Below are 72,089 nucleotides of genomic sequence, written 5' to 3' on the forward strand. Positions count from 1 at the left end.
ACAAATACATGTCACGTTTCAAAGGACTGTGAATTAGCGCTTTAGCTCTAACTTGAAGTTAAACGAGTTAACTTGGCTCATATTCAAGCTTGAGCATCACTTGTAAAAAGATCGAGTCAGTCTGTGGCTCGAAGAGCCAAATCATTTTAAAAAATGATAGTATTTAATATTTAAAGAAGTATTATTATGTGATCTCTAGTGGGCTAACCGGCTAATGGACCATATCTGTTTTGAAAAACAAGTTATATAACCAGCTAGTAAGACGTTAGAAAAAAAATGTGGTTAACTTAAACGAGTCAACATGCGAGTTTTTTTTGGCTCGAGCTTGGCTTATTTACAAGTAGAGTCAGATTGGCTTTGTTCGTTTTTTAAATGAGCCAATTTCAAGCAAATTTTGAGATGCAAGCCTTTTGAACAACCCTACAATGGATACATTACACCCAACCACATAATTAAAGCTTTTTGAGAAATGCTTGTTAAAGCTTTTGTTAGGCAGCTAGTCTAATCGGCACAAAACCTTAGTTTACGTCAATTGACGCAAATCTTGCCAAGTTATTGTGTCCGATGTTTGTACGTGTGTCTACATCTAATAATATTGTACAAAATTTTATCACCCGCAAGGGTGGAAGCCCCTAGTGAAGTGAATAGGAGGAAGGGAAATGGAAATCGATTTATAAAACTCAGAGTGGATTGAGCTAAAACTCATAAGAGGTAAGGGTAGGAATTGAGTAGAATGGATTGAAACAAGTGGGACAATATTATTATTGGTTGGTTGATGAAATTGATGCGGGTTGTAGTGGGTTGAAGGAGGGCTCCTCACCTTGAATAAAAAAAAGAGAAGATTGTAAATGAACTTGAGGTAAATAAAGATTTACATGGTGGAAAATTTGTACAAGTGACATAATTTTTTAACTTTACACATATGATTATAACTAGCAAAACAAAAATAAAATAATAATAATAATAATAATAATATCAATGATAATAATTAATAACTTATAGTATGTTTATACTTGTTTGGTTATGTCATACAAATATTTACTATATTGTTTGAGCACGTGAAATTTATACCTTTTTTCCTATATAACTTATGTACAAACTTGTATAATTTTTTACTTTTTTCTTGCTTTAACGTAAAATCTTACGGTATTCTTATCCACGTGTCTACTTTATTTTCTTACTAGGTTAGATACCCGTGTAATACACGGGTTGAAAAAAATTTAAATGAAAATAAAATTATTTTTGATAAATCTATTAAAGTATTACATAGTTTTTATAGGTTATAATAGGAAGTATAGTTTTTGTAGGAAGGATAAGAAGTAATCTTATCCATTGATTTTGAATATAGAGGGTTGAGATTAGTTTAGGAGAAATCAAGTGTGAACACAAGGTAAAAGACATAAAAGGAATAACACATTTGTTGACTTTCTCTCTCCACATGCAAGGCACATGCCAAATTCCCCCATCATTTTAAAACGCCCATAACTTTTTTTACGACGTTTTTTTTGAAAAACAAATTCACCATAATAACGGGTGTCTTTTTATCTTTAATATGAGTACCATATTGTAATATAAAAAAAATTAATGGGTTTTTTACAAATTGTGTTTTACAAAATTGTGTTATACAATAGTATTTTTCATTATGTTTTTTTTTATTGTGTTTTTTACATTGTGTTATACAATTGTGTTTTTATCATTGTGTGTTTTTTTCATAGTGTTTTTTACATTGTGTTTTTCATAGTGTTTTCCATTGTGTTTTTTCGGACTTTTCCGGCGAGGTAGTGGCGGTGGGTGACGGGTGTGGTGGCGGTGGAGTAGTGGTGGATGTAGGAGATGAGTGAAGATGTAAGTGAGTTTTTGAAATTAATGTAAGTGGTTTTGGGATTAAAGTAAGTGGGTTTTGATATAAAAGTGTTAAGATAAAAATACCCTCCTTCCTAGCCTTCTTAGGAAAATCAAACTTCTTATTTGAACCTAACCCGTATTACATAATAATAAGCTAAATTTACAATTGGTGAGAGCTTTAACAACATTTTTGTTTCACTTGTTTTACATAGGTGATGGGATAGGAAATCTTAACGTTAAAATGCACACAATTTTTAACTTCTTCGTATATTTTTAGTAGTAAGAACCTAAAAGAGAACATAAAAAGAATGAATTTTCACTCATGTTACATAATTAATCTTATGTAAATAGGCTTTTCCAAGTGATCAAGTTAAAAATCGTTTGTTTTTTAATATGTTTTATTTTTAATTGTTTTGATCAAGTGCTGAATTTAAACTCTTATTATTGATGTTATTCCAATACATTTTCTGATTTTGGGCTGCTTCAAAGTTTTCAATCGGAAATTAACGTAAGCTTTTATAATTAAAATGTAATTGTTAAATTTGAAGTATCCGGTTATGTTTGAGTCAACTCATCAATATATATCACCTTCTAACAATTAATTAAAAAGAATCAAACTATTGAATAAATATAACAATTTTCATTCTCAAATAACACAAATTAATTATTAAAAATATCATGCTACATTTGAAAAAGACCATGAAACCATTATTGATTAATTAGCATACTCTTTTGGTGGCCTGTACTGTTTATGGCATCAAATACATAAGATGTTCATACCTATATGCAAACATAATATTTTTCAAAAACACTGGGTTGCCAATTAATGCCATCTTTTGACCCATTAGAAAAAGTCAAAGACTTACTTGGCCACCTTCTTGCATCCAAACATGTCAACATTGCGAGAGCAGCTATCTATTAGCTTCTTTTTAGTAACATAGAATAAAAGACCAACGCTAAGGGCATAATCATCACTTCCAGAAATTAATTATTTAAAACAACATAAAACTATGACCTGTTCTGAGATGCACAACAAAAAACGATCACATCATATCCTAATCGCATAGTCCTTGTTTTGAACCCCTTGCCATAGGTAAAAGAAAAATTATACAGAACAAAGAATGAAACCTTAATTAGTAATGTAAAATAATTAATAACTATAAACTCATCAAGTGAAAATATTTAAAATCATAATCTTACCTCAAGTCTCCGAGCAAGTTCCTTGGTATGCAAAATGTTGGCTAGATTCAAGATTGCATATGTATGCATTGCATTGTACTGAGTACTGACTACACACAACACACAAATATGTAGAAGACGTAATATGAACCATTATTAATTAATTATATTATTTAATCTTAGTTTTCTTTTTAGCTTTTTTATTACCAATTTACAGCATTACACATACATTTAACTCAAAAACATGGCAATTTTAACTACTTTGAATCGTTATTTGTAATTGAAGTCGTCAATATAAAAAATTCTCAAATGCCAAACAAATAAAAAACAATATCAACATTAAAGGGTCGCCAAGGTCCTCTTGGGGTGTTAGGTCAGGTGGAGCAGAAATGCAAATAATAGTTGGGTATTAGTTACAACTTTGTGTGTAAACCTCCAACAAATAAAAAAACTAACGCATTACTCTTTTATTCAATTTAGAAGAACCATAATTAACACAAAGATGACATTAAAGCTCTTTGTTATGCATTTTATAAACTAAATCCAACTCTTGAATGATAAGGAATCAACATTATCAAATAGCAGAGCATTGCAGTAATTGTGTGTATTCCCAGCCCTATATAGCCCGTAAAACCTAACCCAAATCAACATAGGCTAAAGCAAACAGGTTGGGATTACCTTCTTTCCACTAATAACAGCTCTAGGCTAGCCATGGACCACCATACAAACATCATGAAATATTAGAACGTGATTAGATGATTATTAGTAATTCAATCATTTAGATTGTGACTTAGCTCACCTAACGGTACAAATGGCAACTCAACTCAACCTTTAATACGAAACTAAAAAAATCATTATGGATCATAATGAACTGTTTTTTTGTTACTTAAACTATTAAAAAAAATATAAATGTAAATTTATTGTTTCTCACTTTAGTTTCAGGAAATTCAAAAAAATAAAAAAACATGAGTGAACTAAGTTTTTTTTTTCTTTACTTCAATGTAAAAGACTAAAAAAATTTTGTTACCACTTGCCATGACAGCTACAGAAGCCACCTCATCAGCAAAAAAATAGTAGAAAGAAACATTACTAAAAATTTCATTGTGCAATAATCATACAAAGTTTAATGAATTGACTAAAATCAGATTGTAGCCCTAATTGTTTATGTGAAACACGGGATGGTGAAGTGAAGTCAAGCAAAATCTAATTTATTCTAAAACATTGAGAGGTATAAATGACAGAGGAACATGTTAACAAAGGCTATATGTAAAGATCTACAATAGTACTAACTTACAAAAGTAAGCAGCGAAACATATTTACTGGTTACATCGTAGGTCCTTCTGAAGTAAGAAACATATTAATGGCAAACAAATAGTTTCACTGAAAAATATATAATAGAATCGACGTAGGGTTTAAATATAGATGAACACGAAGCGTGATAGTGATTCTACTCGAGATGAAATCGAAGTCAGATTTAGGGTTCATACTATCGATAAACACAAATCAATTTAGTGTTTATACTTAAAAATAGCTAGATGGAGATTCGAGTTGTCTATTGTAAATGTCTCTGATGATTTCCCTGACTAATCGATCCGATTATATAAAGAAAGAAATGCTTGGTTGATGATGAGATTGGTATAAGAATCAGATATGAATCATGAATAAGTCCATTTGGATCTTAATGAATAGAAACCCTAAAAAACTGAATTGTGAAAAACCCGTAGGCTGGCTGGCTGAAGAATAGGAACGATAGGAGGTGACAGCTGTCCGATTCCTTTATTAGAGAGTTTAGATTTAGATTAGACGTGGGGTAGTATTCCACATTTCAAAATATTTCATATTATACACGAATTTGTCCACGTGTTTAAAGGCCACGGAATTGCTATGAGCTCACTCTATGGTGGATGAGGCGCGGTGGAGATCTAGGAATGTGAGCGGTACAAACCCGAAGCGCCCATAATGTTTGGAGGGCCGTGGCATAGATGATAGATATCAAACAAAGTTGACCCTTAGGAAATATTATGGTCCCTGGGGAAGCATAAGCAGGAATGAAATTGTAAGGTGAGGGTAGAGGCAAAAAAATTTTTGTCTGCATACACATAAAGTTAAAACATGATTGTTCCTCTAGATTTTTACTTAACAAAAGACACAAAAATGAAATTTACCTTTAAACTTGTGAAGATAGAAAAAAATAGAAATAATTTCTAACTTTGAAAAAAAAAAGTTAAGAAAATCGGGTGTAAAGTAAATAAGTTGTGGTAAATGTACCCCATCCCCTTCATTTTCATTTGTACTATTTCAAATTGATAAAACACTAATATTTCTTCTTTTCATGCTAAAAGAAAAAAACCCCTCAATATAATCATGTTTTCAACAGGTACGTAAAATATAAGACCATGTGTAGTGGTTTAACTAAAAAGTGAAAATGTTACTGTCACGTCACTCCCATGTAGGTTTAAAATTATAATTTTTTAAAGGTGAAAGCCGACTTACTGGTTTCCAATAAATAATTAAATATTGAAAATTTATTACATCATGTGATTTTTTTAACCAATCAAACATTATTAGTTCTTATGTTTAAAAATTCATTTGGACATAAATAAAAAAGAAGTCTTGCAGGTTTGAACTGGAATAACATAATAATTAAGGGCCAATTCACTTCAAACAGTTTTCAAAATTAAACTGTATCATTTAAAATTTCATAAATTAGCCAAGTGTTCGCTTAAAATTTTTGTAAGCTAATTTAAATAGCTAAGGCAAATAACTATGAAAGCTGACTCATGACATAAAGAAACCTAGAACTAACAAATATGCTAAAGCCAAATTTCTTTATCACTCTTCTGACCAGCTTTTCTTTTGTGCACAGAATCTTTTTAAAAGATTCACAAAACTCACACTAAAATATAAGTTTTTGATCATTAGCACCACATTTAAAGCAAGAGTTTGAGGTGGACTACTGCAATACAAACACATAAAGGTAATTGAGAAGGCTTTGAAAGTGTAAGTATTAGTGGGCTCACTTTTTCTTTCTTAACCTTTGGATCCATGGCACAGATTTTGAATAAGTTACATGTGATCTTATATTGGATTCATTATCTGCCTTGTGTAAAAGATGCCCTTTATAATTTCCTGCTTTTGTAGGTACATATTCAGAAAAAAGGCAGAAATCTAATAATGTGAATTTGATGTTCAATTTGTGCTAGGAAGTCTATTTTTCCTTTTTGCAACTTTTTTTTTGGGTAGGTACGGGCGATTAGAGAAAAGAGTTCGTGTTTGAGTTGTGATATTCAAATCGGAACATATTTGAGGGAGACATGTTAACCGATGAAAAATGTCATTTGAGGAAATCTTGAACTCGTATTAATATTTGGTAGAGTGGTAGCATAAAAGATAAAAGAGCGATTAAGGGAAATTTTGATATACCACTGAATACCTTAAAACTATTATAACGTGTTGGAAAATCTAATTTTGACGGGTTTCGCCAAATATTGAGAATTCTATATAAGAAACCTATGATTAAAACTTAAGTGGGTAAATTTGAAGATGAAGATACACACGTCTTTATAATAAAATACAATAACTTTTTGAATTCAGGGAAAACCGTCAACCCCAAATGTTGGAATTTGGTCCAAGCATCCGGCCAATTTAGATGTTTTCACTTATTTTACCGGCCCATAATTTCATATGGATATAAAGTTATGTCGTTTATAAGTTGAGTCATTTTCTAACTCAATTTTATTTGTCTGTTTGCTCCGATTCTTAGTACGATAGTCATATCGCTAAATAAAGTGGTTAACTTTTTTAAACAATTGTAACAAAAATGTGACATGACAAAAGTTTTAATTTGTTTTAAGTGTAGACAACATAGTGCTCATTAAAGATTTGAAACAAAATTACAATTAGTATTTTACAAAATAATGTTTTAGTTGATTTCTTATGAAAATATTCAAAAAGCAAATGCTGGTGATAATATCTTCATAAAACAAAAACAAAAAAAGAAAATTTAAAAAAGAAAAAAAAGGCCTCTTGAATAATAAACATTGATTGATTATTACAAGGTACATTTTGGAAACATCACATTATTTCTTGAATCAAAAACTTGTTGGGATTTTTTACAATGATCAATAGCTGCTTCAATACAACCTTCAAGCTCTGAATTAGCACTACTATTCCTCTTGAACATTTGTAACTCATAACTCCCATTATTAGAATAACTAAAAGAAGATGATGAAGAAGATGATGTTGATGATGAAGTAGAAGAAGGTGAACACTTTCTCTTAATTGCCCCTGAAAAAGACTTCCTATGAGTGCAATTACTATCAAACACATCCTCATTCCCTTGCTCTTCAATACCCTTTAAGACATTTGCCAATGTTGGATACTTACATGTTTGAATGTGGTCAAAACCATTTTTTTTACTCACCCTTAGACATTTTTTCAAGAAACTATTATCACAACCTTGTTCAACTTGTTTGGCACATGGGTTTCCATCTGATCCACAAGCAGATTTGTTAAACAAAGATTTGAGGAAAGATCTTGAAGCTTTAAGCTTTTGAGTTAGTGAAGACTGTTTGATTAACTTAAGCTTCTTTGACCATGGACCATAGTACTTTTTCGGGTGATCGTTGATGAATCCGGTTAATTCGGTTGACCATTCGAAGAAATATTCATCTGGGGTCAATTCAGTACTCACCCTGCATGATTCAGTGGGAGATATATTGCATGATTGAACCATTGGTGTGGAAAATGTTATGAACTCTTCATCTTCTTTGAACTTGTTGGTTTGGACTTGAAGAAGTGATTTAACCATTTGTGCTCTTGGTGGAAGGTGAAGTGGAAGGAGTTTGCCTTTGTAAAAGAGCTCATCAGCTGGTGAGTTTGAATGTGTTATGGAATCATTAACCATTTGGAACTCAAATTCTATGCTCTTTGATGGTGAATTTGAATGTGATGATGAGCTTACTTCCATGTCTATGAAGTCTTCATCTTCATAATTGCATGATAAAAGATTTGCATCCATTGTGTGTGTGTGTGTGTGTTTTTTTTTTTTTGTTTTAAGTTTTTAGTGAATTTGAGCTTATGTTGGATGGGGGGGGGGGGGGGGGGGGGGTTCAACAGTTCAATACTCAAAAAGCATCATTTAAAGTAGAGAAAGTGACAGGTTAGAAAGTGGTGAGATGTAAAATAGAAAAATGTCATTTTTTTGTTACTTTCATGTATCTTTTTTAAATACTTCCAAGCAAGAAAGTATGGTAAGAAGCTAGAATGGTCCCTTTTCAAAATTGACCAAGCAATGAGTAGGTTGTGCCTTGTGCTAATCTTGTTGTACAATCACTACTCAAAAGTGGACAAGTGATGAAAAGAGTCTAGTCACTCTTCTTTCATTATGAGAGTGTTTATTGGTGTGATATTAATCTATTATGATGATTCATAACCTTCACACACAAGAATGAAAACATATAATTTATTCACATGGAAGAGGGACATATGTATATACTTGAAAGCATTACTTCTTGTTTGGACATAGTACAAGTTTCTTATACAAAGTAACTTTACAAAAGAAATATGTCGCAGTGACAGTGGTATTCTTCCCAAAAGGGTCATAACTCATAACACTTGTTAACCCTATTACCCGAGTTCGAATCTCTTTTACATTGATGTTGTTCATATTTCAAAGTGCGACATGAGTCGGGAATCGAACAGATGACCCCCAGAAAGAAACCCTATGAAAAATCCGCTGACCACCTTGAAAGTTGAAACTCATAAGTGTATAGCAATCAAGAGTGTTGCAAGCATGTTTTAACATTTTACCTATTTAAGTAGTTACACACAGGACATAATTACACTTGTGCCTTGTATAGTAAAAGTAGTACACTAACTCTAATTGCTTTAAATAACTCTAATATCTTGTACTTGATGCAATACCTATTGTAACTTGCATTTAAAAGAATTTGGGAGAAATTTGAATTTTAAATTGAACTATGCATTTTCCCATAAACCTTGGTTTTTAGCATTCTCATATTTCTATAGACATGGTCTTTAGAGTATATATATAATTAAATATTTCATGGGTCTCCACAAATTGACTTGGTCAACATTTGGGCTTATTATATTTCACCTTTCTTTACTTCACTTATTTCACAAGATTCTAAAGGTATAACTATTTTTAATCAGAAAATGTTTAATTAATATTATATCATTTAGTTCTATATACATGTAAATTTTTTTTATTATACATATAAAATGTTATATAATCTAGTAACTTTTATAAAACAGTTTGTCCAAATTTCAAACGACATAATAATTTTAAGGTTATTTTTACAAAGTTCAGTTTCAAATTAATTTTTGGTCCCCACTTATACACTACAACATTTTTTAAAGTCGAATCTATAATATTATTAAAATAATAATAGAGTTTAGAGCAAGAGTCAATAGACCATAATAGAGTGTAGATCGACACGTATATATTAAAATTGATTGCACGGACTAAAAAACTTCAACGTGGTATTATTGTTTAATAAGTATTGATGTTTATCCATTTGTTGCACATTTAAAACCGTCAACATACTATTGTGATGAATTTAATGCATCATTATATATACATGCATCAAAACTTATTACAATAGTAAATTAAGCTTGAGATTAAGTGGCTGCGTATTAAGAGTCGGATGAGATGAGACGAGACACCATTAAAATCGGTGGTGTATATTAACTGGACATTAATAGCACACAACTGGTTGAAAGTGAGAAATATAATTAATTAAGTTAATAATGGTTGTCCTAACTTATTGATTGAAAAATTATTTTAATATTTTTATACAGGAAAATTGGATTTTAATAATCCCAACTTTCTGTTATTGGCCGATAATAATTTAAACTTAGTTTATTCCCCCCCCCCCCCCCCCAAGTTGTCCCAAATTTGAAAAAGTTGGCTATCAATAGTCCTTCATTAAAACAAATCTAACGGTGTTAAGTTTTTTTTCCAAATTTTAAACTGATTTTATAGGGTTTTTGATCGGAAGCAGTATACAAGTCGATTAACGTAAACTTAGCTCAAAATGATGCTTCAAATGGCTTTGTTAGTGCTTCAAATCGAGTGTTTGAACTTTAAATTAACAAAATTAAGTTGTTTGGAATATCATTTCAAGCTAAGTTTTACATCAATCGACTCGTATCCTTCTTCCGATAAAAAACCCTAAAAAGTCAATTTGAAATTCGAAAAAAACTTAACGTCATTAGTTTTTTTTAACGGGGAACCATTGAGAGCCAATTTTTTTAAATTTGAGGCCGCTTGTAGAAATGAACTAAGTTGAGATTATTAAAATCCAATTTGCCTTTTATGTAATTCACACCCCTCTAATCATACTCCTAAAAGCCCACAATCTTACGGAGATGACATCAATATATACACACCTTGATACCACTGTAGCTCCAAGCTTTTTGTTAATTATTTTAGTTATAATAAAGATATATAGTTATAGCATTTGGGTCAAATCTAGTGTCCATACTCTCTTGTTCACAAAGTGGAAACCTTTGCTGCAAACTCAGAGGTCAGGTTCTTTTGTTAAGCCAAACCACATGCCCACTCATCTCATCTCACAAACTTCAAAGTTCAAAAAATATAATTCAATTAAAAAACATAAATAAAAATAGTATTAACTAGCAACCTATCACTATAACATGATGAAAATGTGTGTTAAATATACCATTCTTAAGTTACTAGCTTTCTCTAGTACTATTTACTTGATCATATCAAGTGATATTATCAACTGCATCACATGTACACAAAATTCACATTTTATAACAAGTAATAAATTATTGTTAGTCTTCTATATACTGGTAAATTTTCAACTTACCAAGAGCTATCATACCATTTATTTCCCATCAAATTCTAAGCCAGTTTTGCTGGTTCCTCATCAATGTCTAAAAAGATGTCGCTCCCACACGCAGAACCCGGCGACTTTTCTTCAGAAGGTTGAGACACATTACCCTCTTGTACTTCTGCTATATCCATTTTCCCACCATGTTCTATTAACTGCTCCTTACTATATTTCTCAATATCAATATTTTTGGTCTCATTTTGTACTTGCATGACATCATTAACCATATTTTTTGGAGAGTTTTCAGAACTCCCACCTAAGGGTATATACGGTTTCGTTACTGGTGCGCGTATCACCAGTTTTTGTGTAAGTATGGATTTTATATCGACCGGCAGCACGCGTTTGGAAGCCGGAGATGCATCTTTTGTCAAGCTATCCTTCGATGACACCTGCACTCCGTGAGTTGACTTTTCGCCTCTTAAAGACGGTCTTGCTAAAGACTCGAACTCAAGTTTGACTTTTTCTATAGAGTCACATAACTCGATAACCGGTTCAACACCTTTCCTGCCATCATATGAACAGTTGTGGAATTGGAATAAGTTATAAAGGATTGAAACTGAAACTTGAGCGCGTTCGTCTTACCTAGAAACAAAATCAATTGCGTGGTAAAATTGGTCTTTAACAGTCTTGGCTGCATCAAAGATTGTAATAACCTGCATAGTTCAACTGGTTATAAATCTAATAAACAAAAGGCGCACGTCAACTTTTGATATTATGTGTGTTAAAAACCTAATAAAAATTTCGAAAACTTGAATAGAATGTTAAATTCAAAGGTCACAAGAGTAAACATGCTTTGTTTTCTGCAGACAGGTATGCTTGCTCGAGAGCTCTTCTTCGTTCAATATCTTGCAAAAATTCTTCATCCGGGTCGATTGCTTTCTCATACCTACCACGGGCCAAAACTATAAGGAAAATTTATTTTTCGACAAATAAATAATGTATTAAACAACAATTGTTAAAACAGACGGAGGACCGATCACAATATACCTTTTTAAGTTCTTCATATGTTTCCTGAAATTGATGATGGCAGGTTCCAGTGCATCCTTACAATAGCAAAATCCAAATAAATAAGCGAGTAAGTTGCAATGACATTATAATTATAATTCTAATGACCACTGTTCCATGAGTACCTTGTAAGTCAATAAAAGACCGCGTGTCATATTTACAAAATATTCTTCATGAGTCTCCAACTCATCACTTTGGTATGCCAAATAAAAAAGGCAATGTAAATTCATCATAAACTAGAATAAAAAAAAAGGACTTTTGAGGGTCTCAGAGATTACATACTTGACTTTCTTCTCCTTTTGCTCCATGAAAGAAGACTGAAAATCCCAAGAAGCTTCTAGAAATTCAACAAATGCACTACAAGTATCTGCTTCTGCTTTATATGAGATGATTGCTTTTGAGAGTTCATCCTCCTACATCATACCATTCAAATTAGAATCCATAGCATAGTCAAGGTTGACCAGAAACACTTGCAGTCCAAATGAGTCAGAATAAGCGAATTTTGGTACGGGTCAAAATTGGTTAAGTTAATCCCAAACACTTCCCGTCCATTTATTTTAAATGTAATATAAAAATAAAGTGATACTTCGCCCGATAGTAATCAAGTTTCACAAGTGTCCCAATGAAGTCAACTCAATTTTTTTTGTTCCTCTAGAGTAACTCGACTTTCGTTAGGTGTTCCAATCTTGTGAAATCTTTTTTTATAAATAGTTAAAAAAGTTTAAAAGGAAAGTTATTTAGATGGAACATATATTCCAACCTTTGATTTAAAATGTACAAGAAGCTGATTATTAGCATCATCAAACTGTTCTCTTTCTTCCCTGGCATCTTGAAGCTGATCATTTAAGACAGCCAATGAGCTTTTGACCTACAAAAGGCAGTTATATCAGAAAAAAATACACATATACAGTGAAATATGACGCTCATTGATATCTTCCTTCTCCATGCATAATTAAACTACAGACCATCAATTAACTTACGAAAATAATAAAATCACAAATCAGCCTAGTATCATTGCAAGGAAGAAGGCACCTTCTTCAGATTATCTTCAAGTTCGTCCCGCTGCTTTTCAAGCACACTAATTTCCGCTGCTAAATCCTGAAAAATATTTACATTTTTACCCTTTCATTTCTTAAACTGCCTCGGGTTAAGATACTTGCAATTATGATCAGGGAACCGAAATACCTTCTCCATTTGGCCGACTTCACTAGTTTTGGCTACACGAAAATGAATGGCGTCTTCTTTTTGTTGCCTGAATACACAATAATATGATATATGTATTTAAACATTTATTAAAAAGTCTGCATAACTATTAAAATGATAAAAGTGACGAACATATACCTATGATCTGATATGCGCCTTTCGGTTTTAGATGCTGAGCTGAGAAGAGATTCTGATAAAACTTTTAATTTATCGACCTGCATATACATATATCCATTGCTCGTATTTCTGGTTTATAAGTCATAATATTATTAAAGAGAAGAAATAATATAAGATGTTTACTTTTTGAGCATGAGCCTCTGGTGTATCCCCATTGTTTAACAATCTTTTTTTAAGTAAAAGTGACTCCAGCTTACAGCAAAGTCGAATGGGGGAAACGGATTCTTTTATAACCTACACGAATAAATGTCAATTTGGCTTCAACAAAATTAAGCAATTTATAAAAGCTACACTAAACCAGCAGAAAACTCACTGATATTATGCTTAGAAAGAGTGTAATTATTGAAGTGTTGATAGATGCACATACGCTTGTAAATGAACCGAATGAACACGAATGGGGCATGTTCATGTTTGTTCGTTTAACTTTAAATGAAAAAAGGATCGAACATGAACAGTTAAACGACCATAACTGAACAAACAGCAATTAAAAGTAAACGTGAATATCAATCTGTAGGGCCTAAATATTTAATAGAACCAGAGTAACCTGTAATGAATAATATTTTAATTTAACAAAACTTTAAATTGTAATATACCTAACAATTTGAATGAATACATAAACGGACAAACTTAAACAAGTGTAAACTAATGAACATTAATGAATGTAAACACACAAACATATTTGAAAGAATGAGACACGTGTTCATGTTCGTTAGTTTAACGGAAGTTTTGTTCATGTTTGTTCATTGTTTGTTCGTTTATTAAATAAACGAACCTCCCGCTGAACAGTTTACTGAACGTTCAGCTACAAGCCTTTTAAATAATAGCATTCTTACCTCCAATGTAGCATTGCTTGTTGCATCCAAAGAATGTTCATCACTCTCAATTGGAAGTTCCGGGTGTTCAATTCTTTTCAAGTTTTGTTGTATTTCAGAGACTTCAGAATCTATTCTGGGGGGCAGATAGTGAAATATAATAATCAAATTATGCAGTTAGCAGAAATAGTTACGACCTTAAAAAGTTGAATATATGAAGTTTTAATCCCAACAAATGGCAACCTTAAAATGTCAGCATTCACTTTCAACCCAGTAATTGCATCTTGAGCTAATTGAAGCAATTCTTTCCTCTTTGCCTGACATAAGAAAGTTTTGGGCATAAACATATTTTTTGGAAATATAATATAGATCTCTAATTTTGAGGTAACTAAATATCAAATTTACCAGCACTTCATCATCATAAACCGAAAAGGCTTTTGACAAATCTAGTATCCTATTTACAATTGCATCATGGACTTCCTCCCCTCCTGTGAGACACAACCTACATCCAGAAGACAGTGCATATATATAAAACTCATATTTGATTGATATTCACTACACATTATGTTTCAGAAGAACTTGTGTATTGGAACTTTTTTTTCAATGAGTAGTTAATCAATAATCATGCATATATTACAAAATAAATGAAACGAGCTAGGTAGGAAATATCACCCAAATAGTTCATGTAGTAGCACAATTTCTTCCTCATTAGGTGCTCCAAGAATCTGATTCAGACAAAAGAGTGAACCTGCGGTTAAACTTCATGAATCAGCAAAGAAATAATAATGGATATGGTACTAAAAGAGGGCGCCATAAACAAGAAACAAATGTGCAGATGAAATTCATACAAAAAAAATGAAAATAATATAAATAGTATATAACCTTAAAACCACCAATAAATTTCCTGATTATACGATGTAACAGGTCTTAAATTTTTAGTAATACAAAATGATAGAAACTTAAACAGAAAATACAGTAACACATCAAGACCCAAAGTTTTTCCTGACGTCCTATATATCAGTGACTTGGAGGCCTTGGTTCATATCACACTCAAGGCCGGCCAGAGGAGAGGCCAGGTGGGTGGCCGCCCAGGGCCGCTCTCCCTGAGGGATACGATTTTTTTTTCCAAATATATTGAGTTTTTGTATATATGTTACCGCAAAAACCAGGTCTTGGGCCCTATTTGTCTACTCACCCCAGGCCAGGAATTTTTGAATTCTCTGGGACGGCCCTGATCACTGTTAATGTGGGTTGAATTATGTACACACACGTTTTGTCCTAATTGATGCACTCATTTAGGCTATCATTAATGATATTTAATCTTTTTCGTTAATTAACTCAAAATTTATAATATCAATAGAGCATACAGGCCTGCTTTGTTTTTACTACATGCAGGTTTGACTCAAATAATGCAGAATTTAAAGACTAAATACTAAAAGTAGAAAATGAATGCAAACAGCAGCTTGTTGCCCGTTTGCCTGCCACTTTATTGTAATCGCTTTGAGTTTAATGAAAAAGGATTAAAATTATATTCTTTAAAAAAAAACAGCAGCTGATATCACTCCTAAGGATTCCTCCTATCATAATAGTGTAACTAAGTTTAAACGACTGTGTTATAACTAAGCATTCTCTTTATTGGTACTGCAAATGATGAACCAATAAGCCTAGCTATTTACAAAGAATAATACGTACTTACCATAGACATTGTTATGCCTTCAAGAGCCCCACTGTGAAGAAAGACATCACGGAAATTCACTGGTGATACATCAAGATCTCGATCATAATATAGGATCTGTCGATTGGAAAAATAAGTGATGGAAAATAAGAAACAGTATTTCATTTTCAAGGCGCGATGCAACAGAAACAGGTGCATGCCAACTATATACAAACAAAATATGTTAATGGGTAGGCCCTGTAAATGAACAGACAAAACACGAACGGAGCATGCTCGTGTTTGTTCTTTTAACCAAACAAACGGTTGAACAGGAACAACTAAATGAACGATGTTTTCTAGTTCACGTTTGTTTATGTTCGTTTGTTCACCGTATAAACAAATGGTTCACAAGCAAACATAACTAGACATAGATGAATGAACATAACTGAGTTGAAACCAATTAAAAGTAAACGTGAACAAAAAATATGTGGGTCTGCAATGTTATTAAAAATAGATCAAATTGTAATGAGCCTGAAATATTCAAATGAATATATTAACAAACTCAAACAAAGAGACAACCAAACATAAATTGACGTTCATGAACATAAATGAACGAAAGGTTTGCGTGTTTTCGTTCGTTTAACTAAGTGAGGAAAAAAATAGGTTCATATTCATTCGTTTATTAAATAAACGAAACGGTTCACGAACAGTTCACTGGACGTTTGGTTCTTTTACAGGCCTATTAATGTACACGTTAGAGAAACACAAATATGACATAACAGCAGAAAACAAAGCCATATTTTCTCACTTACAATATCTGATTTTCCAGGAGGATCACTCTTATGAACAGATGTACAAGTTTCATCCAAATTTTTCTCATTATTCTCAGCTGAACCTGCATTCATACTTTCAATTTCTCTCAGAGAAACTAACCATCTTTTAAGCAACTGAACTCTTTCTTCCCCTTGAGAAGAAACAGAAAGTTCTTCAAGCCTTCTAACTGCATCTTTATAGCTTTTTATGTTCAACGCTGCATGTGTCTTTAAATTGAAAAAACCTTGTGAATACATGAGCTTAAACGTGTAAAGGTTAATAATAATAACCAGAGCATTCATGGTACTTAAGACCTAAGGCTGTCGATTTGCAAAATCATAAAGTTCAGCACTTCAGCATTGTACACAATTAAAAACCTAAAATATATTCTTACATACAAGTATAGCCATTTCAAACCATCAAAAACCGAACACACTACTAATTTTGATGAGAAGCTGATTTAGCAGACTCTTAGGTAGCGTTTGGTATGCATGAATGATAGGGGGAATGGAATGATTCATTGCGTAGGAATAAAAAAAAGTGGTGCTTGGTTGCTCAATGGAATGGAATCATCCATTACACATGGAATCCCATTCCATCAAAACCATTCCTTCCCACCCCCCTTCTTTTTTTTCATTTCATTCCTCATTCACCCTACTTTCTCAACACCACCACCACCACTTAACAACAACAACCACTACTACCATGCCACCACCGACACCTGACCGCCACCGTCGCCACCACCACCACCTTACCACCAATGCAACCACCGCCACCGTCGCCACCACCATCGTCACTGTAACCACCGAAAACATTGTCACCGCCGCCGCTGACCATCACCGCCACCCTACCATCGCCTTCACTACCAATGCTATCACCGCTTGACCCCCGCCACCCCCACCACCATTGTCGCCACCGCCACCATCATTTTCGTCGCCGGAGCTAACACCACCACCGTCGCCATTGCAGTTTTTTTCTTTTTTTTGGTAAAAAAAATTATTTTGAGATATGAGTGTTTTTATTATTTCTATTTCATTCATACAATTTTTTAGAATACCAAACAACATAAAGTAATAATTCATTTCATTCCCATAGGTTAACCAAACAAAACAAAGAAATGGAATGATCCATTTCATTCCCTTGTCCATTCCATTCCTTCTTCCATTCCATTCCTCCTTCATTCCATTACCTCCAACCAAACATGTCCTTATAGTAGCCAGCCTGATAGGATTATGCAGGGAAAAAGGCATAACTTGGGCTACGAGTGGAATTATGAGGCCCGTTACTAGTCAGCTGAATGGTCTAGAGCCGGACCTTGTGGCAAACGACCGTAGGTGGTTTGGCCCAAATTCCATCAAATAGGCCCTCAATTCCGCTAGAGAAGACTTTTTCCCCAAGTTTCGCAACGTTCAAACATTTCCGTATTAGGTTGACACATTTTCTAGCTGTCCTTCGTAATTTAGGCCTTATTTACTATTTTAATTTCAGCTTCCATTGGATGTTTCGTAAATTCCCTATTGTATTCGTTTCATGATTCAGAAATTCAATAAAACTTCTTTTTTATAATCGTTCTCTCTGCTTTATTTTATTGCTTCAGCTCTGCATCAATCACCTCATTTGCAATTCAAAAGGGGTAGTTGCGCAGCTTGTTGCCCCTTTTGCGGTCTGTTTCGATGTAATCATTACTTTTCAGTCTTAATTTTTTTTTCAATTTTCATTTGTTTCACATGATTATTTTTGCAGACATTTGCACTGATTATTTCATAAAATTATTTCCAGTTAGCACGATAATATGTCTGCTAAATTATAGATTAATTAAGAAGTTATAACATATAGGCGTAATTAATATTGCACAAATAATAATAATAATAATAATAATAATAATAATAATAATAATAATAATAATAAAGGTGAGATACGTACAACGCTGTCATGCAGCATTTTGGCGCCTCTGGAGAAGGCATTGCCGGATCGGATGGCTCTGTAACCGGTATGAGAGCGAACGGCGTCTCCGAAAGTGGACCGGCCGCGTACTTCAACGGCTTTCTGCATCGCCGATCGTATCCATGCCATTAGTATCACAATGTAATCGTTTTCTCCGGCGATTGGTGGTTGAATTGTTAGGTGAATGGATTTGTGATTTTGGTAACACTTTTGTTTAGTGCCATTCGTTTCGCTTTCATTGTGTTTAAATGGAAAATCCCCAAAATAGAATTTTGAGTTTTACCCGATAACGCACCACAAACCATTGTTTTAAAAACCGTTTCGTACCAGCCGGTTGAACCGATAATACCGGGTTTTGCATATTAGACCGATATTTTGGTCTCGGAATTTTCGAGCGATTTGTTAAAACATCGAATTGACGGTTTTTTCTAAAATACCGGTTTAAGCCATCAAGCCGGTTCTAACCCAAGCAATTTTTGATATTTTGTGGCCCAAATTTTTTAAAATTTACTTTTAACCTGGCAATTAATATCGAAACAAGTAAACTTTTGGATTGTTTTTTTGAAAATTGAATGCTTTTGTATTATTATTTTTATTATGGATTAACTTTTGGATTATATTTTATTATGAAATCATATAGTTTGGGTTATTTTAAGTTAAAGTTATATTTATATGATATTATTAGAAGGTAAACTATTAACCCGGTTGAATCTTTCGGTATAACCCAGTTCAACCAGTTATACCATTTTTTATCCCAAACCGGTATGAGTTAATTACCGGTTTTTAAAACATTGCCACAAACAACTTGAAACAATTAGTATTTTAACAAGTATTGTACAAAACTAGTGGCTATAACTAATTTAGGCTAAGAAAATTTCCGGAACGAATATTTTATGGCACTAAACTGGTCGAAAGACAATTTTAGATTAAAAAAAAATCAATCGGGACGAGTTTTTTATAAAATGTTTGATACTTTTTAAGGGTTGGGTTTAAATAAGAAGTTTGATTTTCCTATAAATGCTAGAAAAAAGGGCATTTTGGTTCACTACTTTTATCTCAAAACGCACTTAATTACCTCAAAACTCACTTATTACATCTTCTACAACCACCACCACTCCACCGCCCCCTGGCACCATAACCGTCACCCACCGCAACCGTCTCGCCGGAAAATTTCGTCGCAATTTCCATCGAAAGTTGCCAGAAATTGTCACCGGAAAGCCGTTGAAATTTTTCGCCGAAAAAGTCATCAGAACTTTTTTTGGCCGGAAAGTCATCAGGATTTTGTCTGAAAGTCTCCAAAAAATAGTCGTCGCTAGAAAAAACACAATGGAAAAACATTATAAAAAAACACAATGTAAAAAACAAATTGAAAACTATATAGCACAATCTGATAAAAACATAATTTTGTAAAAAACCCACTATTTTTTTTATTTTTATATAGCAATATATACTCATGTAAAAGATAAAAGACACTTGTTATTATGGTGATTTTCTTTAAATGTTGTATAAAAAGTTACAGACGTTTTAAAATGATGAGAGAATTAGCATTTGCCTTGCATGTAACACTTGATTATGCCATTATCCCTATCTAATGCTTGATTTCACTTGTAAATTAATATCAACCGTCCATTTTCAAAATCAATGAATCAAATTATTTCTTATCCATCCTATAAAACCATACTTTATATTAAAACCTAACTCACTTTTTTAATATTATATTATTATAAATTAATTTTACTTATAATTGAGGGATCATGTTCAAGTTAGCCATACTAACATGTGTTTCAATTTTTTTTTATCGCGTTACAACGTTTTCAAAGGAAATTTGGAAATAAATAATCCCACATTTTGTGTATTGATCGATAATAATCCAACCTTTAAAAATCACTAGCAACGGTCCCACCTTTCAACTATTTTTGTCTCAATGGTCCCCCGTTAAAAATACTTAGCGTTGTTATGTTTTTTCCCTAGTTTCAAACCGATGTTATAGGGCTTTTGATCGGTAGAACGATAACGACTTTAAGTATTTTTTAACGGAAGACCATCGAGACAAAAGTAGTTGAAAGGTGGGACCTCTGCTAGTGATTTTTAAATGTGAGATTGTTACCTGCCAATACACAAAAGATAGATTATTTATTTCCAATTTTCCCTGAATAAATAATCAACTAACTTTAATTTTTTAAAATCAGACTTTCAAATCTATATCATTTCATTGGAAAATTATATTATAAAATTTGTGATATTACGTTTTTCATAATTTGTGTGGATTATAATTAACAGATTTTAACTTGTGGATTAATGTATATGCAATCCGGTCATAATAAGTCAACTTAGCCGTTAGCTTTCAACAAAATTCCCGCGTCCCAAACTCCGACCGCCGTCCGCCACCGCCGGAAAATCCCAAAATGCCAAATTCAATCCTCATCCCCCTCCTCCTCATCACATTCTCCCTCTTCACACCGCCCGCCACCTCCGAAATCAGAACCTTACACGTTACTGACGACAACCGACCGATGATCCTCTTCGAAAAATTCGGGTTCACCCACAAAGGATTCGCCTCTGTCGCCATCTCCTCCGTCTCCGTCACCACCGGCCTCATGCAACCAGACCCGTCACGCCTCGGGTTCTTCCTCCTCTCCGAAGGCTCATTAAACCAAGTCCTCATGGAACTTGAATACAATCACATCCCATGCGTTGTTGATTCCAAATTCATCTCACTCCTTTTCACGTTCCAGGTATTATTATTATTGCCCGTTTACCTGCCACTTTATTGTAATCAGCTTGTTTTTAAATAGAATGCAAATCCGATTTAAGCAAAGTATTATTAGAATAGATTATATCAAGGATAATAATCATAACAATCCCAAGAATCACGGTCAGGGATGGATCTTCTAACGGGCCAAGGTGGGCCTCGGCCCATCCAACATTTTTGCTTAGTAGATTAATTTTTTCTCAAAAAGTACAAAAAAGTTAAATATATTGAGTCCGGCCATCCATATTATTTGTGTCCGGCCCATCCATAATATTTGTGTACGGCAAAGAACGGGACACCGTCTTTATTGTTCGACCTGACCTGAAACGGATTACCGACCCGAAACGTAGAAGTAAAAAAAAAATGTTTCTCGTGACTTTCGGTGCATCCATACTAAATGTTCAAGATCCGCCACTGATCACGGCTAGTCAGATACGGAGGCATGGCTAGTCATGATTCTTGGAATTGTTATGATTATTATCCTTCATACATTATACGTAAACCCATAATGGGTTTTCATCATTTAATGATATTGATTCATATTAATCAATATATATATGATCTTCTTTACTAGGATCTTGCTCCTCCACCGCATTCATCCGTTAACAAATCATATCCGATAGGTAACCCGGGCGAGTACTTTCTGTTGTTTGCTAATTGTAACCGTGGATCGCGCGTTACAATGGATATACGGATGGAACTGTATAATAGTGATGATGGTGTGCATAGGGATTACTTATCTGCTGGTGAATCGCAGCTTCCGTCGCTATACTTCATGTTTTCCTTGGTTTACTTTTGTTTTCTAGGGTTTTGGATCAAAGAACGCAGGAAAAACAAGTTGTCAGTTCACCGGATTCACATACTCATGGCGGTGCTGCTTGCCGTGAAGGCGTTTAACCTGATTTGTGCTTCAGAGGAGAAACATTACATCAAAGTTACTGGTATCGTGCGCAGGGGCATTTTGGTCATTTGTTTTATATATTGTTGTTGGTTTGTTAAGAGTTAGTTGTAGGCGTCTCTATGTAGGGCTGTAAACGAAACAAACCGAACAAGGCCCTTGTTCATGTTCATCTTAAGCTTTTATTTCACAAGCGAACGGTTCACGAACATCTAAACAAATGAAATTTCATGTTCGTGTTCGTTAATTAAGGAATTGAACTTGTTCGTGAACGGTTCACGAACGAACACACATGACCACATACATGCTTTATTTGATTTGGCTAACCAAGAATGGTCATTGTCAACAGTTTAGTGCGGCTACCTTCGTGTTGTTTCTTTTTTTAACATTCATATTCACATAATACTCATATATATTTTTGTTCAGTTAATGTTTTTGCTTAAATGTATATCATTAGATTTGAAAAGTCATTAAAAATTATAGCAAAACCTTTAATGAACAAACATAAACGGACGTGAACGAACACCTGATCGAATGTTCATGAACTAAACTGAACAAATACGATCTCTGTTTATGTTCGTTCATTTATTCAATCAAACGAAATTCCTTGTTCATTTCCGTCAATTTATTGTATATCTTGTTATTAGTTTGTAGGCATTTCTATTAATTTGTATCTATCACTCTGTCAGTGGCTTCATTATATATGGAGGCATAGCATTGTATTGTTTTAATTGATTGATTATTGAGATTACTTACAATACAAAATCCTGTTGACAGGTACGCCTCACGGATGGGACGTCTTGTTCTACACGTTTCAATTCTTCCGAGCGGTGCTTCTGTTCACCGTGATCATATTAATTGGGACCGGATGGTCGTTTCTGAAACCGTTTCTGCAAGAAAAAGAGAAGAAACTGTTAATGTTTGTGATTCCACTTCAAGTATTAGCAAATGTAGCATCAACAGTAATTGGGAAAACGGCCCGTTCATCAAGAGTTGGGTCACATGGAACCAAGTGTTCTTGTTAGTAGATTTGATCTGTTGCTGTGCGATTATCTTCCCGATTGTTTGGTCAATTCGGTCACTGCGCGAGACCTCTAAAACAGACGGGAAAGCTGCTAGAAATCTGGCTAAGTTGACACTTTTCAAGCAGTTCTATGTTTTGGTAATCGGGTACTTGTATTTCACGAGAATCATTGTGTTCTCGTTGCAAACAATATCATCTTATAAATTTGAGTGGATGGCTAATGCAGCCGAAGAAACGGCCAGCCTTGTGTTCTACTTGATGATGTTTTATATGTTCAGGCCGACCGATAGAAATGAGTACTTTTTGGTTAATGATGATGAAGAAAAGGAAGCTGAGAGGTATCTGCAGACAAATGAGTTTGAGCTTTGAGTGCATATTGTAAGATAGCTGGTTGTGTTGTAAAGAATTTTAGATCAGCTATAGTGTATGCTTTATATATCATGTATAACATGTTACTCTGTTGCAAGAATATTTTGTGCATAATGTGGTGAATGAAATCATGTTCATAACATTGCATGCAAGATGCCAAGATAAACAAATTTGATCAGTTACTCTGTTGCAAGAATATTTTGCTTTAGACACGGTAAAGTGAAAAATATGTTTTGTGCCTTGGGCAAGTATGTTATTATTATATTGTTATGAATGATAAAGCTAGGGCTCACTCAACGCAACACTGACTTTGACTTTATACGCACATCAAGTTGGTGCATGGACGGGTTATCCAAGCGTGAAGACGAGCATCCAATAGACTTAACTTTAGTTTGTTTTTGTTATTTAAAGACATGCTTATGAATTATGATAGTTAGGTATGAATTCCACCGCGTCACGATTAATTCAAAGTTTAAGAACTATTATGCATGTGTAAACCCAACTTCTGAGGTACCCAGGGTTTTGTTACACTAATTTAACAAACTTAATTGATGTTGTCTGAATTTTCAAACTTAGCCGATATTGTCTGTGTTCGTGTCACTTCGTTACCGCAGCACGTGGGTTTTATTACACTAATTTATTTTTCAGATTTAGTACCGAACCGTAACAAAACTTTGGGGGATGTTTATATATTTTTTTGAATGGCTATTAACTGATTAAGGAATTAAAAAACCATAGCGGATAAAACAAAATAATAATAATACTGGTATTGCAATGTCGCGGGCGATATTAGCGACGGCTCCTTATCCAATCGCCGCCGTGAAACCGATGCCGGAAAAACCACGACAGCAACAACCCCCGAAGAAGGCTTCCGGCGGTTTCGGTGCAAAGAAAAAAGAAGCTGTATGGCAGTGCGTAAAGAATTGCTGCGCCTGCTGTAAGCTGGATAAGGGTGCTTCATTTCCATCACCAGAAGAAATATTTGATGATGCTTCTGATATTCAAGTACAGTACACCCATTTCAGTTTATCACATCGATTTCTTATTCTCGTTTTATTGCTGTTTGTTTGTGAAACGTTGGTGCCCTATTTATGCTTAATTTCATATTGTAATTGACATGAATTTTGTTAACTATAAGGTTCTTGTGGAAATTAGGGCTGAGCACGGTTTGGTTCGGTTAGGTTATTAAGTGAAATCGAAACCGAAGTCATCGATCTTTGAATACACAAACCGTTCGGATTATGGGTTTTTGGTTATTTTCGGTTTCGGTTCGGTTATAGTTGTTGGAATCATACGAATACAAAGTTGCCAAAGTAGTAGAGTTTAAAATTCAACAAAGTTATTAATCAAAAACACACTAAAAGTTTAGTCCCAGTCTTCATTATCATCTTGTTCATCTTCAAAGTTTAGTCCCGGTCTTCATCATCTTCATCACCATCAATAGGGTCGGTTTTTCAAAAAAACAAAAATGCTTTGGTTCGGTATTTTCGGTTAATTCGGTTTTCTGCTCACTCCTAGTGGAAATTCATACGCTTGCAAATTGGTTTAACTTTAACGAAACAAAAACGAATGGGGTTTTCTTGTTTGTGTTCGGTCCGTTAAGAAATTGAACATGGTTGTGTTTGTTTATGTTTCTTCTTCGTTTACAAGCATGGAAATTTATACTTAAGGGCATGGTTAGTACTCATTGGATTAACCTTTCATACAAAGGGCATGTACACAAGCTGACCCAAGCCCGAGCTTGTTTAACTTTAGAGAGCTCGGCAAGGGAGTAGTTTTTCAAACTGGAGCTCGGCTCATTTATTACTCATCATATATTTAGTTTTTTTATTTACATATTTTTATAATTATTTTTGTATATTTATAATTATAAATGTTAAATATAATAATACGATATACATTATTTATTTTTAATCATAATTTTATTTATAAATCAAAACTATATAACTAAAAGTCTCACGGATGGCTTGAGCTCAATATGTGAAGCTCGAGTTTGTTTAAGCTCGGTTCATTTCAAGTTTTTAGCGAGCTGATCTCGAATACCTAGCGCGTGGCTCAGCTCTTTTATGCTCATAGGTCATAGTAGTAAAGTTTAAGGGCTGGCTTGTCATTTATCAATATAAAGTTTTGAGGGCTATCATGTATAAAATTTGGTGATTAGAATCATGTTTAACATATGATTTATCTTTTATGTTCAGCTATATAAATCTTTGGTTGGTTCTGATGGATGGTGCATACATTATGAGAAAAGCACAAGAACATGCTCCATATATGACGGTAAGTGTGTTCTCTAAGGTGTTACATGACCGTTATTTCACCTTGTCACACATGTTATAACATATGCTTACAATTTCAGATCGGCCATACTTTTGTCGAGTCAAGCCACAAGTTTTCGAGACTTTATATGGGATTCCCCAAAAAAAGTTCAACAACGAAGCTTGCAGGTTCGAGTTTACAAGTTTAATAAGTTTGTTAATAGACTATGAAATTGAGTAGCATTTTTTGATATTAGAACATAATATATTATATATATTGTTGAGTTATTATTTCCATATTTATAAATTACACGTGATAATATTAATTATATATTATATTAAAATTGAAGTATATTTATATAAAAATAGGGCTGTTTAGGTTTGCAAGTCTAGTCAAGCTCAATATATACAGGTGTGAGCTTGTTTATTAATCATCATCATCATCATCGTACTCAGTATATCCCACCAATAGCAATGCTATGGTAGGGTCTGAGGAGGGTAAGATGTAGACAGCCTTACCTCTATCCCATAGGGATAGAGAGGCTGCTTCCGGTGAGACCCCCGGCTCGAAGCTTGTTTATTAAACGAGCTCCAATTATGGCTTGAACTTGGGTATAGCTCGTTTACATTCATCTTAAGTCATGCTTCTTTTGTGCAAGTCTCGAGTAGCTCACAAGTGGCTTGACTCGTTTACACCCCTGAATGGATATTAAACAAGCTGTGCTTATTGTCTTCATTGTTCTTCCTTGCAGTAGCTGTATAGATACAATTAAAGCTGTTTATGGCTCTAGATCAGAGGAATTAGACAGATTTAAAAACGCTATACGGACCTAAGTTGCCGTATGTTGATCTTGGATTTATTCTCTTAAAAGTACCAAGGTGATATTATATATATATACCACACACACATACAGTTTTTATCATTTTTGCATTGTAATCGGTGTATGTTAGTTAGTGCTAATGAAAAAGTTCATCGTTTGGACAGGCCTTTGAAGCGCATCGACCCGTATAGGCTGTTCTGTGGATGATTACAACTATGAGATTTTCTGCCATCCTTACTTTAGAGCTGCTATTGACTTTTGTGGTCAAGTGGACTGTTAGTCGAGTGGCATGTAATGTCGGGATTTAGGTATGGACTATGGAATCATGAGAGCATGGGTTCTTGGCACATTTTAACCCATTGATGACGTTAATATGTTTTATTGTTCTTGGTGTTCAGTCAAAAGTGATTTTTCTCGAGCTTCCAGTTGGCTAGACAAACCTTGGCCACTTGTATTGTAGCTTTCGAAACCATGTTTGTTATTTTTGACGTCGGGAATTTCATGTCAACATTAATTGTGACGCCACTACGCCTAGTGAAAGTATGGCTCGACGCTTCAAGATTATGCAATATGTACGCCATATGCATTAACCGCCAAAAATGTCTTTGACAAGGTTGTTACTGTTTCTCTCAGTTGTGAAGCTTGCACTTCAATGCAAAGGAGGCGGACTAAATATGTATAAGAAATTTCATAAGCTGGGGGGGGGGGGGGATGGGTAAATTTCCACCGCGTCTGAAAATGGGTCAGTCGCTGGAAAATCTTTTTTTAATAAGAAAAATCAACATTTTCGTCTCAAACCTCTTTGTAACCTCAGATCGGATCTTTGGAACATTTTTTTAGTAAAATCCCCAATTATCTATATAGAGTAAAAGTGGTTGGTGTCACAAACTTTAGCTTGTTGTTTTGACTTTAGACAAATTATTGGGAACTTAACCAATTTAGCGTACTGGTATGCTGGTTGACGTAAATTTGTTTAAACGATGATGGTTATGTGCGGCAGGCTTGAATCTTGTTTGCAGCAGGGTTTTTTTTACCTGATTTTAGGTAGCAATCAGTGTATTTGATTTGTTAGGTTGAGACCCCATTTATCTTAAGGTTGTAAATCGTATCGGGTTGGTGGGTTGGCGTGTTGAAATTCGTCAGCACTAACCCAATCCATATATTTATTCGTGTCGTGTTGACCCATTTAAATTCATGTCGTTTTTTGGGTCAACCCATTATGCGTTCATTTACGAATATGAGCAATACCTAGTTGCTTAATAATAACCTAGATAATCAGTTACTCTTATGCATATAAAACATTTCGATAATTTGTGATGGATATAATTGTTTTGTGTGTTTATCTTTTATTTTTAATTATCAAAGTTAGGTTCACATATTTTGATTAAGATAAGAATAAATGAATGGACATGACAAGAGAATAGACTATTAGGATTAATAAAATAAAATATTGGAAGCGAAAAGTGGATAATAATATTTTAAAAAGTAATTAATTTAACTTTTAAAAGTCTATAGATGTATGAAAAAATTATAAATCAAAGTATTTAACTTTAAAATTTAACACTTCTTATCTCTAAAATCAAAATATTAACTTCTCTAAAATTCTTAAACGGGTTAACAGGTTAACCGCTTTTTAACGGGTCAGTTTCGGGCTGACCTGTTTTTAGACGGGTCGTGTTTGGGTTGACCTGTTTAAGAAAACGGGGCGTGTCATCCAACCCAAAACCTATATTTTTTCGTGTTGGGTTTCGGATTGTGTTAGAAATTGACATCCCTAAATTTTTCTTCACGTTTTATGTCAATAGCACATTATTATTATTATTATTAGCGTTTTATGTCTTTGGCTCAAGTTTTACTAATGTCGGGGTTGTACCAACCGAATAAAAGTCGATTTAAATATTTTAATTTTTATATGTTAATAAGCCGAACCCACATTAGTGCACCACTGTAAAGAGACGAATCCGACTTATTTAACGCCTTATTCGACCAGCCCTGCACAAAATGTCGGGTAAAATACTAGCTAGTTATAATTATTAAGGTTGTCGAAACCCTGAAACCACAATTAGAGTCAATAGCGATAAAAGATGGTTGTACCAGTCCTTTGATGGTGATGGGCAACGGTTTGAGGCAAATTCGAGATAAGTTTTACATCAGTTAACTAGCATCCTTCTTTCGATCAAAAGTCTTAAAACATCGGTTTTGAAACTCGGAAAAAAAACGTAACGGCGTTAAGTGTTTTTTAACGAAAGACTATTGAGACAAAAATAGTTGAAAGGTTGGACCGTTGGTAATGATTTTTAAAGGTAGAATTATTACCGACTAATACACAAAAGGTGAGATTATTTATTTCTAATTTGCCTTTTAATTACATGGAGTTATCAAATATTTTTCCTTTCCTTTCTCTCTAATTCTTTCCAAGAAAAAAAAAATAAATTCAATTTGCTCTCTTTCTTTTCCTTTCTCTTACTTTCCTGATTCTTCCCCTTTCTTTTCCTTTCCATGCATAAAGACTGGAACAGAGTGAACTAAGAAGAGGCAATGTGGGTCTTGGGCCAGATGATTCATGATGTGGGCTGGACCATGGCAACCACTAGGGGAATCCAACTACGGTTTGATCATTTTTATGTTTATCATATATGTTTATATGTGTATTCGACACTAAAATATTTATGAACTGTGACAATTGAGTTTGTATTTATTTTGGTGTGATTAATCACATTAAAGATATCTAATTTGTTCTTTAAGGGCCCGTTTGTTTCACGGACTTTTTTAAAGGATTTGGAATTGGAATTGGAATAGAATGTTTGAGAATCTCTTTCATGTGTTTGGTTGGTTAATCTGTATTGGAATTGGAATTGGAATCTTCTTCATTCTCGGTTTTTTTTTTCTTTTTTTGAAAAACGAGGACAACAAAGAAAACGTTTTAGTTTTTTTACATTTTTCGTTTTTGATTTATATTTTGAGTTATGATTTTTTTTATTAATTTTTTGGAGGGGTTTTTATTGAAAACCCCTCAAAAAAATATTCAAAAATAATAATTAAAAAAATCATAACTCAAAATATAAATCAAAAACGAAAAATGTAAAAAAACTAAAACGTTTTTGTCTTTGTCCTCGTTCTTAAAAAAAAAAAAAAAAAAAACCCGACCCGAAACCTGTTTTGATCCGTTCTGACCCGAACCTTTTGACCCTAACCCGTTCCAAACGAACCAAAACAACCCATTTTTTAGTTGACCCATTCCGACCCTAACCCGTTCCGACCCATGACCCGTTTCTACCCAACCCAACCCATTTGCCACCCCTATATTAGGGTTAATAAAACAATCCTTTATTTTCCATAACAATCCTTATAAAATAGGTAGGATTTTAAATCCTATGAAATGTGGGATTTTATGGGATTTAGTTTCCATTCTCATTCTTTCATTTAATGAAACGAACATATCAATTCATGGGATTTAAAATCCCATTCTTTAGAATTCCTTCCAAATCCTTGAAATGAACAGGACCTAAGGCTATGTGTTGCAGGATAACTAACAAAAGCTAGTTATGGCGCCACGTCATTGCCACGTAGGATAACTAGTTATTCATTACTTTAAGCGTTGCGGGATAACCAGCCACAACCCCACTAAAAAAAATAATTAAACTGTTTAAAAATTAAATAAAAGAAACTGGTAAACTAGGATGAGGTGGATTTTTTTATTGGTCCAAATTCCAAACAATTAATTCATTGGTTGTTAGTGGGGTGGTCCCCACTCTTTGAGCCATTTTAGTTCCATCACAATAATGGAAAGGGGGTGGCGCCACCATCTTGGCGCTCCCTTGATTTGGTCGGCGTGGTTTAACAGGCAAAAAGCTGGTGCATTGGCCATATACTCATATAGTGCCTATGGCGCAAAGGCACAACAGGCAGCCTAAGGTAAGTCTAAATTTGTAATGTTGTGTTCTTGATCTAGTTGGCGAACCGTAAGCTACAGAAATGTTTTAGTAATCTTAATCCTTACATTCAAACGTATTAACGAACATCATAATCAAAACATTGCAGAAGTGACAATGAGTCAATGACAGACTTAAGTACTAACCGGCTAGTTGCTATATGACATTGTTAATCCAAATCCCTTTCACAACATGAGTGATCTAAAAAAAAGTTAAAAACAGCTTCTGTATTATCTGCGCCTACTTGCTAGACATCCTTTTTCTCAGCCCCGGAACTTACCCCTTTTCGTTGGCGGACTCGCGGTTTAGTCGCAGACCTCCCAGTTTTCTTATCATCTTTCAGTCTTTTCTTAATAACTTTTGATGCTAATGTCTTCAATGGAATTGTAACATCAAGAGGTATAAGCACTTCTTGCAACTCATTCCATTCAAGATCTTCAAAATCGCCATCCTCATAAACCACTCTATACCAACCCGTTTCTTTATCAAATTCAGTTACTTTCCCTTTAAACAAACGCTCACCAAACAGCTTCTCAACTTCCCTGCCTTCAAACCACCCACCAAACGACTCGTTTATTTTGGAATCCACGTCATTCTCAACTTCACTGATAATAAGATTCTTATTTTCGCTTGCGCATACAGGAGGTGGTGGTACCCCGTTGATTACCATTGCGGGCTCGCCTGGTATCTCATAGATTCCGGATTTTGGAGAATCTGGGGTTTGCTCTTCGAGTGTCGTCTCCATTACATACCCTGCAAAAATAATATAAATTAAAAAAAGTAAATAATCTATCAGCCTATTGGCCATCAGCCATCTATTGCAGAGTTGTAAAAATTGTTATTGGGCTCTGATCAATTGGTGATGAGCCTATGCAATTTCACGTAATCAGACATAAAAAATGGGTCATCGGTCAAAGCCGGTCCAAATCGTTCAAAATCAGTCACATTTCGGCTAAAATCGGTCTAATTAAATTCAAAATCTGTCAAAACTATTCAAAATCGGTCAGATTTTAGTCAAAACTCAAAATTGGTCAAATTATTTGAAGTAAGCATTTGAAAAACTTTTATATGAAATTTTAAATTTTTTTGAATATACATACATAAAATTTTGAAAAATTACATATAAATTCAAAATCCGATTAATCCCTAGTCGGTACCCCACCACCTGAATAGCGCCTACCGAGTTCTACTCTATCGGTTGCTAAAATGTTTCAAATATAATGAAGAATGATACCACAAAATAAGAAAATAGATTAATATCATCACATTCCAATCAACATTAATAAATCTAATTTAAAATCAAAAGTCGTGAGCATCAGATTCATACAGTATACACAGAATACATAGCATTTAACAGACTGTAAAGCAATTGGCTGAAGACGAAATGATATCAATTATGAGATTAAATTGAAACCCTAATTCGAACCAGATAACATCTAAACTACCTGTAGTGTGTTGTTGGATGAATCTGCTATTCGTCCCGTAGCGCCGACAAACCCTAATCCCCAAAATAATATCCTTTCGTTTTAAAATTACAGTAACTTGTATATATCGTGCCAAGTTTAGGACCAACCGTAACTACAATTTATGTGTGTTCAAAATCAAAAGTACTTTACGATACTAAAAAGCCGGTTACTTAACACATAAAATAAGAAGAAAATAAATATGTATCTTAATCGTTATCGGGTGATTAAAGTGGGTAATTATATGACTCGTCGAAATTACCTATCCAATCACGCGCGAATAAACGTTCATAAGTTGCTATGTCTTCGGTTGTGATATGATAAGTGATAACTATAACTTAAGCTGCGGTCAGAATAAAATGGTTTTTGAAATGAAAAGGTCAATAGATATATACTCTACGTTATTGTCGGGTAATCGAAACATGTAATTATATTGTGTCGAAGTAACCAATCAGAATAAAAGCCGTTTACGGAGTAAAACATTTTAATTTCGAATAGAACAACCATTTCAATTACGTTTGATCAAAATGCTGTAAAAATTAAAATAATTATATATTTCAGGTTAATTCTAAATCATAAATAAAAGATACGATTATAGGAAAATTGACGGATGTTGGATACATTACAATACAAGTTTAAATCTTACCATATATTATTTGCTTACGGGTTTCATTATTTAAGTCTCCGACCACCCCTAGGGTGAGCCAATCAAATAATTGAGACTGTCACGCCTTCATTAATTATTTCTCATTTTTCGTACTGTCATCAACATCAACGTGGTGAGGATTTTGGATTGAATATTGGTGACAACAAAATATCGTAATATAATTTAATTAACGTGGCGAGGATTTTGGATTGGATATCGGTGACAGCAAAATATCACAATAAAAAGGATATATCATATTATACATACAGATAAATGCCAGTGGTGGACGGCGTAACACCACCTATGTTTAATGTTTTATGTTTTTAATTAGGTTGGTACTCGTCGCAACGCGGCAGTACATTAACATGCATTGAGTTGGTAGAAGTTCGTTATGATCGCGGCAGTACATTGACATGTATCCGGTTGTTAGAAGTTCGTTATGATACTGACACTAAACTAAAAACATTAATCTGTCAACGCAGAAAACAACAGTGACATTGTATAACTTGTAATTTAAAAAATAACCTAGTAACAAAAAGCAAATACAACTTATGATCAAAGCGACACGAATACAGTTGGTATCGATGAATTTAGTTATGAAACTAGCATTAAACCTCAAAGATTAAATTTGCAAACATCCAAAATACTCACACAAATAACTCATTTAAAACGATGTTTATTGGGTCGGTAAAACTCGAACGTTACAGCGGCAAGTCGTCGTGAATTGGGTTGATTCCGGTTACGTTCGTTATGATATATGAACTAAAAACAAATTAAAATATTGGTCGGAGGGCGTTACGGCGGCGAGTAGACACGAATTGGGTCGGTTTCGTTTACATTCGTTACGATACTAAACTAAAAAATAATCAAAATATTATATGACGCGTCACAAGCTGGTGCCGCCACGTGGACCAATGATGTTTGTTACAGTTGTAGAATAGAAAAAAAAACAACGGTCGGTATAACCGGGCATTACGGTGGGGAGTCGATCTGAATTAGTTTGGTTTCAATTACGTTCGTTACGATATTGAGACTGAAATCAAAAAAAAAAAAGTTGGATGATGTGTCAGAAGCTAGTGTCGCCACGTGGACCAATTACGATCTTACGGCACCAAACTTTTCAAATGTTTTATGGACCAATTACGGTCTTGCGGCACCAAACTTCTCAAATGTAATATGTAAGTTATTTGGTTTTCAGCTTCGGTACCGAAAAAAACGTAAACGAATCTGATCAAATTCACGTTGACTTGTCGCTGCAACGCCCAAGTGCGCAACCGGCTGGAGTACTGTAATGAGCGTGACTGACACCAAAGAAATTCACATCGGATCGCTACCGCAATAGTTTGGTTTTTACCACACATACCAATCGAATATACGTTAATGTATAGAAGGCGGGTACAAAATCTAGTTGTTATTATTATTATTATTATTATATTAATGAACTTGCCTTTCTTCTCTCTCACCGCATCTTATATTATATCTTGCTTCTGCTTGAAAGCAGCTCTCCGGATATTTCTCAGAGTAAATTAATGATACGGCCAATGAATTTACGGGTAGAAACGTGATTTATTAGTCATTTCATAAATGAAATTAAAGAGATAAAGACCATCTACCAACCATATTAATCTTATTCTTATTAATCAAAATGAATATCCTTTTTGTGATCATATATTAGGATAACTAGTGGTTTATCCGGTCGTTGCATGGTGAAATCGTTAGATAAACTCAAACGTTGTAGTGATGAGTTTACGCACATTCAGTCGATATTGGCTGCGTTTGCTACAGTATCGGAACTAAACTTAAACAATAAATTTATCAAATTGACATATTATTCGGTAGATAAACCTGAGCGTTATAATGGTGAGCTGACACGAATTCAGTTGCTATCAGTTATATTCGTTACAGTACAAACAATGTTGGTAAAACCAGAGCGTTAGAACCCAAAAATAATTTTCAAATTAACTTATAAAAAGAGCAACATATAAAAGATAAAATATTTAAAACGACATTTATTCGTTCGGTAAAAAATCGGTTTCTTAAAGAAAATAAACTACCTTACAGGGGCACCATTCGCAAGTGAAGTGAGTAGGCTAGTTGGAATAGCACATTGTGCGGTTAGTTCAAATAGGGGAACCGAGTTAAGGAAGAGGGTTGTGGAACACGGAGACGATGCTAAGATGACCGTCGTAAATAAATCTATATGGTAATTAAAAAAAAAACATTTTGTTTTTAAAATAAAATACTAGCAAAAATATTATTCCATTTTCTATCATCTTTCTCTCTATTTAAAAAATACATACTCATAACCATGAATCTAATCAATCCCATGAAAAGAAAAAAATAATAATGTCATCCGAATGGTCTTACGTCACGGTTCACATGAACCGTGGATGATCGAGGAGAAAGCAGCGTTGACAATGGATTGGGTGGATACCATCAGTGATTCTCAATGATCGGTCACAAGCTTCAATTTTGGTTAAAGTTTTATGATATTTTTCCCAAAACCAGACATTAACGAAATGGAGCCACATCTGCACAAGAGTCAGAAAGCTTAACACAATCTACCGACGCACAAAAATGAACTCCACCTATTGATTGGGCCAAAGAACAAATTATGAATTTCACACTCACCGATTATGAGTTGTTGAATGGTTCAACATTCACAATTGTTTATTGTTGGATTATTTTAAATCAATATGCTTAATTCTTTTGTAGTTTTATAGTTATGTTTTTAATAAAAGAGTAAAGTACAATTTATGTCCCTGTGCTATTTGGGCGGGATCGATCTACTTGCGTTCTTATTTTGCGTCCCTCCGTCTATTTGCCGTTGATCTTGTCCATAAACCCCAAGGGGACAACTTTATAAAAAACTTAACATTTATAGTCTTAGAGGTCAAAACCGCTAACGTTAGTGGCTTATTCGTACAAAAATTCTATAATTTGTCACATGATTAATGTGTTTATGTGTTAAAAATAATTTAAAATCACGTAATTCACATATTAACACTCCCATAACCATTTTCGTTGAACTATAAATTGGAGCTAATTGAATACAGCCATCATCCATTCAAAGCTAAGCAAAAAAAAAAAAAAAAGCCACCAATGGACTTCTTCACAATACCTCCCCGCTTATTCCCGTTGTCCTAATCATAGTCCTCTTCTTGTTCACCATATTACAATATACTGTAATAAGATCTACTGGTTCATCAATGGCTATGACCAAGCTTCCTCCAGGCCCTCGAAAGCTGCCGATTATAGGGAACTTACACCAACTACTAGGGAAACACCAACATCAAGCCCTATGGCAACTCTCCCAAACATATGGCCCGGTTATGCTTCTCTACATCGGTTCCAAACCATACATCATCATTTCTTCGTCTGCGTTGGCCAAACAAGTCTTGAAAACTAATGATCTTTTGTTTTGTACCCGGCCATTCTTCGAAGCTACAAAGGCACTAACGTACAACTACTTGGACGTTGCTTTCTCGCCATATGACAACCACTGGAAAGAGATGCGTAAGGTTTTCGTGTCTGAGCTATTAGGTCCTGAGAGAGCAGGATTGTTTAATGATGTCACGGAGATGGAGATTGAGAGTGTTGTTTAGTCTATATATTTGCATCCGTCAGGTAAGTTAGCCGAGTTTGTTATCTATTATGGCTGATATTGTTTGATTATCATTTTTCTTTTAGTTGGTGTCTTAGTATTTACTAGAAAACACCCTATTTTGAATTTTCCTACGCCAAACTATGTTGAAAATGGTAGGAAAGAGGTGTTTCCGGAAAAACGATGCCTCGACAAAAAATATGTCGTCAGAAGTTTCCTACGCATTTTCGATGCATAAAATTATAATTTATATTTTTATTTTCTTACGCATTTTTAGGCGTACTTCAATTCACGCTACGTACAAAACTTATTTTTTTAATTATTTCAATTATGTTAAAATTAGTATTCAAGCAAAGTACAAAGTAAATATATATATATATTTTTAACAATAATTGTTTTTTTTACTCATTGCAGACGCCTATATGGTCGTTTTTTTAATTCTTTTTCCTACACATTTTTGACACATATTATTTATTATTATCATTATTATGTTTAATATTATTATTTGAATGAAGTATAAGGTAAATATTATTTTGGAATTAGTATAGTTGTTAACATTTTATAAATATCATTAGTTAGTTTTACGGGTAACTTTGCGTTGTAATCCTTTGTATAAAGCTATAAAGTGATATGGTTCTTATTCACCAATGTTGTTTTGTTCTTTGTTTCAACTCTTTTAAGGTACTACGGTTAATCTAGACAACAAGTTATTAGCCATGGTATTCGCGATTGTGTGTAAGGTTGGTTTCGGCAAGAGCTACAGAGAAGAGCCGTTTAGGGGTGCAACATTGAAACAAATGCTTGATGAGGCTAAAAATATGTTGGGTGGTTCTGTTGGGGATCATTTCCCAATTATTGGGAAGAAATTGGATAAATTAAGTGGGTGGAGTGATAGGCTACAGAAGTGTTTCAGTAATCTTGATGGCTACGTGCAAATGGTTCTTGATGAACACCTTGATCATGGAGGATCAGAAGTAAATGATCGTGATAAAGATTTTGTTCATGCATTGATTGAATTATCATCAAAGAAGAACACACGTGGTTCGTGCTTGACCAAAGAGAACATGAAAGCCCTTATTATGGTAAAAAGTTGTGTTAAATTGGTTTAATTGTTAATTGTTTTTCTCATTTTTAATTCTTCACTTTAACTTACATATTGCACTAATGACTAAATATATACATAATGTGGGCTGTTTGGTAGGTAGGGTAGAGTTTTAGGTCTAAGACAGTTTCTTACCACAAGAGGAAAAAAGTCACATTTTATTAATTTTAAGAGAAGTTTAAAAAAGCCATGGGGCCTAGAAAAGTGATATATACATAGCCAACATTTTTATTGGGAAGCTGGCTTTCAAGTCCATTGCCGAGTTGTAATTGCTACATATTTCAGGTTAAGCTAATCTAGTCGTTCGGAACACAAACACGTTTCTGATCGACGGTCAAAATTTCTTCGAATTTGTCCTTCAATTTATTTGAGATGCGAGGAAAACTCAAATTGGAGACCTATATGGTCCTTAGGTTCCCTTTATTGAAACTGTGTTTCTATTTATTTTTGTTTCTAATTGGCGAGACTCCATTTTACATTGGAAACTCATGCAATTACCTCTTCTAGTGATGGAATTCATGGGTATTGATTACTAATTGAAGTGACATGTACAATCGGTCTTCTGTTGCAGTGACATGAGGGTGATGGTTAAAGCATGGGATCTTATGGTCTTAGGTTCGAAACCTAACTCAAGAGGATTTTCCTCTAGTGGTGGATCCCCCCTTGATAGTGTTCCTGAGTGAGTCAGGTCTGGATTGTCAAAAACAGTATAAACGGTTAACATCCCGTCTCAAAAAGGCTCACTTAGATATTATGGGTAATTCCAAACGGTAAAAAAAATAAAAATTAGTGACCAAAATATTTATTATGCCATTGACTTTATAGTGACTAAGTGACTCCACGTACGCCACATAAAGTGACCTAGATTTTTTTTGCTCAAGATTGCAAGATTTTTCCATTGCATGCATTATTTATTTATATATTTAAAATTTATTTCTTAACTATTACAATGTTATAAACTTTTAGGACGTACTTACTGGAGGAACCGATACAATTGTTGTAACCATGGTGTGGGCAATGTCCGAGATTTCTAGAAACCCTGGAGTGATGCAAAAATTACAAAACGAAATACGAAGTTGCGTTGGAAAAAAATCAAAAATACACAGATCAGATATTATGCAGATGAAATACTTGAAAATGGTTGTCAAGGAGACTCTAAGATTGCATCCTCCAGCACCGTTATTGATCCCACGGGAATGCATGAACCATTGTCAAGTAGGCGGTTATGACGTCTTTCCTGGGACAAGAGTCTTGATCAATGCATGGGGGATAGGACGAGATCCCAGAACCTGGGGAGATAACTCGACTGAGTTTTATCCCGAGAGGTTCACGAATATTGAGGCTGATTTTGTAAGTGAAAACTTTGATATGGTCCCATTTGGAGGGGGGCGAAGATCTTGTCCGGCTTTTAGTCAAGCTATTGCGACCGTAGAGCTTACCATAGGAAACCTTTTATACCTTTTCGATTGGGAGGTTCCTGATGGATTGAAGAATGACGAACTTGACATGGAAGAAAAGGGTTCGCTTGTTGTAATGAGAAAAACTTACCTGTGTCTTGTGCCAAGGAAGCACAATTGGCAAGAATAGTGACAGTTGGTTGTGTTCTATATATATACTAGATTTTATCCCCGTATTATAGGGGTTGTTTTACGTTATTCGTTTTTAATATTTATATATGTATATTTGGATTTTAATTTTATTTATTATAAGAAAATGTTAATAATTAAGATACTTGAGGTTTGATGATGAAATGGTTTCACAAATAAAATATATGTTATAATCTGGTTTAAAAGCTATCTGGGTTTGGTGATACCCATTACCCGTTTATTTTATTTATTATAAAATTGTTTCTTAATTATAAATAGTATATTTTTTTAAAATAAAACAGAATATTAATTTTTGTTCATATTTTATATGATTTTCATATCAAATATTTGATTAGATTATTTTTTAATATAATGAGATGTTATAATTCGTTTAAGAGCTATCAAGTTTGGTGAGAAGTTTACCCGTGAATTCGGGTCAAATGCGTGAGAAGCCTTCATTTACAAATAAAGCAATCTGATGGCTTGAGAGAATGGTTGTTTTACTTTTTTCGTTTTTTAATATTTATTTTTTGGGTTTTGATTTTCTTTGTTGTAAGAAAGTTAATAATATTCTTAGGGTTTGATGATGAAAGGGTTTCATAAATAAATGATATGTTATAACCCGTTTAAAAGCTATCTGGATTTGGTGACTCATGACCCGCTTATGTTTTTTTACTATAAAATTGTTTATTGATTACAAATAATATCTTTTTCTTTTTAAATTTGATATTAAATTTTAGTATATCCCTATTTTATAGGCTTTTCATATGAAATAATTGGTTAAATTAATTTTTAATTTAATGAGATGTTATAACTCATTTAAGAGCTATCTGGTTTTGGTAAGACCCATACCCATGAATTTGGATAAATTAATGAGAGGCCTCCATTTAAAAATCAAGAAATCTAGTGGCTTCCATAAAGGGGGGGGGGGGGGGGGAGCGACCACATCGCGACACATAGGATTTTAGGGTTTTCCTTTATACATATTATAGATACGAATCATATCCTTATATAATAAACTAGTTTTAGAGCCCGTGTTATACACGGGATAATTCAAATTATAAAATTATATGTTAGGGTATATTAGTGTAAAAGGAAAATGAATAATTATTGATTTATTACATATATTAGGGTATATTAGTTTTGGAGGGAAAAAATTGTAAGAATTAACCAAAACATAACAAGTGTCTCCATTTATTTTACTTTATTAGAATAGATAGATAAGTGAATGAGAGCGCAATTTGTTACAATTCAGTGAGCCCTCGTTTAATAAATAAGTTTGTTTTATGTTTTGCTTTTAATATTTCTTAAATCTTTATTATTATTACTTTTTTATTTTTTCCTTTTCTATTTGTTCACCTGATAAATAATTTTGTTTTTTTAAAAATATGCATGCCAAAGAAAAAAAGCTTTTGAAGTTTGGCATCTCACTGCAGCACGATATTCATTCATATTAATCTGATTGTGCTGTTGTATATATCTAAAGAAATGACTAAAGAATATTTTATTCAATTCTTTTTTTATTCACAAGATATTTTGATCGGTATAAATTATATAGGGAATACCAAAGTGAATCAAATTAAAACAACTTTTTTACCTAATATAAACATGTTATTATTAAGTATTCAGAAATGTACTATGAGCATATTTTAAAAAAAATGAAGTGGTATGGTGGGTTAACATATGTTTGATCAAATCAGTTTGGTCATAGACTTGTAAATAGAATATTGTTAAATATAATTTGTATTTATTTTTTATAAATTATTCTTAATTTAAAAATGTTTACAGGTTAGATTTGGATGTGGGTTAAGGCTGCGTCTCCGTTAGAATTATGAAGGAGCTGGTGCATACCGGTTTCAAATCAAGTTTTGGAATATGATAAGATTGTTCAACCTTTAAGTTTAATAATTACTTTTAGCCCTTGAACTTAATATTACTATTGTTATTATTATACAACTAGGAAGAACCCCCCGTTGTGGGGGCGTATAACAATTAAATAGCCACAAATAATTAGTACATAGGAGGCAATCGCTTTGATGGCATTTTCAATCAAATACAATACAAAGAAATGACTTCCCAAAAATAAATGACAATGAATTGAACAAAAATAAACAAAAATCTGAAAAACGCTATGTATTAAAGCTGAACAATCTTCACTTGTGACTTCCTTAAGAACCATCCCTTCCATTGTTGTTCATCAGAAGTCCCATGCAAGAAGCAAAATTTCTATCCAGATAAAATCCAAATAAATCTTACAAAATCATATTGCGGCCACTTTCACTTTCATCCAAATTCCACAAAGTAGCTTCAACAAACCTATTGTTTAAAACACAGCCAAATAAAAACGTAATTTTAGTATGCCTCCTAACAGTAATTGGCATACATTTTATCCATTCAGATCAATGGCCTAATTCTGGTAGGCATTGATAACAATATAAGTATATAACTATTTATATACGTAAAATGGAAACAAAACAAACTCGCTACAATTAGCTCTATACAATCTTGCAAATTAACAAAACAAAATCTGAATACCTTTTTCTTCTCATTGTTAAGCTTCCTCTCCTCGATCTCCTTTAAATCTTCATGTGCTTTTACTCTTTCAATGCTCTTCCAGCAGCCCCTCGATCTGTTCATGCTTGGTGGTAATCATTTTGAGCCGCTCAAGGGTGAAGTCACCCCCGGTCACTGCTATTTTTTCGCTTAGTAGGGTAAATTTACGTGATATTGCCTAAAATTTTTATAAGCATTGAGCACGGTCAACCTCCAGGTATTGAGTTAGTGACTTCGGTCACCGTTGTGACTGATCCCAAACTTCGCCACCGGAGCCGCTCATCTTTAGTGAACCCTTATCTTTTTTAGTAGCAAATGAAATGTCAAATTTATTATGTTGATGGATTGTTTATTTATCTTAGGCTTCTAAAATCTAATTTTACTTAATTAGCTAACCGTTAGGTTAGTTATATTATTATTAATAATATATCAACCATGAAACACAATGATGCTCTTCAATATCTAGGCTAGTACTTGACGCGCGTTGCTGCGGGCCGAGAACTTTCCAAATGGTGCGTACGTATTGTCGTATTATGCATGTTCGTGTTATGTCGTCTAAGGAGCGTTCAAGCGCGGGTATAATGGAAAAGCCCTTATGCATATATAAGTTTTTACATACGCACGGCTTTCCGGTCCATGGTTAAAAGTTATTTTACATACACTCGGTTTTCCAGTCTTCGTTTGTTGATAGGGTCTTCGATCCTTTGTTTTTATAAACGTATCTTTTCAAGTGTGTTTTATTGAGAGTAAAGTATGCAACATTGGCTAATTACCTGATTCTTGTTGTTGTGGCCTTTTTGCTACGGGTGTTGTAGGATGAATTGCCTCGTGTATATCATTAGTAGATGACTGATACATTTATTCAAACGAAAGCGCAGAATAAGTAGTTCGTTTCCGGCAACTAAACATTAGAAAAGAAGAAACAAAATTATCGAGCGCACACACAAACTCCCTAAAACACATAAACCACTAACCACTAACAAAAATTTATTAAGTACGTAAACACAAAGCACTCAACAAACAAATCTATGACCAATCACACACACAACATTGCTAAAAGGCAAAACACACAAACAAAGTAGTCAAAATTAAGCGTAAGCAAAACACGCGAAGAACCGTAAAGAAACGAACCTGAAACACTGCAGATGAAGATAACCTTCACAACCAACCAAAGGAAATCAAAGCTAATAACTGAAAATTTCAACAACAAATAAATTATCAAGCAATGTAAATAATCGTATATGAGTATCATTGTATTCTGATGCTACATGTTGAAAAATATTTGCTGTGTAAGCAAAGATGAAGGCCACAAAATCAAGTTAACTGATGTTCGTAGACATATTAAACTTCATTGAACACACCAAACTTGCAACAACAACAGAGAAAAAGAAAAAAGAAAACACATAACACTACAACTAAATAAGTCTAATAACTCTAATGGTAGGAAACATCAATCCCTAAATCAAAAAACATCCAATAAGAAAGTAGGTTGGTCAAAGCGAATCAATGCTTGAAATAAAGAGCACTAAACATACAGTTATGAGACAACCATACATCGATGTTCATGAAGAATCAACACCAAGTTAGTTGTTAGTAAGAAGAGACAACGATTAAACGGAACCAACACAAAAGCAAGAAAGGTGTGCTTGTGGCTTTTCAGATGGAAGGGAAGAAGAGCACAGGGAGGCGATGGAGACTTCTCACACGTGGAAAGGATTATACCTCTGTTCAATCAGATAAAACAATCATAAGAGACGTACAAGCTTTGCTGCATAACATACAATCACCAAAGCAGCAACCCTCCCACAAATGTATATATATATATATAAATAAATAAATTATATATTTCAAAAAACACTTATATTTTAGAAGTTCGATTATTTGTTATCAATGTTTTGTCGATTAATTATTATACAATTATCTATTTAAATAAATACTTATATTTTAAAAGTTTGATATTTGCTATCAATGTTTTGTTAATTAAACGAGGTATTAACTCTTCACCAATGCTAATCAAGTTCGAGACATTTTTATAAATAAAAAGATTTATATAGGGTCGTAGTTTGAAATTCCTATTAAATGTAGGTAGTTAAGTTTTTTGCTATTGGGCTATACTAACACAATACAGACTCAGTTATAGTATCACGATAAGTCACGATCAATGCTAATTAAAGTCAAAGTTAACTATGTTTGGTGACAGTTGTCACAGTATGACGTATTGAAAACCTCTTATTAAGGTTAAGAACTATTAAGAAATTATAATTTTGGTATAATAGTGTCTTTACTCTTTAGAGTTAACTTCACTATTTTTATGTCTAGTCTCTAATAACCTTTTCATTTCCTCATACTTGTCCAACTTTTCTTTTTTTTTTTCTTTTCCTTTTTGTATATTACACTAGTTTTTAGTATTCAATATTATAAATATTTATATTATTTTTATTTTATTCTTATTATTTGTGTAATAGTAGTATGTTTTTACCACCACCTTTATAATTAAATATTTATTATTATTATTATTACCACCACCACGTATTTGTTTATTTCTTTCTTGGCTGGTTAAAGTTTATGAGGAGTCTTTTCTTCTATATATTTTTTCATACATATGATTTTGAAGTTCGGGGTTTCCTTGACAACAATCTTGCTATTCTCTAGATAGAAGTGCAGTTCTCGATATTTTTTGATAGAGGTGCAGTTTGCCAACATTTTACCTTCTACAAATTCTACTAATATGCTTGCTATTGATACGGGTTTTACTAAGGTTGGTTGGTTCTTTTTCTAACGATGGCTGGTTTTTAATTAGATTATATTATGTTGTTGTGTAACACCCTAAGCAAATCCTACATCGGGTGTGAACAAAAGAGATTTATGGTTCTTAAGTAAATATCCTGCCTCTTAAATCACCAGCGTGTTTGGGCTTAATGCGAGTGGACGGGATGAGAGCTCCACAGTTAAACGTGCTAGTATGGTAGGATGAGTGATCTCCTGGGAAGTCTCCACATGCGTAACAAAAAACAAATCCGTGAGCTCTTTGTGAGTAAAGGGACAATAGATGGTGGGGCAAACCTCATCAGAGAAAGTGAGTACTCGGGGGTGTCGCGAGGTACACCTTAGGCAAATCCCACATCTTGTATTGAATGGTGGGACAAACCTCATCGAGGACGATGAGTTTAAAAGGGGGGGGGGGGTATTTGTAACACCCTTGGCAAATCTCACATCGGCCGTGAACAGAAGAGATCCTTGGTTCATAAGTAAATGTTCCACCTCTTAAATCACCAACGCGTTTTGGCCTTAATGCTAGTGGGCGAGATGAGAGTTCCATAGTTAAGCGTGCTCAGGTAGAAGTATTAGTAGGATGGGTGACCTACTGCAAAGTCTCCACCTAGGCAACCAAAAACAAATTCGTGAGCTCTTATGGGCAAAACGGACAATATTGGTGGTCCGAGGGTTGGATGTTACAAGTGGTATCAGAGGCACTCCTGTGCTGTTTTGGATGGTGGCCGGAGTAGACCTCATCATAGATGGTGAGTCCCCAGGGGTGTCGTGAGGTACATCTTAGGTAAATTCCACATCCTGGATTCGATGGTAGGGAAAATCTCATCGAGGACGATGAATCCAAAAAAGGGGGGTATTTGTAACACCCTTGACAAATCTCACATCGGCCATGGACATGAGAGATACTTGATTCATAAGTAAATGCCCCGCCTCTAAAATCACCAACGCGTTTTGGGCTTAATGCTAGTGGACGAGAGGAGAACTACACAGTTAAGCGTGCCTAGGTAGGAGTAGTAGCAGGATAAGTGACCTCCTGAGAAGTCTCTACCCGCGCAACCAAAAACAAATCTATAAGCTCTTAGTGGGCAAAGCGGACAATATTGGTGATGCTAGGACCGGATTTTATATTTTGAGATAAAGAAACGAGAATATAGGGTGGACCAGCAGGTTGAAGATAATATTTACTATTTAGTTGAAGATATCTAGTTGAATATAAAACTATTTTCAACCATTGGGATTGAGTCCGATAATACAAAACGAACCAAGTTATTTAATTTTCAAAGCAACTACAGTCTGTATATAGCCACGCAGCGGTTTAATAATCCAAATTAAATTTCTCAAACAAAATCATTTCACAAATAGCGCAAGTTAGTTTTTTTTCCTTTTTTTTTCTTTTCTTGAAAGGGATATAACATACTAAAAACATGATCTCATCTAATATAAAAATCAATAAAATCAACTTCAGGCATGGTTGACAAATGACAAACAAGTTCATCTAATATGGAAAGTGACGTACACCGCCTTCTAGTTTATATCCAGCCTTTAACAATCCATAGGTAACAAACAAGTTCATATATAACTTTATAAGTAGAAGGTGAACCGGCCAGCGAGTTGATGAGGAGTTATTCACTCTCTCTCCTTCATGGCTTCTTACAACAGCATTAGGCTTCTTCATGTTATACATGTTTCTATATGCTCTAAGATCAATTAGGTCATCCAAGGCAGCCACTTATAAGCTTCCTCCAAACCCTCCAAAGCTTCCCATAACTGGAAACTTGCATAACCTATTAGGTAAAACTCGCCACCAAGCCCTTTGGCAACTATCCAAACAATATGGTCCCATTATGCAACTTTATGTTGGTTCAAAACCATTTGTTATAATATCCATCCCTTCCTTAGCCAAACAAGTCTTGAAAACTCATGATCACATATTTTGTTCCCGTCCATCGTCCAAGGCCGCTAAGCGACTAACATACCAGTACTTGGACCTCGCGTTTTCACCTCAAAGCGATCATCGAAAGGAGAAGCGCAAGATTTTGGTGTCCGAGTTCTTGGGTCCCAAAAGAGCGAGATCGTTTAATCATATGTTGGTGATGGAGACTGAGAGCATGGTTAACGTTCTATCGTTACAATCGTCGAAGAAAGAGGTTAACCTAAGCAAGATGTTGTTAGCAATGGTGAAGGAGGTAGTGTGTAAAGTCGGGTTCGGTAAGAACTATAAGGAAGAACCGATTAAGGGTGCTTCATGGGAAGATATTCCTGATGAAGCTGTGGTGATGCTGGATGGATCATTTAGTGATAATTTTCCGTGGTTTGGTGAAATTTTCGATATAATAAGTGGTTGGAACCGAAAGCTGGAGAAATGTTTTCGCAATCTTGATGCCTACATCCAAATGATTGTGGATGATCATAACAGTCATAGGATTGAAGATTTAAGTGAAGATGAAAAGGATTTTGTTCATAGATTAATCGAGCTGTCTTCAACGGAGAATGCTTCCAATTGTAAATTAACTAAAGAAGACGTGAAAGCACTTATAATGGTAAACAATTTATTTTTCAAATATCGTTTGTAGAGTGCTTACATAATTATGGGTGACTTAACGTATAATAATTGCTATAACGTACATTAAGGGTATGTTTGACAAAAATACTTTTAGAAGCTTTTATGAGCTTCTAGATTCAAGCTTTTAAGAAAGGGATTTTTTAACATGTGCCCTAAATGTACATGTAAGAAACATTATCTAAGTGAATATCATTGGTGAATAAGCTTCAAGCTTTTAACTTTGAAGAAAAAACTCCATATTTAAACGCTACTAGTAGTAGCCTTTGAGAAAAGCTAAAAGCTTTTACAATTAAATTTAAAAGTTTGGTACTTGAATTTTTATCAACTTTTGTTAATTTTTATAATAGTTACATATTTTACCTTTATTCAAAACTAACTACCCTATGACTCTTTAAAATACTATAACTTTTTCACACGTTAATATTTTTTTGAACAAAATACATCATAAAAAAGAGAATTTTATTCTCTTTAATTTTAGTATCATATTGCTATACTTTTTTAACTTTAAAAACTTAGTATACCACATAATTACCGGTTATGAATTATGATTGACAACAAGTTGAGTCAGATGAGATCGGGTCATGTGTAAGTCTAAATTAGGGTCGAAACAAGTCGACACGAAAAGGGTTAACTTAGTTTGGTTCGTGTCGATACGGTTTTGAGTCGAAAGCGGCCAGGTCATAACATGTTTTAGATTAAAACGATGCCGGGTCGGAAAGGGTTTCAGATCAAAAGAGGTTAGTTTAAAAAATTATCTATTTGAAATTACTGTATATTTCAGTTTTGTTTCTTGATTTTCGCTACCGGTTACACACTTACTGCCTTTACACGAATTACGTGTCTGCATTCGGATTATGTTTGCACCATTATCAAGTGAATCACATGCTGACATTGATTATGCAGTTGATGTTAGGTTGCGCGCGCACTCGGCCACACCGCGCATGTGCCTAACTAGTTTTATTGAAAACTCCAGCTACTATGCTAAAAACCTAAATATATCTAAAAAGCTACAGCTATCAACTTCCAGCTACCTACCACCAGCTTCCAGCTTCTAGCCACCAACTTACAGCTAACAGCCATCAGCTAGTTTTGCCAAACATACCCTAAATATATCTAAAACTCTACAGCTACCAGCTTCAAGCCATTAGCCACCAGCTTCTAGCTACAGCTACCAGCTAGTTTTGTCAAACATACTCTAAAACGTTTAGGTTTAAAACCTAAAACGTTCAGGCTTAAATCCTGATACATTCAAGGTTAAGCCCATCACTCAAAATTCAAAATTGATCGATTAAAGCTTCAAATTGATGATTAATTGGATCAATTTCAAGGTTAATTGATCAATTAGGTTCAATAATTTCAATTGGAAATTAATCAACTGAACTGTGAACAACGATCGATGATCGTGACGGTGCTCACAACGGAAGATGATGGTCGCGAAGATGGACGGTGAACTTTGACGAGACGGCAGAGGCGGTGGATGAAGAACAGATCGCATAGTTGTGATTTTAGGGTTTGCGTGTTTTTGAAATCAAGGGTTAAAAGTGTCGCGTACGTAATATACGATAAAGGATTATTGGATTATATCCTTTATCTACATAATTAAATATATTATCAACATCTTGTTGTATACTATAATTCATATGAAGATAAAAATTTTACACAGTTAAAGCTTTTAAAGCATGTTATTGTACGTTGACTTTAAACAAACTCCCTTAATTAAATATATTATCTATCTTGTAGTAGCTATATTATGTTTAAATTATAAAAACAAAAACAACTATTTTATTTTCTGATATTATTATAATTTTCTTTTAGTAACAAAAAATACTAATACGCTACGTGATTGCCGGTGTTCCCTACCATATCATACGTGCACGCCTCTTGTATGACTAATTGATATAACCTTTCAGAACGTATTCACCGGCGGAATTGACACAACTGTTTCAGCAATGGAATGGGCGATGTCCGAGGTTGCTAGAAGTCCTAGAGTGATGCAAAAGTTGCAAACCGAAATCCGAAATTGCAGGGGAAGAATACAAAAGGTAAACGAACTGGACATCACAAAAATGACATGCTTGAAAATGGTGGTGAAAGAGGCATTGCGATTGCACTCGCCTGCCCCATTGTTAATCCCACATGAATGCTCGAGCCATTGTCAAATCGGTGGGTACGATGTCTTTCCTGGGACAACCGTGGTCATCAATGCCTGGGGGATAGGGAAGGATCCTAGCACTTGGGGGGAGAGTGCTGGTGAATTCTACCCGGAAAGATTCGAGGAACTTGATGTTGATTCGGGTGGAGGTAGTTTTGAGATGGTTCCATTTGGATGGGGTCGAAGATCTTGCCCGGCTATGACCACAGCTCCAACAACTGTCGAGTTGGTGATCGCAAACCTTCTTTACTGGTTCGATTGGGAGCTTCCCGACGGTTTGAAGAACAAAGATTTGAACATGGAAGAGGAGGGCTCGTTAATTATCCACAAGCAAGTTCCACTATGCCTTGTTCCGACCAAACATAATTGGGAAGACAAGTAATATATATACGGCCTTTGGTAACTCTAATAGTTATAAACTATAGTAAGGTTGGTCATTGTTGTAATGAACCTATGCACGAATGACACGAGCATGCACAAATGTTGTAAGCGCCCGTCTCTGTATTTTGTTTTTGTTTTTATTATAGTGGATGTGTAATAATTATTCTAAAATGTTACACCAGTTATTTTTTTCTCGCATTTGGTAAAAAACTTTATTGATTCTTAAGGACGCTCTTGATATTATTTTGTAAATTTGTGGTATCCGGTGAGTGAATACATTTTTGGGTTGAAAAATGAAAACTATACATAGCATTTAGTAAGAATGAATGTCCCACTAAAAGTTAAAACTTTGGTGTGATGGAAATCAATGTGTTAGATTTTTGACTAGGAAAAATCAAGGACACGAATTTTGGAGCCACCCAATGACAGCTTTTTTTAATATTCGTTAAGTTGTACTATATTTTCGTTAAGTTGTATACGTTGTCGGTATATTTTGGTGTTCGAATATCTAATTAATTATCACTAGAATTTTTTATAGGCTAGGCAGGGCAGGGTTAGGTCACATAATAAAAGACAACACCTTAAAAATGTGCATCGTCGTTGAAAAATGACAATACTAAAAAGACCCACAAGTTTGATGTCAGCTTCAATAATTTAATCGACTTTTTTTGTTTAGCATTTATTAAATAATTGAGTTAATAGTTATTGAGAAAAAAAAAGAAGAAGCTAAATTAGCTTTTTTTTTTAATTGGTAAAATTTTGAGCTTGCTAATAAAACATGATTGGGCTTTTTTATTTTGTAAATAAGAATGATGGCTTGATGGTTAACTTTCAACAATAACGTTTTTATTTATTTAAGGTTTTATAACTAGAAAATACTTATTAAAACTTTCATGGGCAATTGGTTCAGATTTTATTTCATAAACTAATGGGTTTGTTCGATAAAAATGACATAGCTCATTTGAATTACCGTGCTATATAACACTAACCAAATGTTTATCATGGATATGATGCTCTTACTTACCCTATTTATCTAAATTATTTTTGTTTTTGCATGACTTAAATAACTATCATCGCCTTGAATGCATGATCGCCCATTTGCGTGTCTCTTCAACTCAAAGATCCGTTTGAGGCTGTCAGCTGATAGGTCTGGCATCTCAAAATACATCAATGAGCATCCAAGTCTATGTCGATAGATTCGATTTCCTTTTCAATTGCTTTCTGCCATTGCCCATTGGTTATTACTAGTAGCTTCTTACAAGTTCGTAGGTTTATCATCGACAAACACTAGGTCTTCATTGTTGCGTACACATCAAGTGATATGAATCCTCTATTTTGTGTTTGGTCATAACCCGATGAGCTTCCGGTGTTGCCCTAGACAAGCTTGTGTGACAACTGCCCAATCCGACCCGACCCTGGTACCCGTATTCGAATCCGATTCTTTTTATGATTTAAAATTTGATTATTAATCTTTGTAAATTTAACATTAAATAAATTATATATATATATATATATATATATATATATATATATATATATATATTATATTACTTACTAATAATAATAATCTCTTATCGCCGTCCCGCCCCTCTGCTTAACCCTTAAGCCTGGAACCCCTTTTTCTCTTAACTCTTTGCTTGTCCTTTGGTTCTTCCCGCCTAAGGATGTCTGCGCAGCTCCACGCGCCAGACTCCTTACAAGGAAGCCTGCGTGAAGACCAGCTGTTCCTGCGATACGCGAGGCGAACTGTTCCCGCGACGCGCAAAGGATTGTAGTTCTTCCCGCGGCGCGCTAAGAATGGTAGTTCTTCCCGCGGCGCGCTAAGGATTATAGTTCTTCCCGCGGCGCGCTAAGAATTTTAGTTCTTCCCGCGGCGCGCTAAGAATTTTAGTTCTTCCCGCGACGCGCTAAGGATTATAGTTCTTCCCGCGGCGCGCTTAGGATTGTTCTGTCTGCCTTCGCCCTCGCGCGCAGCGCTCGAGTCTTCTCGCGCTAGACCTTAAGTCTTTTCTTCAGTTTAGGTCAGCCTGTATGCTTTTGAAATATCTTATCTTTTGTATGAGCACTTTAGGTCAGTTCCGACATCTGTCCGAAAAGCCACTTTCGGCGCAGCATGCGCACCAATCCTATTGGTTGACAGAAAAAGTGACTGGCATAATCTTTTGAAATCTTCTTTTGCATGTCTTGAACAGTGTTTTATCTGACACCTACCATGCTTTGATCTGTAACCTGTCAGCTTTTCCCCATCCCCTGCAGCTGCCGGCATATCTTTTTAATATCTTTTGCTTTTGGTTTCTTGTGCTTTTTAATATCTTTTGCTTGATTTGATAAGATCTTTTCCCCTTTCAAGGGATTGTGTTCCCTTGGGTTTTCCTATAAATTAAGCTAATTTCTTGTTTATTAACACTACACACACTACACTTAAACTCTCCCCAAATCTCTCTCCCTTTTGCTCTCTGCCGTAGTTCCTCTGCAACTCCACTCCTCTCTTTGCCTCCGTATTCTCTTCTGTTCTGCCCAGAATCTCGGTAAATATGAATATATATATTTTGTTTTAATTTGTTTAACTAACAAAAAATCGATACTTACTGCATATATTCAAGACATAAAAACCAATCGTTAAACCAATAACCTCTTATTTATAGGTTAACTTGTGCTTGTTTAAAAATTGGATTCTTGCATTATCTTTCAACACACCTTTTACAGGTGAGTAATCTCGTACTTAATCCCCTTTTATTTTTAACGTTTTGGGATGTTCATGTGTTCGTACAACTTGAGTCTTAAACTTGTTTATGAAATTTATGTGCGCAAAACCCCATGTGTTATGGACGTTTACTTGGCTGTTTATTTGTATGTGTGAATCATTAACCGCTTTGTTCGGCCTATTCCGAAGTTTTCATGGATCCATTAGATGAACACGGGAGACCTATCGTTTACGGTTTTCTTGTTTTGTTTACACATGCACGTATGATTATTTGTTTTTGTGCTCGATTGGGAGCACGGATTGAACTATGAGCTATGATCTATTTAGGCTTGATCACAATCTGATTACACCCTATGTTAAACCCCAGTTAAGCACATGTTGCGCGCAGTGTTTATTATTATCTATTTGTATCTATTAAACTTGATTTCTCAGCGACACGCAAGTGTTGACGTTTTATTTTAACACATGTTCAGGTTTGCTGTAGCTGCTTTTGGGAATCTCAAGGACACGTAGGATGTTTTCTTTTTCTTTGGACCTAGATTAAAATGTAACAAGACAAATTATGTTATTTGAATATTTTAAGTTATGATATGATCTATGTTACTTTACGATTTATGTTCTGCGCGTGCGCAATGAAAATGTATTTATTAAATATTGACACCCAAATAGTGTCACGAGTAATGAAACAATACGTGGCGCCCCGATGTATAATCCGCCATCGGTCGGGGTGTTACAGATTGGTATCAGAGCTCCGTGACTTTAGGATTAGGTGGTTAGACGTAACAACCTAGAATACCTAAGAGTCCCTTCTCGCGCATGAGAAATATCTCATGTTTGCACGCTAATTGTTAATTACTCGATATTTATAAAATATGCTTGCGCATACGCAGCACATGATTTCATGTTTTATTCGCGATCTTTCGATTTTTATTGTTAAATTTCAATTCGTTTCTTTACTTACATATTCGTTTGTTGTTGGGACTTTACATTGAAAAATCCGAAAAGTCATGGTGATACATGAATAGTTGATTTTCAATCCCCATTAACTTTATATTCTAAAATTGAAGATTTGAAAAGTCATGGTGATACATGAATTGTCAACCTTCAATGCTCGTTTACTCGTATATTTTAAATTGAAGATTTGAAAAGTCATGGTGATACATGAATTGTCAACCTTCAATGCTCGTTTACTCGTATATTTTAAATGGAAGATTTGAAAAGTCATGGTGATACATGAATTGTCGATTTTCAATTCGAGTTCATTACCTGTATTAAGTTTGCAATTAAATTCATATTTTACTTCAAAATTTGATAGCATTTAACTCCGCGAAACAAGCTTTACAATGATATATTTTGCGCTAAAACGATTTCCCATACCAAGATATTAACAAAAATTAAAACTTTTATAGAATGCCTCCGCTATCTCGCCGTCATCAGAGGAGAGAAGCCGCGCGCAGACGTATGCAGCGTCGTTCCCAGGAAATGGCCGCCACAATAGCCCAAGCCTTAAACCAAAATAATACCAACCCCTCCGGATACAATATTAAATCCTTTAATGCGGGTAACCCTACGAAATTCACAGGGCTTGAAGGAGCCACCGTAATGCTCCAATGGCTCGAGAAAATTGAGAACACCTTCCTCCATACCCAATGCCCTCCAGACCGACGAACCTTATACGCCTCAAGTGTCCTGGAATCAAGGGCGCTTACATGGTGGAACGGAGTAGCTCACGCGCGTGGCGCAGAGGCTGCTTCTAGCATGCTCTGGGAGGAATTCAAGGATCTTTTGACTCGAGAATTCTGCCCTCCCAACGAAGTAAAGCGCCTTGAGGAGGAATTTTGGAACTTGAAACAGTACAGTGGCGAAGCGCGCGAGTACGCTACGCGCTTTCACGAACTAAGTTTGCTTGTCCCGCACCTAGTTACCCCTTCCCGCCGAGCCATCAAGAAGTTTCTTGGGGGTCTCCCCATGGAAATTCAAGATTCTGTATGGGCCAGGAACCCAGTAACCCTCTATGACGCCATCGAGTTGGCCGCTGTGCTCAGCGACAACCATGTCAGGGCAGGAACCCTGTTCCTGCGAGGAGCCGAGAAGACCAAACTCACCAAGACTGTCCCATAACCAACAGAAACCAAGCCAGAACCCTCAAACCGTAACAACCTCAAACGCAGGCGCAAACCCAATCATCAAGTCTACGCGCTTACCAACCCGCTCATTGTCCAGCAACCCGCCTACCAACCTCCAGTACACGCTCCTAACCCACTGTCAACCTACCCAACACCCCCTGTAGTCCATAACTATGCCTTAACCAATCCCGCACTCCCTGCCCCGTCAACTAAGAAACCTTACACAGGAAACCAACCCTTTTGCCCAACCTGTAGACTTCACCATCCAACTCAAGTCCCGTGCCGACAATGTAACCGATGTGGCCGTACTGGTCACACTGCTGAGAACTGTAGAGTCCTTCCCGCCAACCCAATCGCGCATACACCACCAACCTACCCGCAAAACCCACAATCAACATACCCTAATCCACGACCCAGGTCGTGCTATAACTGCGGTGACCCTAGTCATTTCCGGAACGCGTGCCCGAGACTGCAAGTACAAATTACGCAAGCTAATCCGGTTAACCAAATTTCAAACCAAGTGACGCGCGGACGAGCTTTTAATATAACCGCGCACCAAGCGCAAGCGAATAATGACGTGGTTAATGGTACATTTTTACTTAACGGACAATATGCATCTATACTTTTTGATACTGGCGCCGATAGAAGTTTTATTTCTCGCGCATTTGAACAAAAACTTGCGCGACCACGAGTAAACTTAAACGAAAACCTTTCAGTTGAATTGGCTAATGGTGAAACTATTTTAATAAACTCCGTGATCAAAGATTGCACGCTTAACCTTAATGAACACGATTTTCTAATCGACCTCATTCCCATGCCTCTTGGAAGTTTTGATGTGATTATTGGAATGGACTGGCTCTCGCAAAATCGCGCCGAAGTAATCTGCGCCAAGAAGTTGATTCGCATTCCTCGGGAAAATGGTCAAGATCTTCATATCTACGGCGAGAAACCATCTAACGGTCTTAAACTTATGTCATGCCCTGAAGCCCGAAGACTTTTGCGGAAGAAATGTGTCGCGTTCTTAGCTCATGTAGTCAAACCCGATGAAGGAAAGAAGAAACTTTCTGAAATTCCCATCGTGCGTAACTTTCCTGAAGTCTTCCCCGATGATCTTTCTGGTTTACCTCCCGCTCGGGAAGTCGAGTTTCGTGTTGATCTTGTCCCTGGTGCATCCCCCGTAGCCAAATCTCCTTATCGACTTGCACCCGCTGAAATGCAAGAATTAGCAAGTCAACTTCAAGAGTTGACCGATAAAGGATTCATTCGCCCTAGCTCTTCGCCGTGGGGTGCTCCGGTGTTGTTCGTTAAAAAGAAAGACGGTTCGTTTCGCATGTGTATCGATTACCGCGAGCTGAACAAGCTCACCATTAAGAACCGGTATCCCTTACCGCGTATTGACGACCTCTTTGACCAACTCCAAGGTGCCTCTTGTTTCTCCAAAATCAATCTCCGTTCTGGCTATCACCAGTTGCGTATCCGCAAAGAGGATATTCCCAAGACTGCCTTTCGAACCCGCTACGGTCATTTTGAATTCTTAGTCATGCCCTTCGGTTTAACCAACGCACCCGCTGTCTTCATGGATCTAATGAACCGGGTGTGTAGGCCTTTCTTGGACCAATTCGTAATCGTGTTTATCGATGACGTTCTGGTATATTCCAAAACCAAGGCCGAGCATGAACAACATCTTCTGTTGGTGTTGCAAAAGCTTCGAACCGAACAACTCTATGCCAAACTCTCCAAGTGTGAGTTCTGGTCGGATGAAGTACAGTTTCTTGGTCATGTTGTAAACAAGATGGGTATTCATGTCGACCCATCCAAAATTGAAGAAATCAAGAACTGGATTGCACCGTCCACTCCTACCGAAATCCGTTCCTTTTTGGGCTTAGCTGGTTACTACCGGCGATTCATTTCGAACTTCTCAAAAATCGCCTTGCCTTTATCAGCATTAACGCACAAAGGCAAACCGTATATTTGGGGCTCTAAGCAAGAAGAAGCCTTTCAAACGCTCAAGCAATTGTTGTGCGAAGCTCCTGTTCTAGTGTTACCTGAGGGTACTGACGACTTTGTCGTTTATTGCGATGCCTCCAACCAAGGTCTCGGTTGTGTACTTATGCAACGAGGCAAGGTTATCGCTTACGCGTCTAGGCAACTCAAAATTCATGAAAAGAATTATACGACTCACGACCTCGAACTTGGTGCAGTTGTATTTGCCTTAAAAATCTGGAGACACTACCTCTATGGGACTAAGTGCATCATTTTCACCGACCATAAAAGCCTTCAGCACATTTTTGATCAAAAGGAACTTAACATGAGACAACGCCGATGGAACGAACTCATCAGCGATTACGATTGTGAGATCCGATATCACCCTGGAAAGGCTAATGTGGTAGCCGATGCGCTCAGCCGCAAACCCAGCCAACTCAACTGTATCTTGCCGCGCACGCAGCTTCATTTCGCGCCGATCCAAAACGATCTTGAATCGCGCATTCGCAACGCGCAGCACGCATCGATCAGCAAAGGCAACCTACGCGCCGAGTTAGCTTGTGGTGCAGAAGCACATCTAGTCCCTAACCTGAATGGAACTCTCTGTTATCTCAATCGCATCTGGATTCCCAATGATGAGATCCTTCGCACTGTCATACTGAGTGAAGCGCACAAAACTCGGTATTCCATTCATCCTGGTGCTGACAAAATGTACAAAGATTTGCGCCTTTCTTATTGGTGGCCTGGTATGAAAAAGGATATTGCTGTGTTCGTAGCTAAATGCCTAACTTGTTCTAAGGTAAAAGCTGAACATCAACGCCCATCTGGTTTGCTCGAACAACCTGAAATTCCTACGTGGAAATGGGAAAGTATAGCAATGGACTTTATCACCAAGTTACCCTTGACCGCAAGCAAACATGATAGCATTTGGGTAATAGTGGATCGATTGACCAAGTCTGCCCACTTTCTGCCCATTCGTGAAACCTACCGTGTTGAACAACTTGCGCATCTATATGTCAAAGAAATTGTTTGCCGTCATGGTACTCCCTTGAGCATCATATCCGATCGCGATGGCCGTTTTATATCTCGCTTTTGGAAATCTCTCCAATCTGCGTTAGGAACTCGTTTGGACATGAGTACTGCATATCATCCTCAGACTGACGGACAGTCTGAGCGAACCATCCAAACCCTTGAGGATATGCTTCGATCTTGTGTTCTTGATTTTGGAGGTAATTGGGATTCACACCTACCTCTGATCGAGTTCTCTTATAATAACAACTATCATTCCAGCATCGGTATGGCCCCATTTGAAGCACTTTACGGTCGAAAGTGCCGCTCACCGATTTGTTGGAACGAAGTGGGTGAAGTTCAAATCACAGGACCCGAACTAGTTCAAGAGACAACCGATAAAATCGCCAAGATCCGTGATCATCTGCTGACTGCCAGAAGCCGACAGAAGAGTTACGCAGATCGCAGGCGGAAGCCTCTCGAATTTCTAGTTGGTGATCTTGTTCTCCTCAAAGTGTCGCCCTGGAAGGGTGTTGTCCGCTTTGGGAAGAAAGGTAAGCTTGCACCTCGTTATGTTGGTCCATTCAAGATTCTCGCGAGAATGGGAAAGGTTGCCTACAAGCTGAACCTTGAATGGACCAACTTTCCATGTATCCAATCTCAAGAAATGTTTAGCTGACGAGAACCTCCACATACCACTTGATGAAGTTCAAGTTGATGAGTCTATGCATTTCGTTGAGAAGCCTGTGGAGATTATGGATCGCGAGGTGAAGCAAACCAAGCGCAGTCGCATCCCTATTGTTAAAGTTCGTTGGCAGTCCAAGCGCGGAGCCGAGTTCACTTGGGAAAGGGAAGATCAGTTGAAGATCAAGTACCCACACCTTTTCTCTGCGCAACCTACTTCAAGATAAATTTCGGGACGAAATTTCTTAAAGTAGGGGAGACTGTGACAACTGCCCAATCCGACCCGACCCTGGTACCCGTTTTCGAATCCGATTCTTTTTATGATTTAAAATTTGATTATTAATCTTTGTAAATTTAACATTAAATAAATTATATATATATATATATATATATTTTTATATTACTTACTAATAATAATAATCTCTTATCGCCGTCCCGCCCCTCTGCTTAACCCTTAAGCCTGGAACCCCTTTTTCTCTTAACTCTTTGCTTGTCCTTTGGTTCTTCCCGCCTAAGGATGTCTGCGCAGCTCCACGCGCCAGACTCCTTACAAGGAAGCCTGCGTGAAGACCAGCTGTTCCTGCGATACGCGAGGCGAACTGTTCCCGCGACGCGCAAAGGATTGTAGTTCTTCCCGCGGCGCGCTAAGAATGGTAGTTCTTCCCGCGGCGCGCTAAGGATTATAGTTCTTCCCGCGGCGCGCTAAGGATTTTAGTTCTTCCCGCGGCGCGCTAAGGATTATAGTTCTTCCCGCGGCGCGCTAAGAATTTTAGTTCTTCCCGCGGCGCGCTAAGGATTATAGTTCTTCCCGCGGCGCGCTTAGGATTGTTCTGTCTGCCTTCGCCCTCGCGCGCAGCGCTCGAGTCTTCTCGCGCTAGACCTTAAGTCTTTTCTTCAGTTTAGGTCAGCCTGTATGCTTTTGAAATATCTTATCTTTTGTATGAGCACTTTAGGTCAGTTCCGACATCTGTCCGAAAAGCCACTTTCGGCGCAGCATGCGCACCAATCCTATTGGTTGACAGAAAAAGTGACTGGCATAATCTTTTGAAATCTTCTTTTGCATGTCTTGAACAGTGTTTTATCTGACACCTACCATGCTTTGATCTGTAACCTGTCAGCTTTTCCCCATCCCCTGCAGCTGCCGGCATATCTTTTTAATATCTTTTGCTTTTGGTTTCTTGTGCTTTTTAATATCTTTTGCTTAATTTGATAAGATCTTTTCCCCTTTCAAGGGATTGTGTTCCCTTGGGTTTTCCTATAAATTAAGCTAATTTCTTGTTTATTAACACTACACACACTACACTTAAACTCTCCCCAAATCTCTCTCCCTTTTGCTCTCTGCCGTAGTTCCTCTGCAACTCCACTCCTCTCTTTGCCTCCGTATTCTCTTCTGTTCTGCCCAGAATCTCGGTAAATATGAATATATATATTTTGTTTTAATTTGTTTAACTAACAAAAAATCGATACTTACTGCATATATTCAAGACATAAAAACCAATCGTTAAACCAATAACCTCTTATTTATAGGTTAACTTGTGCTTGTTTAAAAATTGGATTCTTGCATTATCTTTCAACACACCTTTTACAGGTGAGTAATCTCGTACTTAATCCCCTTTTATTTTTAACGTTTTGGGATGTTCATGTGTTCGTACAACTTGAGTCTTAAACTTGTTTATGAAATTTATGTGCGCAAAACCCCATGTGTTATGGACGTTTACTTGGCTGTTTATTTGTATGTGTGAATCATTAACCGCTTTGTTCGGCCTATTCCGAAGTTTTCATGGATCCATTAGATGAACACGGGAGACCTATCGTTTACGGTTTTCTTGTTTTGTTTACACATGCACGTATGATTATTTGTTTTTGTGCTCGATTGGGAGCACGGATTGAACTATGAGCTATGATCTATTTAGGCTTGATCACAATCTGATTACACCCTATGTTAAACCCCAGTTAAGCACATGTTGCGCGCAGTGTTTATTATTATCTATTTGTATCTATTAAACTTGATTTCTCACCGACACGCAAGTGTTGACGTTTTATTTTAACACATGTTCAGGTTTGCTGTAGCTGCTTTTGGGAATCTCAAGGACACGTAGGATGTTTTCTTTTTCTTTGGACCTAGATTAAAATGTAACAAGACAAATTATGTTATTTGAATATTTTAAGTTATGATATGATCTATGTTACTTTACGATTTGTGTTCTGCGCGTGCGCAATGAAAATGTATTTATTAAATATTGACACCCAAATAGTGTCACGAGTAATGAAACAATACGTGGCGCCCCGATGTATAATCCGCCATCGGTCGGGGTGTTACAGCTTGAAGGTATCTAAACATAATTGGGAAGACCGTCTAATTAACACATAATAAAGAATTTATGGTAAGTTGGTTTACTGTAATAATGAATATGCACGAATGACACGAGCACGCACGAATGATGTATCTTGCAGTTTTTTTCTTCTTTTAGTTTATATTACTGTGATCATTTAATAAATAAACAAAAAGTTACATATGTTATTTTGCAAAATTGTATATTACGTAGCGGGATTTTTTTTTTGTGTGTGTGTGTGGAGATTTATTGATATTATTTTGTGAATTTGTGATAGCTGGTGGGTGTATCTATTTTTGGGTTGAAAACTACATAGCAATAATAATGAATGTCCCGCTAAAGTTCAAAGTTTGGTGTGATGGAAGTCAATTGGCCATTATCGAATGCGACAAGAAAAATCGAGATCACGAATTTTGGAGCAACCCCCTATTTTCTTTTAACGATCAACAGATATTTTTTATTACACAAAATATGGGTTTAATAGCAAGTCTTTAAAAGGTTTTTCTTTATAATCATTATCTTTAAAATTAAATGCATATTACAAATCCTTTTATGGAGCTCGTCGATTCTAGTAATAGCAAATATAAACGTAAGGTTTTTGGATTTTCATTTGTAACACAAAAAATTAATTACAAATTACAACATGAACATACCATCGTAAAGATGAAACATGAAGTAAAATACTACGCTGTGGACCTGATAACATTTATTAATTAATGAACTAACTTATGTAAAGTCAATAATTTGTGACTTACGGTATCAATATGACAAAACTCATAATATATTTAGGGTCAGGCTAATAATTAAAGTGGGTGAGAAATCCGGATACAATGCGAGAGCTTCGGGGCACGCGTTTATCTTCAATGGAGAGAAAGCTTTTAGATTATTTATTGTTTAGCTGTAAATAGGGACTTGTATTTGTCATATGTGTGTGTTTTGTATGGTGTAATTAACCACCCAAGGGGAGTATACATTGGGTGGGATCGGTTCGTTTAACTTTTAAACCGATTACGGAGCCATTCATTATCCTTTATATTATCTTTATTTTATTTGTTCGATCGTTTGATTTCAGTGCACCCATCTCGATCGTTTATCAAGAACAAAATCCGTTCGGTCTTACAACTTATTTAATTTATACAAATAAGAAATGTTTATGCATTAAATTAATGAGGTACGTAATACCACATAGTAGTGATGAGCGGCTATTGGTATCGGTACCGAAAATATATACCGGTACTGAATTTTCTAAAATCTTGGTGCCGGTACTGAACTACTGGTATTGAAGAAAAAATTCGAAAAATACCGTCCCAATACCGGTAACGAAAACTCCAAACTTTACTGAATCGGTACCGGTGTTTTGCTCATCCCTCCCACACAGTCTCTTGTTAAATCAAGCATATCATGACAAAACGATTTAACATGTTGCCCTTTATTATCTAGAGGTAAAGCGGCTTGGACTTCCGAGATAATATCAAAATCGCATACTCTTCCAAAAGCCAAGGATTTCGATCAACTTTCAAGAATGGTTTGTTCAAACTCATCCCAGGTTGGAAGAGCATGGTTTGTTCTTTGAAGATACTTTCAAACAAAATATGTTCCTAAGAGCTTCAAACCTAGCTACATTAGTTTTTAGGGGCCGGAGTGTGTTTGAATTATTTGAATTATGCAGTTATGATCATAAAAAGGAACAAATGGGCACTAAAGAAGTAAAGAGAAAAAAAAGAAAAAAAAGAAAGGGAAGATGCCAACACTGGTACTTCGTTTTAATATATATTCAACTCTTCAGTGTGTAGAGTTGGTGAAAGAGTTAGTCCCTAATCAGTAATCATTTGTTAAAATTAGTAATAATAAAACACTCGATATTGAGGTCAAATGAAACTGAACGTAAATATTTAACATTCCCTTAAAACAGATTAGGTAATTTTGAATTTTGGTGAACAGAACCCGGCTTCATACCCGTTCAGGTTTGCTACCAAGTTCGATTTTTCCAATACTTCTTCCGCCAAACTACCAATCAACTGAAGAAACGCACAAGTTCGTATTAGCATTTAGCACCAGTATATCCCTTTTAATCCATTATTATTTTAAGGTTAAAGACTTTTGAAAGAAATGTTACTTTTAAAATAAATGCAGAGTTTTGATTAAAATTATATCATAAACTTTTTCTTTACCTTATTTCGAGTGATAAACGATATATTACTATAATATCTTATTCATAAATTAGTATTTTATAACATATATTTAGTACTAATTACTAATATCACTATTTTTATTTTTCTATTTTTACTACTACTACTTTAATTATTTTACTATTACCTATTTTTTTATTTATTACAGGTATATATTTTCTCTTTATGGTCTAAGGTTAATTGTTGAACTTAGTGTTTCTTTTACTTGTTCCCGTACATATGGTTTTGGAGCTGGAGGGTCTCTCTGGATGCAACTTCTTTATTCTTTGAGATGATTGTACGGCTTGCCTACATCACACCCTCCTCAAACCCTTCTAAGCTATTGGTGGAATTTTTACTGGGTATGATGGTTGAAGAAGCGTGGATCGACTCACTGGTAGACGATCTACTTTCCTCGGGTGTGATTATGCTATCTCACCGATGGTTTCTCTTGGATCTGGGTTCTTCCACCTACAAAATGAACAACACCGTCAACTTACCCCTCAGAAAGGGATAGAGGGGTCCTCTTTGGGGTAACCCTCCGGTGTGAGAATAAGTATTTGTGGAGAAGATAATAATATCAGAGTAAGGAAATCTGGAGAGTATTGCTTAATAGCTGAATACTCTGTGATTCAATATGATTGTGTATGTTACTGGCTGTAACTGTCTGTGATTGAATGTAATTGAATATGATTGAATGCGAATGAATGTGATATGATTGAGTGTCTCTCCTTGTGGAGTTGATGCTGTATTTATAGTGCTAGGGTTTCCACTGATTGGGCTCAGCCTTGTTGGCCTCCTCCAATTGCTCTGCGCCACGTGTCCTCTGGGACACCTGGTGCTTTCTCATTGGTTATAATCACGTGGTAGCACATGGGTTATGCTGAGTTGTCCACCTTTCATTCGGCAGCTGTCAACATCAGCATATTCTTATTCCTTAAAAAGATACCTTCTGGAAGGTTGTCTGACGTGCACAATCAAGGTTGCCCTAATCCTGATTTGGATAAGGACGAGGTTGATTATGTGCATGTGTGATATGCGCCAATCCTGAGGATGCGCGAGGTCTTCTCTTTATTCTCACGCGCAGATGTTTCATGCCCAGATGTGATATGCACGAGCATGTGATATGCGCCGCGCGCTGATGCGCCACGCGCATATGTGATATGCGTGAGCATATGTGATGCGCGAGCATATGTGTGCCTGGGCATATGATGCCTGAGCATGTGTGGTGCCTGGGCATATGATGCCTGAGCATGTGATGCATGAGCATATGTGATATGCGCCATGCGCATAGGTTTTGGCTTTGTGACTTCTTAATGTCTTGATTTCAAGCCTCTTGTCTATATCTTGTGGGTTGACCCGCCTCGCTCGGTGTTGAGGCGGGTACATACCTCTTCAAGCCCCCCCAGTCTAATGTGTGTCTTGTCTCGCGCGAGCGAGGTAAGACAGATGTTAGACTAAATAGTTTGCTCTTTTAGTAGGGGTTTGTCTTTTTCTTCTTATTAATCATCGTTGCGCGAAATTCTATCCTTTTGGTTGCAAACGAATCGTCTCTGTACGTGGTTGGTTGTTGCTGACGTGGGTCAGTGATGGAGACGTGTCAGACCTTTCGTGTGCTCGAGGTGCTACAGTTGCCTTTCGTGTCCCCTCACAAGCTGTCAGGGACACGTGTCGCGCTCGCGTTGGTCCGTTCCTGCGAGTGGTGGCGCGTGAACTCTGGCAGCAGCCGTATAGTTTCCGTTCATGTCCCCTCACACAGTGTCAGGGACACGTGTCGCGCTCGCATTGGGTTAAACCTGCGAGTGGGGGCGCGTGAAGTCCGTTCAGCACCAAAATTTCTCTCTCCTGGGCCTATAAAAGCCAGCCCTTAGGGTTTTTTTATCCTTCATCTTCTTGTTTATTATTCTGAGCTTTTCTTTCCTTGTCTTCTGATTACCTTTGTTCTGCTTCCCAAGTATCTGTTACTCAGAAACAACCTTCGTTCGTTGTCACAGTTGTATGTCTGATAGCTCAGACAACACAATCTCCCCCATCCATTGCCGTGTGAAATCGTTAGTGATGACGACGTTGAAGAAGACCGGCAAGGGGAAGAAGGCTGCTGAGGTCTCATCGGAGGAGGTAGGGAGGACCAAGGCTGTGAAGAGGTGGAATGAAATCCCCTGCAAATTGAGGCAGGCTGATCTTGACAGCCTTATCGCCTCTCAGGGTTTCCTCCCTGTGTTTGGCTGCATGTTGCCTGCAGCCGGGCAAACGGCGGCGGACCCGCCTGCCGGCTATATATCCCTATATAGCCATTTTTTCACCCACTGCAACCTTCGTCTCCCGATGACAAGGTTTGTGGGTGCACTGCTTAAGTTCTATGGGATTCATATATCCCAAGTCCATCCGTTTGGACTTGTGCGCATGACTCACTTTGAGTTCATGTGCAAATCCCAACGCGAGGAGCCCACCTCTCGGCGCTTTCAGTATTTTTACAAGCCCAAGATCCAAGATTCTTGGTTCTCATTTGTTCCTCGCAGTCAGAAGGTGAAGTGCTCCACTGTTTCATTCAAGAGCCTTCATGACTGGTCTGAGAGGTTCTTTTACATAAGGGCTGGTGTGATCCCCATCCGCATGACCATGCGCGCGATTTCTTCTGCGCCTGCGGATGTGGGTGTCCTCAAGAACCCAACTGGCGCCTGGGTTAATAAGCTGACCGCTGAACCATCCCCCGCCAAGAACATTTGTGAGGAGGCGCTGGTGGGGGTTGGTATGAGCAAGAGGTGGGCGGACAGCGCGCTTGAGCCCGTTATCCAAGTCGACGGGTTATATAAGTTTTATCTCATTGCTTTACTTTTGCGCGAATATAATTCTTTTTGCTGAACTCATTTGATTTGTTTTGTGCAGTCACCAAGGAGTATATCCATGCTGCCTATGATGAGCACATGGAGGGTGGCTCCGTCGCGCTTGGCGCTGGGGAGGTTGGTTTCCCTGATCGCTTTGATGACATGTTCATCCCTGTTGATCTGGGATTTGTCTTCGACAGCGATGCGCCTGGTAAGCCTTTGTACTTATGCATTTTCCTTTATAATACCAAATTTTGCTAACACTTCTGTTGTATGTATTGTAGATGCGCTCGAAAATTACGAGCTGGAGCTCGCGGAAGAGGAGGAGGAGGAGGAGCCGCCCCAACTAAAGCGTAAAGCTAAGGGGAAAACTGGCGCAGGGGCCAGTAAGAAACAGAAGAAGGATGATGCCCCTGTTGTTCAGGATCCTCCTACCCAGGCGGGGGAATTTGGGAAAACCCAGGGGTTTACCACCAAGGTTTCCTTGTCTTCCCTGCCTCAAAAAGTGAGCAGACCTCCTGTCCACTTGAGATATGGTGGCGCTACCTCCTCCCTTCGCGCTACGGAAAAGGGAAGTGGCATTGCGCCTTCGACAGGTATACTTTGCTTATCCTTTGCTTATCTTTTATGATTCTGTGAGCGCGATTCTGATAGAATTACTAATGAATCTTTACTCACTCAAATGTTTGTAGAGCCGGCGACAGCGCAACAAGATGCCGAGGCTGCGCCGGAGGTCGCTTCGAAGTCCCCTGTTTTACCCTCAAAGAAGGGTAGAATGGACTTCATGGCGATGTTTGCTTCGCGAACGGAGTTGCGCCAAGGTACGTATTGCGCTCTTATTTTTTGACTTTCCTTTAGATCAAGTCAGTAACCTTTTCTTGTTGTTGATTTTTTCATAGAAGCTGTAGCTGGCGTACAAACTGCTGGCGGCACTCCTGGCGCCGGTGCCAGCGCCGTTGGCTCTGCTCCTGCTCCTGCAAGCGATGAATCTCCCCTCATCGGGATTACTAAGGAGCAGGAGGCCGTTTTGCGCGCCGACCTGGCGGCGTCGAGACCTCCCTCACCTCCTCCTGCGCACAGCCCTCCTCGCGAGACCGATTTTGATTCTAGGTCGCAGGAGAAGAGGCCTATTTCAGAGGAGGATGAGGAGTTTGCAGTTGAAGACTCCGATGGCGCCCGCGCCCGCCCTGCAGCGCCACGAGGTTTCGCGGCAGAGCCTTCTCGTGGGGCTGGCGCTGACTTTTCTGCTTCATCCCCGCAGGTATAGTTTCTTTTTTGCTTCGCTGCGCGTATTTCCATCTTAAAGTTTTGATGACTTAGATAATTTCTTTGTTTTTGCAGGAAGCCGATCACACTTACCGCCCGAGATGGAATATTACTGAAGACAGCACATTTCAGTCCATGGGGGTGTGTGCGGAATTCTGGGCTCATGCTGTGCCTCCATCTGAAAGGAGGTTCCAGGAGGACCGCGCTCGCGACGACCTGCTCAACGATCATATGTTTGCTGGGTCGGCCTTCATTGCTGCCTCCCAAGAGCTTCGCTCTGATTACGTTAAAGTACGTGATGCTCTTGCGGAAGCCAAGCAACAGGCTAAGGTGTCTGCTTGGCATCTTTCTGATGCTCGCGAAAGAGCTGAGAAGCTCCAAGCAGAGCTCAGTGAGAACCGAGCCAGTGCCAACAGCGCCTTCGTGAAGCGCGGGCATGAGCTTCAGGCGGCGCGGGAGAAGCTGCTGGCGGCGGAGGCGGAGGCGCGTGACCAAGCTCTTGTCCAGTCTATTACTGAAAAATCATCACTGGAGAGTGAGGTTGCGCGCCTGAAGAGGGAGTTGGCGGCCGCGCAGGCCGATAAAGATGAAGCCCTGGCGACGGCAGCGTCTAGCCAGGAAGCACTTGATGCTGCGCGGGCGGAGAAGGAAGAAGTCCTGGCGGCAGCAGCGTCCGACAAAGAGGAGCTAAAAAAGACTAAGGAAACTGTTGAGTTATTAAACTCTCAGGTTCCTGCCCTCGAGACGTCTGTTGCTGGCCTCGCGCAGGATCGCCAATGGCTGATCTCACAGGGCATGACTCGTTGCGCTTACGCGATGAAATACTCATACGAGTTTCAGGCCCTGGTGATGGATTGCAACGCTGCCGCGCGCTTGGTGGGCCGAGCTGAAGGGTTCACAGATGGTTATGAGTATGGCATGTTGAAGAAGAACCCATCCGAGTACCCTTATCAGAGCGACGCGGCCTGCGCGGAAATGGCCGCGATAGGGGAGAAATATATGAATACTCCCATTCCCATCCTTGCGCAGGTATTTTAACCTTAATGAGATTACCTTGACTTATTTTCTAAGTCTTTTTGTACTCAAATTTTTGCTTATGATTTGCAGATATCCGCGCTTGCTGACCAGCCCGATCTCGTCGCGCTAAAGAAATTACTTGACGAGTGCGAAGGGGCTGGCGGCGGCGATGATGGCGCAGCGAATGCTGGCGTTGCTAGCGGCTCTGGCGTGGCCAAAGGATCCGCTCCTGAGACTGTCGTGCTCGTAGACTCCATTCAAGATGAACAACTTGACTATGGTCAGTTTGGAGATGATGAGGAGCAGGCTGCGCCAGATGCTGAGGGCGAGGATGAGGATGATGAAGAGGCTGATGTCAACGTGAAGACTTGAGAAGCCCTTCATGTTTTTTTTTTATTTGTAGTTTGTATCTCATCTTGTAATCTTGTAAATTTCAACGCTTTGGAATGAAATTTTGTTTTTCCCTTCTTCGCATCTTGCGCATTCCCCATTGATCTCTTTATATTGAATGTTTGCTTGTTGAATATAAGATATGCTTGCACGTTGGAATAAGAACAAGGTTGTAATGAATTTATTATACTTAACCCTTGTCATATTGTAAGTGATTTTGCCATATCTTGATTATGTTGACACGTGTCTTGGCGCTTTCATTATTCCTCTTTTGCGCGACGTTATCGCGCATGGAATTATGAGTTTTTTAGCCTTTACGTGTCAATATGTGTTACTCAGATATCCATTACAATTTCATGCGCGACCTCGACCCTAGACCTTAACAACTATGTTTTGGCATTCGCTTTGCCTTAGTTGTGCTTAGGTATTTATGGTCAGTCTGCGCAGCATGTAGGATGGATGTTGTGAGTGATTTGAGCTAAGGCTCACATTATTGGGCTAAGGCCCTGAGCTAAGGCTCATATTATTGGGCTAAGGCCCTGACGTTTTAGAGTTAAGACTCTTTAACGCGTTTGAGCTTGAAGCTCGCGCATGTATGTTTTACTTCGTTTTATTTCGTTTTGATGTCAATACAATGTTATCATATTGCTCAAAATCAATAAAGGGAAGTGTGAAACATGTATGCAAAAGGTGATAGAATTGGGCTAAGGCCCTGACGTTTTAGAGTTAAGACTCGTTAACGCGTTTGAGCTTGATGCTCGCGCATGTATGTTTTACTTCGTTTTTATTTCGTTTTGATGTCAATACAATGTTGTCATATTGCTCAAAACTAATAAAGGGAAGTGTGAAACATGTATGCAAAAGGTAATAGAATCCACATTAAGCGAAGATAGCGCGTATCATTATTTATAATGGCTTAAAAAGCCTTGATTACAAACTTGACATTTTTACATGAAACATCTTCTAAGCTGTGCCGCGTTCCATGCGCGCGGGATCTTCTTTCCATTCAAATATTTTAAAGCGTATGCGCCTTTTCCCAATTCTTCCGAGACTTGATAAGGTCCCTCCCAATTGGGGGACATTTTTCCCGGGGGTATCGCGCGGCTCGCTTCATTGTTTTCTAAGGACAAAATCATTTTTCTTGAAGTGGCATTCTTTCACGCGCTGGTTGTAATATTTTTCCAGCTTTTTCTTGTACTTGGCTTCACTGATGATAGCCGCCTCTCTGCGCCCTTCAAGTAAGTTGAGATCCAACCGTCTTTTGCGCTCGTTATCAATCTTGCTCATCATGAGCACTCTATGGGATGGGCATCCAATTTCCGCTGGAATCATTGCCTCTGTTCCATAGGTTAGGCTGAACGGGGATTCGCCATTGCTGGTTTTGCTTAATGTCCTGTGTGCCCACAGGACATTAGGTAGCTCTTCGACCCAAGAATGGGATTCTCCCTCCAACCTTTTCTTCAGCCCATTTAACAAGCTTTGATTCGCGCGTTCCACTTGTCCATTCCCCTGAGGGTGATAAACTGAAGTGAAAATTTGGCTGATGCGCAATTCCTTGAGCCAGCTGGATATCTTCTTGTCAGTGAATTGCTTGCCATTATCGCTCACAATTTCCATGGGCAAGCCAAAACGGCATATGATGTGGCTCCAGATAAACTGCTTCATCGCTTCGGCTGTTATTTTTGCTAGTGGCTTGGCTTCAACCCATTTTGTAAAATAATCTACTGCCACTACCAAAAATTTTACTCGCCCAGGCGCTTGCGGTAGGGGACCCACAATGTCGATTGCCCATTTGTGGAAAGGCCATGTGGAGGTCACCGGAATCAAGTTGTTCTTTGGCCGCATGGTGTTTGGCGCATAGCTCTGACATGCTTTGCATTTTTGGATCTCTTTTAGAGCGTCCAAGTACATGCCAGGCCAATAATAACCTGCGCTCATTGACTTGGCAACCACCATGCGCGGGCCAGCATGTATTCCACAGATTCCTTCATGTATCTCTCTGATCACATAGCTTGCTTCCTCAGCGTCTAGGCATTTCATGAGCGGCCCAAGATAAGAGCGTCGATATAATGTACCATCAAGCAGTTCATAGTTCTGCGCCTTGTGTCTTATCTTCCTCGCTTGCGCGCGATCATCTGGTACCTTTCCCTCCTTCAACATTTCCATTATTGGAGTTATCCATGATGAAGGGGTTGTATGAGTTACCAGGACAGACTTCGCTACCACCGACGGGTTGCTCATTACTTCTACCCTGACATCTTTGCCAAAGTGATCAAAACTGGTTGATGCCATCTTACTCAGCGCGTCTGCAGATTTGTTTTCACTGCGCGAAATATGAATGATTCTGAAGCAGTCAAATTGCTCGATGAGCTTTTTCGCCTGCTCTAGATACAGAGGCATGGTGTTCTCCTTGGCATCATAAAGACCATTGACCTGTGCTGCTACCAAGTATGAATCAACATGGGCCTCTAGCTTTTTAACCCCGAATTTGTGCGCGATGCGCAGGCCAGCCAGCAGTGCTTCATACTCAGCCTCATTGTTGGTGCTCTTGAAGTCCAACCTGATGGCGTAAGTATATTCATGATTCTCTGGATCCACCAGTTTGAGGCCTGCGCCGGACCCTTCATTGTTTGAAGCTCCGTCAGTGAACAATCTCCAAACATTTTCTTCATCATTGGCTCTCGGAGGGTCTACCTCGCGCTGAGCCTCTTCAATTTTTTCCTTCGGGGACCTCGGCAATGAAATCAGCCAAGACTTGTCCCTTTATTGCTGGACGGGGCTTATAGAAGATCGTGTGCTCTCCTAATTCCAGCGCCCACTTTGTCAGCCTTCCTGAGAGCGCGGGGCGCCGCAAGACTTGCTGGATGTTGTAACCTGTCAGAACTTCAATGGGATGACCATTGAAATATCTATGAAGCTTGCGCGACGCGTGTGTTAGTGATAAAACTAACTTTTCCATGATGGAGTAGCGCGTCTCAGGATCTGTCAGCACCCGACTCACATAGTATATTGGCGTTTGGATTCCCTTGCGATCCACCAATAATACTGCGCCGATGGCGCACTCTCCTGCTGATAGGTATAATGTCAAAGTTTCACCAGGAAGAGGAGCTGTGAGCGCGGGCAGATTTATCAAACATTCTTTAATCTCACTGAAAGCCTGCTCGGCCTCAGGAGTCCATTTGAACTGACTTTTCTTTAAGCAGTTTCTCAATGTATTGACAAATGGGGTAGATTTGGTTGCATGGTTCGCTAGGAACCTGTTGATTGATACCAATCTACCATTCAGCTTCTGAACTTCTTTCATGGTGGATGGCGAGGGCATGTCAAGGATGGCCTCCACCTTCTCAGGGTTCACCTTGAAACCATCCTTGGTGACCATTACACCTAGAAATTTTCCCTCTAGTACGCCGAAAGTACATTTGCTCGGATTGAGCTTCATGTTAACTTCCTTTAGGCGCCCAAGGGTTTCTTCGATGTCTTTGAGCATTTGCTTTTCCTCCCTGCTCTTGATCACCAAATCATCCACATAGACTTCTAGGTTTCTTCCGATTTGCTCGCTGAAGACGGCATCCATAAGTCTTTGGTAGGTGGCGCCCGCATTCTTCAAACCAAAGGGCATTTTTGTGTAGCAAAAAACACCCTTGTCGGTTCTAAATGCGGTCTTGTCCTCGTCTTGTGGTGCCATTTGAATCTGGTGATAGCCCTTGTAGGCATCCAGGAAACATTTGAGTTTGAATGGCGCCACGGAGTCCACCTTTGCATCGATGTTTGGGAGGGGGTAACAATCTTTTGGGCACGCTTTGTTGAGGTCCTTGAAGTCAATGCACATCCTCCACGACCCATTACTTTTCTTTACCATCACAGGATTGGCTACCCACGTCTGGTATCGTATCGGGCGGATGATGTTTGCTCGCAGTAAATCCTCAACCTGCTCATTCATGGCCCTCGCTTTCTCATCCCCCATGACTCTCTTCTTTTGAGCAATTGGCTCTACAGACTTGAAGGTGTTGAGAGAATGTTGCGCCAGGTCTCGCGGAACCACAGTCATATCAGAGTGTTGCCACGCGAAGACCGACATATAGGCTATGAGCAACTTTTTCATTCTCAACCTCGTGTCGTCTGATATCGTTGCGCCAATTGTGATTTTCTGCTCCGGGAATTTTGGGTTGAGAATCCATTCCTCTGGCGCATTGTTTGCCA

General features: G+C 37.0%; 2 protein-coding genes, 1 long non-coding RNA gene and 3 pseudogenes across 4 annotated transcripts; 4 read left to right on the forward strand and 2 right to left on the reverse strand.

The window, feature by feature from the left end:
* Window positions 1-7,075: 7,075 nt before the first annotated feature.
* LOC143630353 (putative membrane-associated kinase regulator 4) lies at window positions 7,076-8,045 on the reverse strand. Its single transcript, XM_077099417.1, has one exon. The coding sequence runs from the start codon at window positions 8,042-8,044 to the stop codon at window positions 7,076-7,078; it is 969 nt and encodes a 322-aa protein (XP_076955532.1). The 5' UTR covers window position 8,045.
* A 3,409-nt stretch (window positions 8,046-11,454) lies between these two features.
* Window positions 11,455-15,806, reverse strand: LOC143621469 (uncharacterized). Its single transcript, XM_077092909.1, has 15 exons — window positions 15,794-15,806; window positions 14,774-14,849; window positions 14,507-14,603; window positions 14,345-14,418; window positions 14,123-14,237; window positions 13,413-13,523; window positions 13,251-13,327; window positions 13,095-13,161; window positions 12,942-13,007; window positions 12,670-12,777; window positions 12,192-12,322; window positions 12,035-12,101; window positions 11,892-11,947; window positions 11,634-11,790; window positions 11,455-11,582 (listed from the first exon to the last, which is right to left on the reverse strand). The coding sequence occupies exons 1-14, from the start codon at window positions 15,804-15,806 to the stop codon at window positions 11,679-11,681; spliced, it is 1,170 nt and encodes a 389-aa protein (XP_076949024.1). The 3' UTR covers window positions 11,455-11,582; window positions 11,634-11,678.
* A 5,111-nt stretch (window positions 15,807-20,917) lies between these two features.
* Window positions 20,918-23,555, forward strand: LOC143630449 (protein CANDIDATE G-PROTEIN COUPLED RECEPTOR 7-like; annotated as a pseudogene).
* Window positions 23,556-24,432: 877 nt separating this feature from the next.
* LOC143630531 (uncharacterized) lies at window positions 24,433-26,815 on the forward strand. The gene is made up of 5 exons (XR_013153196.1): window positions 24,433-24,560; window positions 25,754-25,832; window positions 25,912-25,999; window positions 26,563-26,689; window positions 26,796-26,815. It is a non-coding gene; the product is annotated as an uncharacterized LOC143630531 (long non-coding RNA).
* An 8,963-nt stretch (window positions 26,816-35,778) lies between these two features.
* LOC143549923 (parthenolide synthase-like) lies at window positions 35,779-38,987 on the forward strand (annotated as a pseudogene). Its single transcript, XR_013138237.1, has 3 exons — window positions 35,779-36,299; window positions 36,958-37,358; window positions 38,345-38,987. The product of XR_013138237.1 is annotated as a parthenolide synthase-like (transcript).
* A 6,802-nt stretch (window positions 38,988-45,789) lies between these two features.
* On the forward strand, window positions 45,790-49,386 carry LOC143621584 (parthenolide synthase pseudogene; annotated as a pseudogene).
* The last annotated feature ends 22,703 nt before the right edge of the window (window positions 49,387-72,089 follow it).

Source organism: Bidens hawaiensis, unplaced genomic scaffold (genome assembly GCF_021521415.1).
Source record: "Bidens hawaiensis isolate Kalapana, Puna unplaced genomic scaffold, B.hawaiensis_p1.1 tig00000055_1, whole genome shotgun sequence".
Taxonomy (NCBI): Eukaryota; Viridiplantae; Streptophyta; class Magnoliopsida; order Asterales; family Asteraceae; genus Bidens; species Bidens hawaiensis.

Excerpts from the sequence above, each read along its gene's own strand:
- LOC143630353 (XM_077099417.1), bottom strand. The coding sequence starts at position 8,044 with ATGGATGCAAATCTTTTATCATGCAATTATGAAGATGAAGACTTCATA.
- LOC143621469 (XM_077092909.1), bottom strand. Across the intron at positions 11,948-12,034 it reads GTCTTTTATTGACTTACAAG|GATGCACTGGAACCTGCCAT; the intron begins GTACTCATGGAA and ends TGCTATTGTAAG. Across the intron at positions 11,791-11,891 it reads CATATGAAGAACTTAAAAAG|GTATGAGAAAGCAATCGACC; the intron begins GTATATTGTGAT and ends GGCCCGTGGTAG.